The 60,948-nt window shown below is 42.1% G+C and overlaps 1 protein-coding gene across 1 annotated transcript; it reads right to left on the reverse strand.

Annotated features, from left to right (window-relative positions):
* Nucleotides 1-18,542: 18,542 nt before the first annotated feature.
* On the reverse strand, nucleotides 18,543-60,656 carry LOC114145499 (voltage-dependent T-type calcium channel subunit alpha-1H-like). The gene is made up of 10 exons (XM_028019122.1): nucleotides 60,429-60,656; nucleotides 60,140-60,273; nucleotides 59,417-59,514; nucleotides 52,660-52,819; nucleotides 47,528-47,840; nucleotides 46,779-46,871; nucleotides 42,567-43,146; nucleotides 31,579-31,922; nucleotides 23,287-23,438; nucleotides 18,543-21,656 (listed from the first exon to the last, which is right to left on the reverse strand). Exons 1-10 carry the CDS (start codon nucleotides 60,465-60,467, stop codon nucleotides 21,431-21,433), a joined length of 2,139 nt encoding a protein of 712 aa, XP_027874923.1. The 5' UTR covers nucleotides 60,468-60,656; the 3' UTR covers nucleotides 18,543-21,430.
* Nucleotides 60,657-60,948: the final 292 nt, after the last annotated feature.

Genomic DNA, 60,948 nt, shown 5'->3' on the forward strand with positions numbered 1-60,948 from the left:
CTCCAAAGGATCCTTTGTTCTTTTAATTCTTTTGTCTCAGGTAAAGAATGTACTTCTTTGTACTCTGAAGTTTTCTTGTTAAATTCATACGGTGTTTTCTATTGAATTAAACTCTGTATCTCTGTGACGTCATTGAGCCTCGCCGTCTGTTTTTCCAGCCGTGACGGCATCCGCTCGGGACCCGGCTAACAGGAGGAAAAGAGAGCCATGCTGTTTCCAAAATTTAAGCTAACCTAATAAATTTCCTTCTTTAATAATTTGGGGGCTCGTTCGGTTGCGGATTCTGAGCGGGCGGCTCTGTCACACGCTGGCCCGGTTCGGCTTGGACGCTACAGTCGGGTAAGACTCTTTGATTTGTTTCCGTGTCTGCGACACGTGGGCGATCGGTGCTGACTGTTTTGGTGTGTGACTACAGGGATGGAAAACTGCAGATGTATGAAGGTACTTCTAAAAGACTTTGTTGTTAATAGATTTGAATAGACACAGGAACAGAGGACCGTGGCAGGTCCAAGCAGTCGGATTAACGTTACCGCTGTTATAAGGCTAGGTTTTAAGTGAATTTTTCCTGAAGGCTTATTTCTGTCCCTTCGAAAAAATTGGGAAAGTTTGTGTCTGGGTTGTATCACCCTTCTGTGGTAGATTAAGGACTGAAAGCGGGTTGTATCACCCTTCTGTGGTAGATTAAGGACTAAAAGCGGGTTGTATCACCCTTCTGTGGTAGATTAAGGACTGAGAGTGCACCCGGGTAAAATGATGCATCTTATATTTTTGTAACCGGCGCCGGGTTTATATTTTCTATTTTATTTCCCCCCTGTTTTTCTTAAAAACTGTGTTGTGTGTCTATGTGTTTCTCTGTGTTTCTTTGTGTTTCTCTGTGTGTGGCGATCTGTGCTTGTTGCCGCGACACGAGGCTGTTTGACTGTGCAGAGCTCTGCGTGTGTATCTGTGTGGCCGTGTGTGTGCGCGTGCGCGAGTTCGGGCTGGCTGTGTGTTTGAGCGGAGTGTTAAGTTGTTTGAAAAGCGCTGTGTGTGTGCTGATTTGCGTTGTTCCTGCTGCATTTATTCTAATATAAATATGGCAACGGTGTTGCGGAGAGATGACACTGCTCATTCGTACGGTTTAGGTCCGTGGACGACACTACGGGAACAGATTGCTGACTTCATTAATATTTATGACAAACAACTTGGTCTGGATTCGCTTCATGTGACGGCGGATGAATTAAAAGACAGGTTGGAAAATGCGGTCAGCATGAACAATGAACTCCTAAGTGCTGAAAAGCCGTTAGGTTTAATTTTGAATGCCTGTCTAAATCAGGCTTCAGCTGATAGGGATGCGGTGCGTGGTGAACAGGATGGGGCTACTCTGTTTCGCAGAAAGAAACTAATTAAGAAGTTGGAGAACACGGAACAGGAGAGACAGTTGTGGGCTAGACTTCTGGTGGGTTGGCAGGGGACGGATCACCTTTATGGAAAGGGTTCGGTTACGAAGGCTTCGGACTCATCCCGGTTGATCTTTCGGGGGTTTCCTCTGACCGGCCGAAACAGAAGTTTAATCCATCTGTTGCTTCGCTCCCACCCCCATATAATGACACTAATCCCTCTTGCACGGGGCTGTATCCAGTGTTGGATGTTCGGAGGGGCACAGCTGAATGGGATCTTCTGAGGGTTCCTCCTCAGAGTTCTTCTGCTCCACCGGCACAGGAGGATCCCGATTTAATGACGTCATACCCGGCGTCCCCTCTTGGTGTTCGCTCTGTTTCTGATAGTCTTCCTATGGCGGATCGGGTTCAACGTGAAAAACTTTGTTTTTCTAGATATCCTTTGGCGACTTCTTCGGGTGTGGATCAGGTTTCACGTCAGTTCAGCAGCCCTACACCTCCCTTAGCCTCTTCCTCACATGAGGGGGAGCAGGGGGAGGTTCAGTTGAATGTAGATGTGTCACTGGTTGGCCGTCTGGTTGAGGAGTCCCCACCCATTCGGGGAAACTCAGTGTCTTTTGCTCCTGTTTTGAAAGATGATGTGAAGTTTACCTCCGCTCCAATGCAGCTTCGGAGCGGACGTAATCTGTGTGACATGCGGAGAGGGGATGTTAGTCCCTCCTCTCGTGAGATGAGCACACCACGGAGGGGCGGTGCCACCTCTAATGCTGTCACTTTTCAGGAACGACTTTTAAGTTTAGGCAGGAAATCACAGGGGGGTATGGATGATTGGGACACAGACCTTTCAAATAGATCGGTTCATTCTGAGGCTCTGTCAGCACGTTCTGACAGTTCTTCCCATTATGCTATGCCTTTAATAGTTTCCCACCAAGGACAGAGATACAAGCTGTTTTCTTTTGGAGATTTACAGACCCTTATTGAAAAATTACCATCTTTGGTGGACGGTGCTACTCCTTGGTTACATGCATTAGAATCACTGACAGGGGGGTTGACCTTAGCACTGGGGGATTTCAGGGCAATTTTGAGTCGTTCAACAACGACAACAAATTGCCGTGATGTTGAGCTGTCAGCGGGAACTATGAACTGCCCTGATGAGACGCCTCTTACAGCTGTTCTGACTCCTGTGGGTGCGGCCTTGAGGGATATATTTCCCCCTTTGTCGCTGTCACTTATTCCAAAGTTTTTCTGGGATTCCAAAGAACACCCAAAAGTATTTTTAGATAAAGCCATAGATATCTGGAGGCGACAGTCTGGGGTTCATCCAGCTGTTGCTACATTAATGAGGGAACATTTTCGTCAAGCTGTTTTAAATGGTGTCCCTACTTCTGTCGCTGCTTCAATGGGGACAAACCCGGAGTTGAGATCTTGTGACCATGCGAAGTGGGAATTGCATTTGTTGCATAACATGCAGATTTTTCAGGATAAGGAGAAAGAGAAGGAGAGAGAGCAGGAAGATCTTAAGAATCAATTATTGAAACTTCAAATAGGAGAAGCTAAACAGAAAATTAATCTTGCAAAACAGGAACGACAGGAGGTTAGAGCTATGTTGGCAGCTGTTGCACGGGCTCCTCTTCCGGTGTTTCATTCTGGTCCTGGTGTGTCAGCTCCACGTTTTCGGTCTGGTCTTCCGGGGTGGCGTGGGGGCAGACGGGGTAGGCCTGCAGTGTCGGTCGCGCGAGGAAGGGGTGGACGCAGAGACAGGTGTTTCTATTGTGGGGAGGAGGGTCACTGGGTTCAACAGTGCCCTCACTATATATCAGATGGTGCGTTGCCGGACCTGACATCACAACAAACTCCGAATGCTGCATTGCTTCCGCAGCGTCCGGGACAGTTTTCTCAGGCTGGACAGTATTGACACACCCCGGTGAAGAACCTATGTCAGGGAGCTTTGGCAGATCCCCTGATTGATGTGACAGTGGATGGACAAACATTACCATTTTTGGTGGATACAGGGGCAACATATTCCACCATGAATGCTGTCATGCCTTCACATAAACTTTCTGATCAGACAATATCAGTGGTTGGTTTTTCTGGGGTGAAACAGACTCTGCCACTCTCCACGCCTCTGCACACGGCTGTGGGCAGACAGAAAGTGACACATCCTTTTGTATGCTCCCCCTCATCTCCCGTTAATTTATTAGGGAGGGACTTGTTGATTGCTCTGGGGGCGACTATTTTGTGTGGACCTGATGGATTACTTGTCACTTTTCCTGATGGATCGTCTCACGCCTGTTCTCCGGTTTATACCCATGGACAGTTTTTGCTGCAACAAGCTGAGGAGCAACTGGCTGACATATACTGGGGGCGTATACAGCCGGAAAAGACTGACCATGCTGGAATTCTATCTTGTTTTCTGCTTTGGAAGCCCTGGATTCAAGCGCTTGCTCCGTATGGTCCGACCCCTGATCTGCCCCATGTTACTTTGTTTTATGACCGAGACCAGACTGAATGGTTCCAGGAGCAGTTTGAGACACATTTAGCCGGTGTTGACTGGACTGTATTTTCACAGGACATTTATGTGGCACCGGAGGGGGTGGCTGCAGCTGTTGATCTGACTCACGATCAGTCGTTTTGGTATAAAATGCAAGATGAAGCTGTTCCACATATTTCTTTGGCTCTCCATCCTGGCCATCAGGCCAGGGAATTAGGGGGCGTGGTAAAACGCTCCCTGGCAGTTTCAGACTGGCAGGCAACTGTTAATACAGACCTTTTTTTCTCTCCTTCTACAAACACCTACAGAATAAAGTGTTCTGCTGTAGATTCTGTAGTTTTGGAACATCTTCAACTTCCTAGGCACCATGGCAGGGAGTTGACTGATCATCCAACTGCAGCTGCTATGTTGGCTTCTCTGCCTGAATGTCTGTGGGCAACAGGTCCTACGGATGTGGGGCTTGTTGATGTCACACCTGTCACTTTTGATTTGCGACCAGGCCCTCCTATTTGGAGGTCTCAGTATCCTCATAAGCAGGCGGCAGAAGAGGGACTAGCGGAAACAATTGGGGGTCTTCTGGAGGCTGGTGTGTTAGAATCTTCCACCTCTTCCTGGAACACTCCTATTTTACCGGTCGAGAAAAAAGGGACGGGTAAATACCGCATGGCACATGATCTCCGGGCGATTAATTCTGTTTTATTGACCCCTACGGTGCCAGTCCCTAATCCTCATGTTGCATTAACTAACCTTGATCCCTCTCAGACTTGGTTTTCCTGTGTGGACCTTGCTAACGCTTTCTTTTGTCTCCCATTGGCTGAGGAATGTCGGGACGTGTTTTCTTTCACCTACGGGGGTCAGCAGCTGAGATATACACGTTTGCCTCAGGGTTTTGCTCTCTCCCCAGGGCTTTTTAATCAGGTTTTGAAACAGCAGTTAGCAGACTGCTCGTTACCAGACGGCGTGACTCTGATTCAGTATGTGGATGACCTCATGCTTGCAGCACAGTCGTTGGAGTCCTGCATTGAGGCCACGCGACGTTTGCTGTCACACCTTGCTGACGGAGGTTTTAAAGTGAGCAGGTCTAAATTGCAAATTGCGAGAAAGCAGGTTTCTTTCTTGGGGCGGACTATCACTGCGACTGGCACTCAGATGTCTGCCAGTCACAAATCTGCTATTCTTGATCACCCTAAACCACACACGGTGAAAGACATGCTGTCCTTTCTTGGTTTGACTGGATATAGTAGGAACTATGTTCCTAACTATACTGGTTTGACAGACCCTTTACGGGCATTAGTCAGGGAGCATGGGACTCGTAAGCTCAACCAGGTTTTGACTTGGACTGTGGAGGCGGAAGATGCTTTTATCTCTCTGAAACAGCAATTGGCTGCTGCTGCCCAGTTGGCTGTCCCAGATTATGCTTCGCCCTTTTATTTGGATGTTTCTGTTACAGAACTGACGGTTAATGCAGTTCTGTTTCAGAAAAAAGGGGGAGACAGGAGAATCCTCCAATATGTCAGCACAATGTTGGATCCGATGGAAAAAAGACATCCGACATGTACAAGACATGCAGCAGGTGTGGGAAAAATGATTCAAAAGACAGCACACATTGTGATGGGTCATCCATTACAGGTTATGACATCACACAGCGTGGTGGCATATGTGAATTCACAACATTTCACATTAACTACATTGAGACAACAAAAACTGAGCAAAATTCTGGAATCACCTAATATAACTTTTGTACATATCGGAGCGAATATGGCTGACAGGATGCAAGATGGACAGCCACACAACTGTGACGAATTAGTACTGAAGGAAGAAAAGATAAGACCGGACCTACAAGCTTCTCCTCTAGAAGGTGAAGATGTGAAAAACTTTTATACAGACGGTTGCTGTTTTAAACATGACACAGACGGTTTGAGAGCAGCATATGCGATAGTGGAAGACTTGGGCAGTGAGTTTCGTGTTTTGAAGGCAGAAAAGCTGCAGGGTGCCCAATCGGCACAGAGGGCAGAAGTAAAAGCAATGGTCGAAGCACTGAAACTGGCTGAGGGAATGAGGGTGAATCTTTACAGTGATTCAGCGTATGTGGCTAGCGCTGTACATGTGGAACTTCCTCAGTGGCTCAGAGCAGGATTTATGACTGCAACACAAAAGCCCATAAAACATGAAACTGAAATGAAAGAATTGGCGGAGGCATTACTGTTACCTCAGTCTGTGGCTGTGATTAAATGCAAGGGACATGATCAGAGCAAGACCAGAGTTGCAGCAGGAAACGCAGCCGCGGATGAGGCCGCTAAGAGGGCAGCGGGATACCTGACATCTCTTGTGATGGTGAGTACTGAATTTGAACAGGTCGAACAAAATCACTTTGAAAAAATTATTTCTCATCAGAAAACCGTGTCACCTGAGGAACGATCAGTCTGGAGAGCAAGAGGTGCCGTCTGCAATGAAGGACTCTGGCGGGGACCAAATGGTAAAGTAATTCTTCCTCCAAATATGAGATTCCAGGTTTTCCAGGAAGCTCACGGACTCGGACATGTGGGTATTGCACAGATGCTAAAAAATCTAGAGCACTGGTGGCATCCATTTTTGAGAGACATGGTCAAGGAATATGTGAAAACATGTGAAATTTGTGGACAACACAACGCAAAACCAACTATTCGGCCACCAGCGGGACATTTCCCTTGTACTACACAACCGGGTAAGGAAATAATTATTGATTTCACAGACATGATAACACCCGTTAGAGGATACAGGTATGTATTAATGTGTGTGGATGCATACTCGGGCTGGCCGGAGGCGTGGCCAGCAAAAAAGGAGGACAGCAAAACTGTCATAAAGTGTCTGATCAATCATTACATTCCGACCCATGGATTTCCAGAGAAGGTGAGATCAGATAACGGCACTCATTTTAGGAACCAAGATCTGCAGAAAGTGGAGCAGCTGCTTGGATTGAAGCATTCTTTCGGTACAGTATATCATCCTGAGTCACAAGGCAAGGTTGAGAGGTTAAACCAAACTATCAAACAAAAATTGGCCAAAGTATGTGCACATACCAAATTAAATTGGGTAGATGCTTTGCCTATTGCTTTGATGTCTGTTCGAATGTCTATTAATCAAACAACAGGGTTCTCTCCATTCGAGCTCCAGACCGGACGGATTTTTCCAGGACCTGGGAGTCGCGTGCCCGGATGGAAAGGTGAACTTGCACATTTATCTCATAAAGATTTCTTTACTGAGTTACAGAGTCTGGCTGCGGAATTTGCAAAATACCAGACGGCACAGGAGCGTCCAGCTTCAGGACCAGTTCCAGGAATCGACTGGGTGCGCCTGAAGGTCATCAAACGGAAGTGGTCTGAACCTCGCTTCACCGGACCACACCGAGTAGTGGAGAGGACGTCCCATGCTGTTCGTCTACAAGGGAAAGGAGACACCTGGTTTCATTGGAGTCAGTGCACAGCAGCCGAGGAGCCACAACGTGCGCTCCGAGACGTACAAGACGAGCTTCGACTTCAATCTTCGGACGAGGAGCAACGCCAGGTGCTTCCAGGGGGGAGTGTAGCAGGAATTCCTGCCACAACCACTTCAGGTTCCTGAAATTCAAAGTTCAAAAGGCTCGGACGGGCATAATAATCCTGTTCCGATGTCCTTCCCTTGAGGAAGAAGGAGATTTCATACTCTCCTTAAAAACTCACTGTTATATTGGCATAATAATCCAATTTTCAGTGAGCAACGGCTGCGAAGGTGGAAACTTGAGGTTTCCAACCGAGGAGGATCAGGCTACAAGAAGATCCACATTAACTCATTTTATTGCGAGTTTTCGTTTTTGCGAACTTTAAAAGAACTTTCGTCTTTGCGCGTAATTTTTATCATTTTTTGAAGAAGATTTCATATTTTGTTTTTTACAGACTATCAAAGAACATTTGAAAAAAAAAAAAAAAAAGAAGATATTGTGTAATTCTTTATCTCTGCATGTTTTTGATTTGTGGCGAGTATTTTTAAGTTTCCAGAACACTTTTTAGTTAGTGTTATGTGCATATCTTAGTCTTATTTTTGCATTTTTACATTTTGGGGTGTTATGTGTACTGTGTTTTGGGTTGCATTATGATAATTGAGTTTATGATTTTTTCATAATTGTAGAATGATAAGTGCCTTTCATGTTTAATTTTACCGGTGAAACTTTGCGGTTAAAAGGTGAGTATTAAAATTGTTGTATAACGCAGGATTACAATTGACAGGTTCACATGATGGGGGTCAGCTTAAGATACATGAACTGGGAGTGGAAGTTTTTGCTAGGTGTGTTTCTTGAACTCAATTTGCTGGGAATGTGGGTTTTCCGAGGATCCACGAGTGGACTCATTTCCTCACAGACACTTGATCTCCGACCGAGTTTTGTAGAGTGCGGAGTGTCTTGCGGAAATGCGACTGTTCGTGTGGAGCGTTCTTTGAGACCTCCTGTTGATAAGTGCCTCACTAAGTATCGTGGAATTGAGTTGAACTATACTCTGGGTACTGTAACTAATTACCAAATTGATCTGTGTGAGGTAATTCGTCGCTGCTGGTCGACTCCTCAATCCTGGCAGAAGACATCTGTGTATTTGTGTGGTGATCTGACCTTCCAGCGACATTGTATTACTCAGGAAAATGGGGTTCGACACTTGTGTCCCACTTGGAAATCGGCTTTCAGATGGGTGGGATCAAGTTGGAGTCCACCGTATGCTCATAAATCTGTCACTGAATATGACAAGGTTACCATAAGACGAGGGACTTTAAGACATTCTCCAGCGACGGGTAAAAATCCTTTAGTGCTAACCATTTCCTCGATGCACGATGTTTTCTTTAAACAGTATCCGGCAGATTCAGCTGTTTATTTGGCTCTAGGTGCTTCAGTGGATGATAAAGATCCACTTGGGATTATCAAAATTAATATGGTTAGACCTGAGGGGGAGGAAGACAGGGACATGGAAATTCCTGATCAGCATGCGGCTAAGATTGATTACACAGCAGTTTCACCATTGGACATCATTCAAACAGCGACTGGGTATAGGGAAAAAAATTTATGGCTGAATTGGATGGTTCAAACGGCTAAAGAAACTAATATTGGGAACTGCATTGCATGTGCTACAGCTAGACCTCATTTGTTTACTGAACCTGCCCCATTACACTTGGGAGATAGTTGGGGTTTTAATTGCATGCTGAGGTTAACAACTGAGGCAGATCCCATAAATTGTGATGCGCTTGCCAAAATATATCCACCTATTAATAACTATACTCAGACGGGAACTTTTCTTCCGGTTAAGGGTAAAGGGTTGTATGTGTGTTTTAATTTTACTCATCTTAAGCCCGATTTCAATCTGGGACAGATTTCTAGTGATTGGTGTAATGTTACTTTACCAGCGGCCGGAATCGGGAGTTGGGCAAGAGCTGGACTTTATTATTTTTGTGGGGGTGATAGATTATATGTGCGTATTCCTCCTAAGACTGTTGGAGTATGTGCTATGACTCGCCTGGCTGTGCCACTTATGGTTGTAGGAGAAAGACTTGATCCTGTAGGACCGGAGCAGGTGCTCACCTTACAGACTCAGAGGCACAAGAGACAGGTGCGTCATACACGTTCTGATACTGCATTTGATTTGACTATTAATTCTCCCACTTATGTAGATGCCATCGGCGTGCCGAGAGGGGTCCCGGATCAATATAAATTGGCGGATCAAATTGCAGCAGGTTTTGAAAATATACCAGTGTTATCAGCTCTTTTTCCTATCACGCCGAATAAAAATGTGGATAGGATAAATTATGTCCATTATAATCTTTTGAGGCTAGCGAATCTAACCAGGGATGCTGTTGGGGGTTTGAAGGAGCAGTTAGCTCCTACTTCTTTAATGACAATTCAAAATCGGATGGCGCTGGACATGCTGTTGGCCGAAAGGGGTGGAGTCTGTTTTATGTTCCAAGAGAGCTGCTGTACTTTCATTCCGAACAATACGGCCCCTGATGGATCTGTCACTCGAGCGTTGGAAGGTTTGAGAATTTTGAGTAACACTATGCATGAACATTCAGGTATTGATGGCGGCTTGGACAGGTGGTTCTCTACTATGTTTGGTAAATGGAAAGGGATTGTTATGTCATTGTTAGTTTCTGTGGCTACGTTTGTGGCCATAATAGTCACGTGCGGATGCTGCTGTGTTCCGTGTATACGCTCGCTTATTATTAGGCTTATTGCAGTTTCAATTGAGAAGGGGAGCAGCGGCCCACCACCGCCACCGCCCTATCAGATGCTCTTTCGGGGAGCTGCTGATGGGGGGGTTGTGGAGCTGGGCGGTTCTATTTGACCAGGGGGAATTGTATTTCATTTAGTATATTACGTAGTTTTAGTTCCTCTATTAGAAGGCATAATCGATTTGTTTGTGAGGTCTGATTTCTATAATTCTCAGACCTCAACAGGGGGAATTGTTAAGGAAATATGGCTATTTTTGATTGTTTAATATAGTTAAGCTAATGCCATGTGCGTTTAAGTAGATCAACATTCCTATTTGGACAAGCTGATGCAAGGTAAACGATCAGAGATAAACATTCTCCTGGCAAGGCTGTAACTTAGAGCAGCCATAAAACACTATGCTCTTGAAAGGCTTTAAATTAGTAGGCCATAAAGAATATCTTCCCCGGCTCACAGGTCAGAGGTTGGGGGTTTCCCAGGAGCTCAGAGTTGCATCTGGAGTTGATCACAACTTAGGAATTTTGGGAACACTTAAGGTTTAATTTCTGATATACCTTTTTAATATTGGTAGCAATAGTGTGTTAGATTAAAGTATATTACCCAAGCTACAAGTACTAATCTAGTAAATCGAATGTATTTGAAAATGTACTAACTATGACAATATCGGAATCAAAAGAGAATGATTTAAATGTTATGTTTTACAGGTTGAAAAAGACTTCTATCTCATTATTGTTTGTGATAAAGCAAAGGGTCAAATCTTTGGAGAAGCTGACTGCAGAGGAGCAAGATAGGTTTTGTGAAAATAACTTATAACTTTAATAACTAAAATGACTCTTGATATTTGTCATTAAAACTCAGGGGAAGGTCTAAGTTTTTTTCCAAGGTAGCTCTTGGTTGGTCAAAATAGAGGTACGCCCTATTTGCATATATTAACAAAGAGAAACGCCTTCACTAGAAAAAGGGAATGCGCAACAATAAGGATTCAGATAGCTGCCCTGTTCTGCTTTTAAGCAACAGCTGTCTCCAAAGGATCCTTTGTTCTTTTAATTCTTTTGTCTCAGGTAAAGAATGTACTTCTTTGTACTCTGAAGTTTTCTTGTTAAATTCATACGGTGTTTTCTATTGAATTAAACTCTGTATCTCTGTGACGTCATTGAGCCTCGCCGTCTGTTTTTCCAGCCGTGACGGCATCCGCTCGGGACCCGGCTAACAGGAGGAAAAGAGAGCCATGCTGTTTCCAAAATTTAAGCTAACCTAATAAATTTCCTTCTTTAATAAGGGGTTTAAGCCAAGTCACACAAAAGGACTCCTGTCCATTACCACAAATTGACCAATCCCTCGACTTTCTGGCTAGAGGAAAGTACATTTCAACCCTGGATTTGGCTCGAGGATATTGGCAAGTTGCTGTTTCAGAGGAATCCCGACCGAAAACGGCTTTTGTGTCTCACTGTGGCCTCTACCAGTTCCGTGTGCTGCCATTCGGCTTATGCAATGCGCCAGCGACATTTCAAAGGCTCATGAATTCTGTGTTAGCGGGCCTGATCTACAAAACATGTGCGGTGTACCTTGATGACATCGTGGTGGCATCTCCCTCATTCGAGCAGTACTTGAAAGATTTGGAGGAGGTCCTGAACAGACTCGAAGCAGCTGGCCTCACTTTAAAACTGAAAAAGTGTCAGTTCTGTCTGAATGAGTTCACATTTTTGGGTTATCGCAGCACACCTGCTGGCATAAAACCTGACCATGATAAAATCAAAGCTGTCATTGATTTTCAGTCACCATCCACAGTGAAACAGGTCAGACAGTTCCTGGGACTCACTGGCTATTATGGGCGCTTTGTCAAGGATTATGCCTGGCAAGCTGACCCTCTCCATAAGCTCACACAGAAAGACACTGTTTTTCACTGGGATGACAAATGTCAGCAAGCCATGAATGTTTTAAAAGACCGAATCACGTCAGCCCCTGTGTTAAGATTTCCGGACTTTGCTAGACCCTTCTATGTTCATGTTGATGCCTGTGATCTAGGACTGGGCGCTGCTTTGATGCAAAAAGATGAAGAAGGCCGAGATATTGTGGTCTCGTATGCAAGTCGTTCTCTACACAAGGCTGAAAAACCATACTCAACCCCTGAAAAAGAATGTTTGGCCGTCATTTGGGGCCTGGAACACTTCAGGCCATATGTTGAGGGCCTTCACGTGACTGTTTTCACAGACCACAACAGCCTTAAGTGGCTTATGTCTCGCCCAAACCCGTCTGGCCGGCTGGCTAGATGGTCTTTGAGACTGCAAGTCTTTCACTTTTCAATTGTCCACAAGCCAGGACAACACAATGCAGTTCCTGATGCTCTTTCCAGGAATCCCCTGCCGAATCGAAGTGACACGCCCACTGATATCTTGCCAGAACATGCTGTTATAGGCAGTTTGGACCTCCGTTCCCTGCCCCCAGTGTTATTGTCGGATCGTTCGCACAGGAGGCAGCTACAAATGGACGACCCTGTGACGGGTCAACTCCTCAGAGACATTGAATCAGACTCATCGGTTCAAATGGACAGTGAATGCCAAGAACAATATACTGTCTATGACAGTTTGCTGTATTACAGGGACCGAAAACCTGTATGCAGTTTACACCCATTAAAAGAACTTACACTTTTTGCCCCAACATCTCTTCGTGGCACCCTGCTGAGCTATTACCATGACCACCCCACTGCTGGCCATCTCGGTGTTTCCAAAACACTAATGAGACTACGACACAGGTTCTTTTGGCCTGGCATGGCAGGTGATGTCAAACGTTGTCACTTCTTGCTCGGTCTGCCAACTCACAAAACCAAGTCAACAGAAACAAGCTGGTCTCATGGTCCCTATTGTGCCCAAAAAACCCTGGGAATACACAGGAGTGGACTTTGTGGGTCCCTTACCCCGTACTCAATCAGGAAATGCTTATTTGCTGGTCTTTGTGGACTATTTTTCAAAGTGGATTGAGGTATGTGCAGTTAGAGAGGCCACAGCTCGGGTCGCAGCTAGCAAGTTCTTGAGTGAAATATTTGCTAGGCATGGTAGCCCCAACTACCTCATTTCAGACAGAGGCTCTCCTTTTGTTAGTGAGCTGTTTGAACACACTGTGTCAGCTCTAGGCTCAACACACAGGCTTACTACAGCCTATCACCCACAAACAAATGCGACAGAGCGTGTGAACAGGACGCTTAAAACAGCTATCCGTGCCTATGTGAGTGACAAACACACTGCTTGGGACAGGTTTCTACCACAAATATGTTTTGCACTTCGCACAGCCCCGCATGACAGCACAGGTCTTGGCCCATCCATGATGTTGTATGGTCGTGAGCTGGACACGCCTCTCGATCTAATCGTTCAACCAAGCTGTGATGGACTGGATGACCCAGATGTGCAGTATCCAGAGACTCTGAGAGCCACCCTCAGGGATGCTCATCATCACGCCAGGGCTGCGCTAGATCTCAGCCACAAAAGACAGAAACACTACTATGACTTGAAACGCCGCCATTCTGCTTTTGGGATTGGTGATCTTGTTCGAGTGAAGTCTCACCCAAGATCGGATGCTTTGGCTAATTTTACAGCTAAACTGGCACCGTTGTTCAAAGGTCCCTTCCGTGTCAGTCAGAAATTCAGCGATGTGAACTACAGACTGATTGATGTTGAAACTGGAGCCGATGCTGGAGTTTTCCATGTTGTGAACATGCAACCTTTTCATACTTGGGACTCTGCCGGCTGCAAAAAGACTGCCAGTGCAGCTGCACAGGTGGATCACATGGACGATGACCTTGAGGACGGTTCCCCTCAGACTGACGCTGTCCTTGACCTCCCTCCAGGTGATGTGTTTTGTGATGTGCCGAATGATATTTGCCACTCACGGACGCCTCACGGGGTCAGTGAGACCCACGCTGATGAGACTGAGTCTGGCCAAGTTTCAGGAGGTGATGGACATTACAATCTGAGAGCCCAACGTCATCCCAGGATCACGACTGGTTGGTCAGATCATAAATGGACAAATATCTACCATACTGACAGGCTTGACAGGGTGTAAGGTTATATTTGTTCAGGTTAATGAATGCATCTAATTTTCAGTTAGATGTGTTATGTTGGAATTTTTGTGGTTACAAACTAAAAGATAATAAGAAAAGAAATTCTGATGATTTGGGATGATGTTGGTTTTGTTGTCAACCATTGTTACATAGGAAGAATTTTATTGTCCCTTAACTGTTCTTTAGAGGGTTTGTGTTCAGAAAACAAAGAAGAGTTCCACACTGATTTTATGTTTGCTTTTTGGAACCTAAACTGGCTTTGTGTTATAGTTATCCACGGATATGTATACAGGGGTGATTTGATACCTGCCCCGGGTGTAACTGCGGTTTTACGGCTATGTGTTGCTTTGTTAAATTCTGTACCGGTGTCTATAGTCGTGTGCGGCTGAGGACAGCCTTTGTTTACCAGGGGGGCATATGTAACAGTCATTATACTGCTTGGTTCCTAGACATGAGTAGGTATCACCACAAGGGGGCGCCTATTCCCTTTTTCTTTTGTTGTACTATTGTACAGAGTAAGAACTCGTCTTCCATGTGGTGTAGAGGAGATCATCGGTGATGATGAGGTGCAGAGCGGTGAATTATCGTTTCTTTTCTCATGTATGAGACTGTAATGTTAGTACCGTGGAGACCTGGCTTTACATGGACGAAGTGAAAATAAAGTCACAGTGTGGAAAACTTCAACAGTGCGTCCTGCTGTTTTGGGTTAGAGTGGCTAACCACCATTGCTAATTCCTTCTCCAACCTCTCACCGCACCGTCACATACTCCAGAATAAAATAAAATACAGTATAAAATATGAATATAAATCTAAATATAAAATATAAAGTGCAGGACTGACGGTAAAATATAAGTTATTTAGCGCTGTACATGTGCAAGGTATGAAGTGGAGACCAGTTTTTGAGTGCAGTCCAGTTAAGAGTTCAGCAGTCTGATGACAAGTGGGAAAAAGCTGTTTCGGAACCCGGTGGATGCTGCGGAACCTCTTTCCAGAGGGCAGCAGGGAGAACAGTCCATGGTGGGGGTGTGAGGGGTCACTGATGATGTTTCGGCCTCGGGACACGCAGCGCTGGGATGAAATGTCCTGAATGGAGGGAAGGGGGGCCCCGATGATCCTTTCTGCTGTCCGCACCACTCTCCTCACGTTCTTCCAGTCGGAGGCGCTGCAGCCTCCACACCACACAGAGAGGCAGCTGGTCAGAATGCTCTCTATGGTGCTTCTATAGAACGTCTTGAGGATGGGCGGGGGCAGGTGTGCTCTGCTCATCCTCCGCAGGAAATACAAACGTTTCTGTGCCCTCTTGACCAGAGACATGGTGTTCACAGTCCAGGTGAGGTCGTTTGTGATGTGCACCCCCAGGAATTTGGTGCTGCTGACCACCTCCACAGCCGAGCTGTTGATGAGCAGTGGAGCGTGGCTGGGCCGGTTCTTCCTGAAGTCGACGATCATCTCCTTCGTCTTGTCAACGTTCAGGATCAGGCTGTTGTCTCTGCACCAGTCCACCAGCTGCTCCACCTCCTCTCTGTAGTCCAGGTCGTTGTCGTCTCTGATGAGGCCCACCACCGTTGTGTCGTCCGCGAACTTCACGATGTAGTTGGTGGCGAACCTGGGGGCACAGTCGTGTGTCATCAGAGTGAACAGCAGAGGGCTCAGGACGCAGCCCTGAGGGGAGCCTGTGCTGAGGGAGATGACATCGGAGGTGTGTTGTCCGATCCGGACTGACTGAGGTCTGTCGGTGAGGAAGTCTAGCAGCCAGTTGCGCAGGGGGGTGCTGAAGCCCGGGTGTCCCAGTTTTCCTGCCAGATGCTGTGGGATGATTGTGTTGAACGCTGAGCTGAAGTCCAGGAACGACATCCGCACATGAGAGTTCTTCTCCTCCAGGTGAGCCAGGCTCAGGTGTAGGGGGGAGGAGATAGCGTCCTCAGTGGAGCGGTTTCGGCGTTAGGCAAACTGGAACGGGTCGAATGTGGGGGGGAGTCTGGAGACGATGTGTTCTTTTACCAGCCTTTCAAAGCACTTCATCATGATGGGAGTCAGTGCCACAGGCCGGTAATCGTTGAAAGAGGTGACTTGAGGTTTCTTTGGCACCGGAATGATGGAGGCAGTTTTGAGACAGGCTGGCACTGTGGCTTGGTCCAGTGAGGTGTTAAAAATGTCTGTTAGGACACCAGCCAGCTGACCTGCGCATTCCCTGAACACCCGCCCAGGTATGTTGTCGGGGCCTGGGGCCTTCCGTGGGTTGACTCTATAAGGACTTCAGAGTCTTCAACACATCGGCTGTGTCCAGGCAGAGTGCCTCCTCTTCCTGGTGGGGAACAGTTTCTTTGCCGGAGTACTGTTCAGTGCCTCGAACCTCCCAAAGAAGTTATTGAGTCCATTGAGAAAGTCAGCATCAACTTCGCCCACTGGGGGGGAGGATGGATTGTAATCTGTGATCGCCTTTATGCCTTGCCACATACTTCTGGTGTTGCTGGTGTCGTGGAAGAACTCCTGTATTTTTCGACTGTGGGTTTGCTTCGCTAACCTGATAGCACGGTTCAAGTTGGCTCTCGCTGTCCTCAGTGCCTCCTTGTCGCCAGACTTGAAGGCTGAGTTCCGTGCTTTTAGCATTTCCCGTACCTCCTTAGTCATCCAGGGTTTTTGGTTGGCCCGGGTGATAATGTTCTTAGTGATGCTGACGTCCTCTGTGCACTTGTTGATGTAGGCTGACACAGTCATGGTGTACTCATCGATGTTGATCTGGTCGTTGTAAGTGGCTGCTGCCTTGAACATCTCCCAGTCAGAGCACTCAAAACAGTCCTGAAGTGCCTCCATGGCCCCCTCAGTCCACACTCTCACCTGCCTCACTGTAGGGTTTGTTCTGATCAGCAGGGGCTTGTATGCAGGAATTAGCATGACAGATAGGTGGTCTGAAGAGCCAAGGTGGGGGCAGGGGGCTGCTCTGAATGCTTCTTTGATGTTGGTGTAGGCCAAGTCTAGAGTATTCACTCCCCTGGTTGGAAAATCCACATACTGGTTGAAGTGAGGGAGAACAGTCTTCATGTTGGCCTGGTTAAAATCCCCAGCAATGATGAAAACGCCTTCTGTGTGTGAGGATTGCAACTCACTGATGGTCCGGTAGAGAACACTCATAGCCTCTTTAGTGTTAGCACTGGGGGCACATACACAGCAGTGATGCCAACAACAGTAAACTCCCTGGGCAGGTAGAATGGTCTGCAGTTAACAGTCAGAAGCTCAATGTCCGGGGAGCAGTAACTGGCGACATTCATGGCATTTTTACACCAGTTGTTGTTGATGTAAATACACAGCCCCCCTCCTCGGGTTTTACCACTGAGAGCGCTGCTCCCGTCTGCGCGGAATGTAGCGAGCCCCTCCAGGCTAACAACGTTGTCCGGTATGGACGAGTTGAGCCATGTCTCCGTCAGAATGAGAGCGCAGCAGTTCCTCAACTCTCTCTTTGAAGACAGTTCCAGTTGCAGATGGTCTATTTTGTTGTCCAGAGAGCGGACGTTGGAGAGGAAGATGGACGGAAGCGGCGATCTGTGGGGGTTAGCATTTAGCTTAGCTGTTAGTCCACTTCGACAGCCGCGCTTCCGCTGCCAGTCGCACCGCCTTCGCTTTCTCCTCCTCTGGCTAGTGCTGCTAGGCGAGTCCGCTGCGCTGCGGGCCACTGGATCTTCCTTCCGTAGCAGTCCGAGATCACATAAACACTCCAGAGTAGTCGTATTTATGAGTCTGAAATCACTTGATGATCGTAATTCCAGCAGACGCTGGCGATCATATGCTAACTTACTGAGTGGATGCAAAGTTTGTAGCGTATTAGGTGGCGTATTTTGCTCAAATACTCGCAAGTTGTCGAGAGCCCATGCAGCCGCAGCCATTTTGGGCGCCGCCATCTTTAGCTTATCTTTCACATTACATTGCCAAGGCACATTCAAACAAACCTTTATCTTGGCTTTTTTTCTATTTGTCCTCTTTCTTTTCTCCCTCTCTGAAGGATAAGTCCTTTTTTGAGACATAGTTTTGCTTTCTTAACTTCTGACCGCAGCTTTGGACATTTGGATGCTCTGCACAGCAGCTCATTTTACCAGCTAAGCGTGCGGTATCTACCGCGGCCACCAGGGGCCCCCAAGAGCACTTTTTTTCTTTTTATCCATAAAATAATGATTTCTACATACATTATCAAATATATATTATTGTTAAAACAAATCACTTCATAATGAAATTGTGTGTTTTTGATATTATAATGACATAGAAATTATTTTTAAAAAATCAGCTCCACTGACGGGGCCCCTTAGTGGCCTTGGGGCCCTAAATGGCTGCTTAGTTTGCTTATGCCTTGGGCCGGCCCTGCATATTGCCGCTGTAGGAGCCATGGTTTAAAATGAACAGTCATCCTGTTTGATGACTGCTTTGAGTATTGCTACGTTCTATGAAGATATGAGGCATTTAGTCCAGGGATGTAGAAAAACAGGTGGAGAACAACTTAAAACCAGTTATATTCTATTTTTCTCAGTCTGTGTCAGTTTACCGTCACACGCTGACCCATTGCCATGGCAACTAACAAGCAACAGCTCCATGACCCCATAGAGCACAGATTACATTCAAGTGTATCAGGAATTAACATAAAAAACCTCAAACACATTTCTCATACAATAAAGTACGCAAGTACACCAAAACAGAACAATCAGTCCGTTACAGTTTTATGTTTTTTTTTATTTTCAGATGTTGGGAATAAATAATTCTATCTTTTTTACCTGCTTGCATAATCGCATACACACACGCATACATACATGCACACGTAGGCACATATATACACGAATGATTAAGGAAATGACTAGGTAAGGTAGCGTGGAAGACAAATTTACAAAAGCGGGCGCTGCTATTCCTTTGGGGGGCGTTTGCTCGAAGGTCAAATTTACCCCTTAAATGCACAACAATACCAGTTTAGACTTTGAGCAACTTACTAAAACGGTATTGTGTAACAATAAAACATGCTTGGCTGCAACTGTATCGATGGCAGCTCTTCTTCTCTTCAGTGTTTGTTAGCCTCTCCTGCTACTGGTAGCTTCACCACATCAGTTCAGCGTTACACCGGCTGATGACGGTGCTGTGATTCACTTGTCTGGTGTCTGATTTTCAAATATTTTATGTTTTATTGAGGATTTTGTACATATGTTTTGGTAGTACTGTGATCATGTCAAAGTAGCAATTTATATTAAAAAGTGTACTAAAATCATGATACCCTCACTGTGTGTCCATCAGAAAAATGAACCCATTTAAATAAAGAAATCCTTCCATGGATGATACCATGATAGAGAGCGTTCATTTATAGAGTTTAACACAGGTTAACACAAACAATGCCGTGCTGAACAGTGAAAAATCAAAACCTTATGAGTGGAAAATCTGGTAAATCACATGATTAAATGGTGCAGCAAGTGAATGGCATGATGAGTGAAGATTACTGGTGGTGAGAATCAATAAACAATAAAATAAAACTAGTAACAAGAAACTAACAAGGAGATAACAATAAACCAAAAAATAACAATACTAATAAAAGAAAACTAAATGGAAATGAATGAAGAACAAAATAAACTTAGGGTGCATTCAGACCGGATAGACCGGTAGACTCGGTTCGATTGGGGACTAAAATTGCAACATTTGTTACATTTTCAGAACTGTAGTTCGCATTCACACTGCACTGTGTCAAATGACTAAAACTAACTGAAAAACCTGTTCCCCCCATCTGTGGGGGGCGCTGCACCAAGAACTACTGAAGAAATCAACACGAAATCTCTGAAAAAGACCAGAGCAATTTCCTTCTTCACAAAAAGTAAACGAAAACAGAGCAGTGTCAGAATTTAGCTATTGTAGGATTTCTTCATTGATATACATTACTGGTTTGGACATCGCCTGTTAGCCGCTAACGCTAGCGACGCTCCTGCAGGCGCCATTACTACATGGTGAGTCTGTCCACTAAACCAGGGTGTTCCAATGTGGGATGAGCAGGAATCTGTCACAAAATGATTGTAGTGCCTTTATTTACTACCTGATTTCTATAAACATGGTTTAAATGAAAACTGAGGAAATTGCTGATGTTTGTAAGTATTCTCCCTTGATATAAATCTATAAGCAGTTTGGTTTCTATCAAGATGCAAGAGAGAACTAAGCAAATTGCTCTTTTATATTGGTGAATAATTACATAGTTCCTGCTGTTAATTTTATTAGTTTGTCAAACTGTAACAAACCATAACTCATATATTTCATATATGGGACATATGAAATATGTCATCCTAATTGATGATTAAATGTTCAAACAAATGAGGCAATTAGTCCCGTTTTTGTCATTTATTAAAGGTTTAACAATGACAGCAGCTGCAGAGCACCACAGCAATGGGGATTTAAGCTAATAAACAGGTGAAACAACTTTAAACCATTTATATTCTGGGTTTTCTCGCTTCCTGTGTCTGCATACAGAGCCGTTGCCATGACAACCAATACAACATCTCCCTTAACCCGCAGAGCAGAGAGTAATATATTGACCAGCATATCCTGCGCTGTTCATTGCATTTTTCCTAAATGCCTGTAAAAATAATTTCTATTCACATTGCTTTTTTTGTTGTTGTCTGGTAAATTATTTTTGATGATAAACACAGAAACAACCATAAAAATCAAAACATCAATTATAATGATAGTAAAATTAATAATAAAATATTTGTAGGCAAAGTAGCCTACAAAATCTTTGAGGGGGGGGCAGTAGGAAACCTGAATAATGGATAGGGGGGTTAGCCCAAAAAAGGTTGACAAAACACTAGTATAAGGGAACGCCCTCTTAAGGGCCCAGCTTAGATAAAGCTCTCGAAAAGTAATCAGAAACTGTTGTCAGGCACCATTTGTTATTTCCCATAAGGAGGCATGACAGTGGACCAATACTGTCATTTGGCCTTAATAAACTGGACTAATGATTTAAACTCGCCGACTCTTCTTGAACCCATACATTATGAACCAAGCTGGAGAACGGAAAATCTCCAACACAGGCTTAATGTTTATTTTGCCATTACTAAAAAGTTATTGCCCGACTACTCACTGTGGCACTTTGGCCACGCCCACTTGCGATTCCACCAGAATGTGAACATTTTAATTGGGGGACAATTTTCTGTGAAGTTTGGTGACTTTTTGAATATGATAAAGACCCCAAAAAGCCAATTCATTTGATGGAAGAATCGTAATAATAAGAAGAAACACTATGATTACAATAGGCCCTCACAGCACTTAGCTGCTCTGGCCTAATTATGTATAAATAAAGCTAAAGAGACTTTCAAATACCTGAATATGAAGATGAAGAGCATTAACAGCATGGAGAATGTGGCTACATTGTCCATGGTCTTCATGAGCACCACCAGTTGCCTCCTCAGAGCAGGAAGGAAGCGCACCAGCTTCAAAACTCTCAGCAGGCGAAAGGTACGCAGTACTGATAGGCCTCCCTCGGCCTCACCCACAATCTCCCACACACTGAAATACACAGTTCACACTGGAATATATATCTACCACTGGCAAACACAGATTCAAAAACAATCTCTTCATTCAGGGGCAAAAGAGTAAATAATTTTCCGTCTAACATATAATAACTCAAAAACTGAATTTATGGCTACTATCACTTGCTTTCTACAGGGAGAACATGTGATAGACAAGGAAGTGTAGAGCTGGCTGTTGCAGGTGGGCTTTAAATAATTTTAAATCACTTATTTTTCATTTTTTGTTATGAAATGCTTACTAATATAGCTAGATGTGCCTCTGTTCCAGAATAGCTGATTCAAATGACTGCATGACCTCTTCTGCAGCCATCAAGTACTGCAGAAGGCTGATAATCACCCACAGATTCAATCCAGGTGTGGCAGAAGGGAAATGCCTGGAACATGCAAGGCAGAGGGGGGTGAGAACCGGAACCGATAAACACTGATCTAAACCTGCTAATCAGTGATTCAGTCTTTTGATTCTTAGATTGGTAACTGGATACAAAGAACTGAGGCATTACTAATTCTGCGGGATCTTTATCAGCATATGGACAATTTTGAATAAATTTAACCAACTTATTTGGAAATGTTTGTAGTTAATAAAAAATTGTATTAGTTTATTTGAAGTTTATTCTGTATATATATATATTTCCATACTACAATACAAATCACCTTTTGCAGTTTGATCAAAGATTGACTGAAAGACTACAGCAAAACTGTAAAGAAGTGGCTTCAGTATGTGCCAGACTGGGAGGAAGGCATCACGAAACCAAAGTGACAACAGTTTCCCTGGTTCATACAGTACAAGGCTTAACCTCATGGACGCTGTTCTTTCATGGACAATAGACTGTTGTTCTGACAGTCAAAAAAGAGTTAAATATGTTTACATATCTATGCCTATTATTAAAACTAAAAAAATAACTATTCTTATTTTATTAAATAAAATGTAATATTAATGCCATGTCATTTTTTAAGTTTGCATACACACATTTTTGGAAATATATTATGTAATGTAAGATAATTTTGAATTACAAAATACCCACCGTCTGCCAAAATTGTGTACATCACCACTGAAGAAACTTTTAATGGTATGTTATGATCTAGACCTATCAGACCAAAATATTTACATGAATCAATATTGATTACTTAACTTTGATTCAATATAAAATCAACACAAATGTGTATAGCTCCATATTCAAATTATGGTTGAATCAAAATTGATATAGTATCAGTTATGGTTGAAATCCTAACATTGATTCAACATGTACTGTACGTCACTGACCACTTTCAATGTTGTTTCAATGTCAGGCTTCAATATATTCGATGTTTCTGCCTAACATTGTTTCAACACTGATTCACTCATTTCTCTATAAGGAAATAGAGAAGCGTGAAAGAATGCAGTAAACACAAATTCATAATTCATCTTCTCGTACTACATAATGGATTGCACACAGGCCCTCTGGAGCCTATGTTCAGCCATTTGGCTTAGCCACCTCAGTCAAAATCCCTGTACTGGCAGCTGTGGAGCTGTGAAGTGACGATCAAAATGATTTTCCAATAACATGACAAAGTTTTAATATAAAACTTTTCATTTCACTGCAAATGCACAACCAAATATTTCCTCCTACCTGATTATAACAATGATACTATCAAAGCTATTGTAAGGGTTCTTGATGTAGCCAAAGAGGCCGAGAGCCAGCATCTTAAGAAGCATCTCCAGGCTGAAGAGGCTAGTGAACACCATGTTGCTGATCTCCAAAATGTCTGTCAGCTCCTGCGGCTGATGTGAGGAACATGGGGAGAAACAAAAATGAAGAAATAAACAGGAACACACCATTAGTGTCCGAGACAGGTGTTCATCAAAGTTTCTCAGAAAGTCTTATTTAAAATGTTTATAATGGGCTACATATGCATGGAGCAGCGTGACAAATTTCCGGATAAAAATATTATGCGTTTCAAGCTTCTGGTTATAGTACGATCTAGGTTTTTGAGTGTCATAAAAGGTAAATGGTAGGCTTTTAGACTTGTTCTTTTTGTGCATATTGGCTATTTGATTGGAGGATGACATGGAAAAAACAAAGGTTTTATTAAAAATAAGATAGAATAGCTTTTTAATCTACCACTGTTACATCCCAAAGTGTACAGTGCCAATGTAATGCAACTCTACTTTGAGGGGTTTTTTATTCCCTAAAGAGGATGAGTTGAGGAAAAAATTCATTGTCAACATTCAAAAGGGTAATTTTGTGATTACAAATCAAACTAAGGTCTCTCTCATTTTGTGCCATTAAATGAGAGAGCCATCAAACCCACAAGGACAGCGCGGGTTTTTAACCAGCGCTGTTCTTGTTCTTTTTGAATGGAATAATCTCTCTCTTCTGATCCCTCGCCGTGGTGTTTGGAACAAAGGCAGCGTCCAGATTCCCCAAAGGAGGAGGACGTAGAAGTTGTAGGTCCTGACCACCACTACTGCTTACCTTTGCAGTGCCAGGTGGATTGGATCTAGGCATGGGCGCCATATAGGGGGGAAAGGTTAGGACAATCCCCACAGCCCCTGGTCAATAGGGCCTCCCCACAAATTATTATTTTTTGTTGTTGTTTTTTGGGGTTTAAAGAAATAGAAAAAAATCGAGGGCCCTGTTAACAAAATTAATCATATCATGCTTTTAAAATATTTTTTAGCAGTAAAATTTAATGTTCCCCCTCCCAGACCAAAAAGCACATATCCATGTTTGCCCTGATCCCCCCTGGATCTGTATGGAATGGTAAGTTCTTGCTTGGACGTTTGAAGGTGACGGACCGTGTCCAACAGCAGTTGGTACAAGACAAGAATGACTGTGGTAGTTACTATGCTGCCAAGAAAAATAATAAAGTCAGATTTTCAAAAAAAAATAAATAAATAAAGAGATAAAGAGAGAAAAAGACAAGAGTGTCAATTTGTAGCCCAGTTTTTCCTCCAAAACAGGTAGGTAGACTGTGTGAGATTATCGACCATTTAGCATAGTTAGCTTAGCTACAGACTACTGTTTGCCTCCATTTCACATAATGAATGAAGGAACAAGTGTACCAACATATTGATATATTTAACTTGCCCCTGTACCTTTTATCACACTAAACAACAGATGAGTCAGTCAGCAGCAGCTCTAACCAGCATACCAGTATACAACCCCTTCCTGTATGGAAAGTTGTTTCTCCACCATTAGCACATTTAGCAGTGATTGAATGAGGTAGATTGACAGAACTAAGACGCTCCTCCTGGTTCTGAGTGGTTGTTTTTGGGTGGAACGTTTCATTACTTTAGCTAGTAATAGCAGTTCAGGGATGAGGTGGAGAATATTGATCTTTTCACTGATTATCTGTTTCATAGCAAACTGTCATGACATGGTGACAGCTTTAACAAATATAAAATACGTATTTTTTTATTAAAGTTATATACTGCAGCTTGAACAAAATACAACTACACAGCATTTTTTAGAAGTCTGGATTGCTCCATGCATATTTTGCATGTTGCTTATGACTGTTGCTGGTGGAGAGAGAGATTTCAGTAAGCTAAAACTAATAATAAAAATTTAAGCAACCTATTTGCATGCAGTATGTGGACTGTTGCATGTAAAATTCACTAGCAGTGAATATTGTGCTAGTATCAGTAGCCAAGGAAAGCAAGGCAGTTGTAAGCCTTTAAAATTATGACGCTGTTGATGGGTCTGTCACAGAAGCTGCAAAAGGGGGCCCAATTTTATTCTATATCATGGGGCCCAAGATTCCTGGCGGCGCCCCTGGATTTAGGCCTCAGTGCAATTGAAGAACTCCGATCTGAGATTGTTTCACTCCAGAGGCAGATGGAGGACTTGGCCATCAGTAACAAGTTTGGTTTGGAAAGGTTTGCTGCCTCTGAAGATATTAGGTTTTATCCAAGTGAGATGAGCAACAAAGTGAATTACTGGTGTGACTTGTCAGTCAGTAGCTATGGCAAAGAGTGTGTGTGCAGTGTAGCCGATACAGAGAAAAAAGTAGAAAAAAAATATCTACATCTCAGGTTTCATTGTGTTAGCAGAATTGTTCGACGGTGGCAGAGCAGCAATGGATGGCAAGTAAAAGAATATCGTTTTTGCCCTCCACTAATAATTTTACCAGCTTAACTTCACTGTCAACACAATATTTAAGTAGTGGTACTGAGTAACAACTTTGTGGGGTTTTTTAGCCATTATTTTTGAAATTACAGTGGCCCGCTATTGTCTCCGGTGAACCGGAAATTCTTCTACTATAATAATCAAACGCATAAGCGTGTAGTGCATAGAGCCCATACTATGGGAAACTAACAGGAAAACACAAAGACGGAAGGTCGGTGGAAAAGAGGGGTAAAATACTGTGGTTTCCTGCCAAAACGGGAGACTTCAGAAATATGTATATGGCTGTGGCTGAATGTAACTGTGCTAATGTCAGTGTGAAATGGCTGTCAATGAAATTAAATCACGTACATTTTTTTAACCTTTTTTTTTCTTTCAATAACAGCAAACATACAATAATTTATTTGCAGATACAAGGGATTTTAAAAGGAAAATAGCAATCAACTCTAATGAATATTTGATTAATTATTATACTTTAGGACTGTGTTAACACTGCTACAGTTACTGAGAACTTGAGGAATCCAGTAAAACAGTGACATGTAGTCAGGGGAGGCCCTGTCCTAATCATAAAGAGTAACTAACAATGATAAAAGAGATTCAATTTGTCCACATGACTGTTATATAATTGAATTTGATCGTTTTCTCTCTGATTTTAGAACTTATGTGAACAAAATCGGAAAATGTATACATTACCTGTCCAAGTACATGTAAGAATGGCAAGGCGAGGCAGTGATGATCTGTGCCTCATCACTGATGATGCTGTGTCACATGCACTGAATGAAGCAGGCAGTTGGTGAATGAATGCGTCTGACATTTAGTCTTTCTAATCAGCCCTAGATGTGCAGTGAAAATGCGAATGGTGAGGTAGAAAGTACCACGCCATACTGGTAGGGGGCAGTGCTGAGCCCCTACAGGCTCTACAGGGAACAGATGCATGTTGCTGCATATTCTTCTTCTGCACATTGAAATAGGACAGACCCACAGACACAGGATAACTCTTATGTGTGGCAATCATCTCCGGTCGAAATAGTCAGACTTAAAAATGTACTGAATAAATCAGTGCAAATTTTAAAGGTTTTCAAAACAACAAAATATTAACCCAAGTAACATAACTGCTGGTCACTGAATAAGTGACACTAAACAAGAGGCAACAGCAGAATAAGCTGTTAGCAGATGGGATTTGGCAGGTGAAACCAGAGGTCGCACTAGACTTTTGTTATCCGTCATCTTGACCGACAACATTAAAAAAATGCTCATGTTCTATTTTTACCCATCAAATTATAATCATATTAACATAGGCTATTCATCTGCATTTTAATGTGGTTTAGTTAATATTCACCTTGAATCGTGAACCCAGATCCCATTACACAGAAAGCAGATAAACGCATCTAACCTTTTCTCTTAGAGTAACACTACGATGTGAGTTAAATCGGTGTTACCATAGAATAAGAGCTCGTGGGTGGAGAAAGAGCAGAACACTCAGAGGGAATAGCGTAGCTGTCCAGACTTTTATTCAACCTCCATTTTAACAGAACAGAACCGGTCTCGGGCACGCCTAAAAATAACCAACGAAGAAGAAAGAAACTGCTCCTCTTAAAGGCACAGCACAATTCCTTAGCTATGGATCAACTGTAGTAACTGATCTTGTATGTAACCACATTAATTCAAAAGGAAAAATAAATAATCTTACATTAGAATAAATTAAATTAAACGACTTCACTTAAATTACCAGCACTTCACCAGCTGGGGTCTGAACGCACAGCTTCATAAATTCCTCCTGATCCGCATCTGCAGACAAATCTGCGCTAGTTCATCAGTCAGTAGGATCTGTCTGATCCAAACCGATCAATTGAACTCTGCGAGCCTTTTACCCTGTGCGGTCCGGGCGTGCGCTTTTACGAGGATCTTTTTGCGTGGTTTCGCTTCACCGACACAGACAGATGTTACGTCTGCCGCGCTCCTCCAGAACGCCGCTCTCCTTATGGGTGCGGGAGGGAAACGTCTTCCAGCTCCATTAGTTAAAACCGCAGGATGAGTTCAGTTTCATTCTTCGCAGCGGCAGACTGCGCATGTTACGGTCTAATTAACTTCTGCACTTTTATTTATTTCCTCAAGATAAACTGCCGGCTCCTCTGTTTAGACTATAAATGGTTTAACACAACATTGCATTGTCTTTAGTTTTCTCTAGTCTGTAATGGAGACTTGAATTAAGCGCCGTTTCAACCAAAGGTTTGGAACGCGCTTCCTAACCAGACGCTCCAAAGCGTCCGGTCCATAACTCTTCAACACGCGGTCAGCTCCGGTCAGAAAGACGATTTAATTCAGAGTCCATGAGAAGATATTCAGAAAGGTTTTTTTATTGATTGATTTTAGTTGCCTCTGCGGTGAAATCTTTGAGTAAACGTAAAGTCTATAATGTCTGTCCGTGTGCATCAGTCAGGGGTGTTAATTATAACCTGTCAAATGATGGGCGGGTTTTAAATTCTCCCGTGGTTAAAACAAACAAACAAACAAACAAAAACTGTCAAATACGAAAAATATTCCGTAAAGGCGACCTCTGGGTGCAACCCACATATTCACTTCTGTTGGTCAGGTCATAAATGCATTTTCATTACAAATGTGGCACCATTCATGAGAAAATACACAGGACAACAAGCAATATAGACCAGAAGCATTGGGTTTTTGTTTGTTTGTTTGTTTGTTTTAAAAAGACCAAATGCAAATTTTCTAATTAGTTGTGATAAGTACAGTATATAATTTATAAGGGATTTATATTGGAGATCTACAGAAAAATAGTTTGGTGACTGGAATCTGTTGATTTCAGCTTTAATGAGGCCAGAACACAGACCAGCAAATTGGTTGCTTTTCTGGCCAATTAATGTGCTATATTAATATCTACCAGGAATAATTAATATCTACCAGGAAAATACCTGTTGACCACAGAACAGGTATCACTGAAGTGTTAAAAAAACAATAATTTGTTTTTATACTTAATGATTCTATGATGTCAGTGCTTGAACACCAAACACAAATTCCTTGACGGAGCAAACAATCTTGGCCAAGACATTGTTTCTAAAATTGTTTAAAAATGAAAAAATTGACAGGAAGGCTGGAAACTGCAGAGTTGCTGTACTTTATCCTTTTGAACTTGTAACCTTTCACTGTTATGAAACATGGTAACTATGGCAATGCCAGCTTTCAGGTCTGGAGATAAGGAGGAGCACAGGAGAGTCCAGCATGAACTCGGAGAGACACTGAGGACATGCAAGGACAACTACAGGAGGAAGCTTGAGTCTAAACTCGAGCAGAACAGTGTGAGAGATGTGTGGAAAGGAATGAAGCACATCACTGGGATGAAGGGGAAGGACACACAGATATCTGGGGGCCGGGATAGAGCAAACCAGTTCAACCAGTTTTTCAACAGGTTTAGCTCACCTCCTGCTACTCCACTTCCACCACCATCCCCCCACACATCCACACTGCCCCAAGTTGTTCAACCCACCTACCGGCATTCTCCTGCACACCACCTCTCCTTCATCCCCCCCATCTCCCCCTCCTCCCCCATCTCCACTGCAGACAACAACACCTACCCCCAGCTAACAGTGACTACAGGCCAGGTTGAGAGACAGTTGGAGCGATTACACCAGGGGAAGGCTGCAGGACCTGTTGGCATTACAACACAGATCCTGAAGACCTACTCCGGCCAGCTGGCCCCTGTACTGGCACACATGTACAACCTGAGCTTGAGGCTGGAGAGAGTCCCGCTGCAGTGGAAGACATCACATGTGGTTCCTGTTCCCAAGAAGCCAAGGCCATCCAACCCAGAGGACTACAGACCAGTGGCTCTCACATCTCATGTGATGAAGGTCATGGAGAGACTGGTCCTGGCCCAGCTGAGGCCTCGGGTGAGGACGTTTCTAGACCCCCTGCAATTTGCCTACCAGCCCCACTTAGGAGTTGACGATGCCGTCATCTTCCTGCTGCAAAGAGCACTTTCGCACCTGGATGGTGGAGGAGACACTGTGAGAATCACATTCTTTGATTTCTCCAGTGCCTTCAACACCATCCAGTCTCTGCTGCTGGGTGAGAAGCTGCGGAGGATGGGTGTCAACGACTCAGTGATCTCTTGGGTGACTGACTACTTGACAGGCAGGCCACAGTTTGTCCGTCTGGGCAGTGTCCTGTCTGGTGTGGTGGTCAGTGATGTAGGAGCTCCACAGGGAACTGTGCTTTCTCCCTTTCTCTTCACCCTGTACACCACTGATTTTCAGTACAACTCTGAATCATGTCACCTACAGAAGTTTTCTGATGACTCAGCGGTTGTTGGGTGTATAGGGGATGGAGGGGAGGGGGAGTACAGGACACTGGTGGACAGCTTTGTGGAGTGGTCTGAGCAGAATCACCTGAGGCTCAACATTAGTAAGACCAGAGAGATGGTGATTGACTTCAGAAGGAAGAAGATACCTTCACGGCCACTAAAGGTCAAAGGGGAAGTGGTGGAGGAGGTGGAGGATTACAAATACCTGGGAGTTGTAATCGGTAACAGACTGGACTGGGCATCTAACACTGATGCTGTGTGCAAGAAGGGGATGAGCAGACTCTATTTTTTAAGGAAGCTGAGATACTTCAATGTGTGCAGCAAGATGTTGGAGACCTTCTATCACAGTGTTGTTGCCGGCGCCATCTTCTTTGCTGCTGTGTGTTGGGGAAGCAGCATCAGAGCCAGCGACTCTAATAGACCAGACAAAATCATCAGGAAAGCTGGCTCTGTACTGGGACTAAGGCTGGAGTCCCTGGAAACTGTGGTGGAGAGGAGGACACTGAAGAAGGTTCTGTCTATTATGGACAATAAACAGCAGCCTCTCCACCACATAGTGGACAGACAGCGGAGCACCTTCTCACATAGGCTGCTCCAGCTCCGCTGTCGTAGGGACAGATACAGGAAATCCTTCCTGCCACATGCCATCTCACTGTACAATAAAAGCTAAATCATTGTTCTGCACTAATCAGTCCAATTTTGCACAACTGCACTGTGGCACACTTGCTGTACATATATTTACATATACATACTGTATCTGCATTTTTGAATCTTTGCAAGAACTGCTCTAAGTTGCTTTTTATATTAACAGTATTTTATATTTTTACAATTTATAGCATTTTATTTTTATTTTCTATTTTATCTACAACTACTACTCAGTGGTAGTTGTCATTGTGTCTTGGCTCTATGCTGTAACTGCGAAGTAATTTCCCTGCTGGGATGAATAAAGTTCTTCTATTCTATTCTATTCTATTCTATTCTATTCTGACTATCCAGGCATAGAAACAGGATAAAATGAGGCAGCTGTTATTGTTAAATATTCAACATTCAGTATGCTATGGCCATCCAGATGTGTCGAGGAGCAGGCTGAATGACAAATGAAATCTTCCCTCGTTTCCACAGTCTGCCATTCAGCCAATCAGGATGTCAGATCTGTCCTCTTCCCTTCACTCCTGCCTTCTCCTGCGACTCAACTCTATTTCCGCTCTACTCAGTCTCTCACTCTTTTCCCAGGGTCACACTTTAATTAACACTGGAGGTCTTATGAGTTTCCCCATCTCCTGCATACACCAGTGTGCAGCCAAGTGTTCAGATCCCATATGCTTGGTGCTGTAAGTTTTGATTGGAGGGTAAATTTGTTGACTTTCCCACACAAGGCGATTAGCGCGTCAGTCAGACAGGAGTCACATTCAGTCTGAGGGAGCCACGCACTGAGTCGTGCACATTAACACAAACATGCTAGCAATCTAATGGCTCACCTGCTCGTGGTACTCTATGCCCATCGACAGCGTGTTAATGAGGATGGCAATCATGATTCCTCTGCTGAAGTATCTGCTGCAGACAATAAGTTCTAACTTGTTTCGGAGTCTCAGCCAACCGCATTTCCAGATGCTTGTCTTTGACTCAGATCGCTGCGGGCTGTTACATGGACTGTCATTGTGACACAGGTTGTCGATGTGACACAAGTTTCCATGAAGAGGGTCTTCCAGCTGCTCATCCGGATGTTCTCTGAGTTGGTTGTAGTAGACGCAGTAAGGACACACTGAGGAATCTCCAGAGGCTTCGCCAGGCAGAGGTAGAGAGGGATAACCAGCAGACACACCTGTGCACACACCAGGGAGGACAGGATATAAGACTTGTACAGTAACGCTGAAAAGTCATGAGTCAGGCCCTGTTTCCTTCTGTGGATGGGGGAATAGGTGTTTGATCCTCTGCTGATTTACTAAGTTTACTCACAAACAAATGCACAGTCTGTATCAAATCAATTAATCAAATTTTATTTGAATAGCACATTTCAGCAGCAAGGCATTTCAAAGTGCTTTACAATGTGATGTAAAGCATTGTGTTTCTGTGTTTGACATGTCAAACACAGAAACACAATGCAACATAGAATCAACAATCAAAACATGACATTAAGTCAAGTTCCATCAGTAAATTTGTAATTGATTAAGTTTCAAATACAATCCTAAACAGGTGAGTTTTTAGTCGAGATTTAAAAGAAGTCAGTGTTTCAGCTGTTTTACAGTTTTCTGGAATTTTGTTCCAAATTTGTGGTGCATAGATGCTGAAAGCTGCTTCTCTTCGTTTTGTTCTGATTCTGGGGATGCAGAGCAGAACCAGAACCAGAAGACCTGAGAGGTCTGGAAGGTTGATACAATAACAGCAGATCTTTAATGTATTGTGGTGCTAAGCTGTTCAGTGATTTATAAACTAACAACAGTATTTTAAAGTCTATTCTTTGAGCTTCAGGGATCCAGTGGAGGGACTTTAAAACTTGTGATGTGCTCTATCTTCCTGGTTTTAGTGAGAACGCAAGCAGCAGCGTTCTGGATCAGCTGCAGCTGTTTGATTGATTTGTTGGTCAGACCTGTGAAGACGCTGTTGCAATAATCAATATGACTGATGTCAAGAAAACTGGTATGGGGTTTGAGATCTATCCAGGTACACGCAGAAAAAGGTGCATGAAGGCCTGAAAGAAATAAAGCAATCTTGTGTTTTGATTTATAATGATTAAGTTGAACATGTATGAGTACAATCCCTAATATGTGTATGTGTATAAGTAATCACTAAATGATTCTGAAATGTATGAATAATGATCTGTAATGGTAACAACAATATAATCTGAAGGAGATTAATTTTTAATGTATACCAAGCTGAGATGATTTAAAAGATTTTAATACTAAGTTGAATGTGGTTGATAATGTTAACAAGACAAAGAGGGGAGTTATAGAAAAGAAGGAAGTTGGAACAGTACATGGGTGAGGCCCGGCTGACAGGAAATGTCGCAAGTTGGAAAGGAGGAACTTTTTGCTGGACTCAGCAAACAGGATGGGGGCCGGGACTTTCCACCAGAGAAGCAGCAGATGTTCAGGAAGTCACGTAGACCAAAGCTCTCCACAAAGCACACACACACACACAGTGGAGAAAAGTATAAAAGGATGCTGAAATAAGAGAGCAACGGTTCTTTGTCTGCGGCGCTGGAGAGGAGTCGACACGGGGAAGCAGATTGAGGAAACAGCAACGGACCGCACCCTGGAACCACGGGAGACTTGAGACTCCGCGCCGCCAAGAAGGGACAAGTTCCGGACGCCCAAGCCCTGGTTCCTGATCCGACCGTCGGTCTTGCCTCAGCCCAGATATTGCAACAGACTTGGAGAAAAGACGAAGATCCCGGAGGGATAAAGAGCTGGGTTTTTAAAGGATTTGGACCCGTTCTGCTTTGTTACTATTCTAAGGAGGATTTTTTCCACATAAGGACAAAGACTCTGACCAAGGCTTCTGGATGTTCCTGTTGCTAAAGATCCATCACCAATTGGGTGTGAGTTGAATCTGCCCCCAAAAATCTATCTCAGAACTAGCGACATAAGTTAGGGAAAGGAGACAGCATAGTATGGTTATACATGTGAATTTTATTATACTGCTCTTGAATTATATACAATTGATTATTGATCTGTATGTCACATATCCCTGCTTAAGCTTGCTTAATAAATTCATACTCTAAAGTTCTAATGAGGTTGGTGGACATTGGAATTAATTGAGTCGTTTAATCATTTTTTCCGTTCTTGTAATAAAGGTAAAATTAATGTACATGGTTCTAGTAAAGAGGAGGCTTCATAATTTCCTTTGGTGAGAATAAAATAATGACCCGGGGACTTATATCCAAGTCACTAAATTTAATCTAGCCGGTTCCAAGAGCGAGTTATATTTTAGAAAGCGAGCTACCGTTAACAGAAGTGGTTTTTGGAATTATGCAGCTGCGAGGGCTACTCAGCTGATTGTTCCTTAACTGAAAAGGGTCGTAGCTTCTGGATTGGAGGTAGTTAGAGCTAGACGAATCGTTTTCGACACCAGTTTGAATAGATTATCTCCTATAGATCTCGTTTAGGGTAATACCCAGGTCTTAGAGATTTTCCGGACCTGTTAGACAGAGAACTGGTCAGTAGTCAGCCCCGGAGGGTTGTGATGAAGTGGGCGGGGCTAGCTATTGCTAGATAACAGACACTGAAGATAAACACATGAATTAGTTTCTCTAGATCTGGCTGAGACATTAGTCCTTTAATCCTGGAAATGTTCTTCAGGTGATAGAAGGCCAGCTTTGTGACTGTCTTTATGTGGCTCTGGAGGTTCAGGTCAGAGTCCATCACCACTCCCAGGTTTCAGGCCTGATCTCTGGTTTTCAGTTGTAATAACTGAGCTGTGCATTGACTCTAGATCTATAACTCTAGATCGTTCCTCTTTAGGTCCAAAAATAATAACTTCAGTTTTGTTTTTGTTCAGCTGGAGAAAGTTTTGGCACATCCACACATTTATCTGCTCTAAGCATCTGTTCAGTGATTGGACGGGCTCTGAGTCGCCATCATAATGTAGAGCTGTGTATCATTCGCATAGTTATGGTAGCTAATCTTATTTTCTGTTATAACCTGAGCTAATGGGAGCATGTAGATGCTGAATAAGTGGAATCCTGGGATTAAATCTTGGGGTACAATAGTGGCAACATCATGCTATGTAAATGTTTTTCATCAGCAGGGACTGAAACTAGTTGGTCATAGTTGATGAAAAGAAAAACCACAGAAGGTAAATCTTCATTATTATTATTATTATTATTATTATTATTATCATTATTATCCATCCATCCATCCATCTTCTTCCGCTTATCCAAGGTCGGGTCGCAAGGGTAGCAGCTTCAGAAGGGAGGCCCAGACTTCCCTCTCCCCGGCCACTACTTCCAGCTCTTCCGGGGGAATCCCGAGGCGTTCCCAGGCCAGCCGAGAGACATAGTCCCTCCACCGTGTCCTGGGTCTTCCCCGGGGCCTCCTCCCGGTGGGACGTGCCCGGAACACCTCACGAGGGAGGCGTCCAGGAGGCATCCTGACCAGATGCCCGAGCCACCTCAACTGGCTCCTCTCGATGTGAAGGAGCAGCGGCTCTACTCTTGAGTCCCTCCGGATGACTGAGCTTCTCACCCTATCTCTAAGGGAGAGCCCAGCCACCCTACGGAGAAAACCCATTTCGGCCGCTTGTATCCGCGATCTTGTTCTTTCGGTCATGACCCAAAGCTCATGACCATAGATGAGGGTGGGAACGTAGATCGACCGGTAAATCGAGGGCTTCGCTTTTTGGCTCAGCTCTCTCTTCACCACGACGGACCGGTACAGCGCCCGCTTGACGGCAGACGCTGCACCAATCCACCTGTCGATCTCCCTTCTTGCCCCATTCGTGAACAAGATCCCAAGATACTTGAACTCCTCCACTTGGGGCAGGACACCCCCCCCTGACCCGGAGAAGGCACTCTACCCTTTTCCGGCTCAAGACTTAATTAGAGGATGTTTTTACACACACACCCCCACACACACAGGTATATTTTGAGACTATTTTCACTCCATAGATGTTGGTAGAAGGCCTGGACAGAACCAAAAAGAAGAAAAAAGCAGCCCCTTGCCCCCCTAAAAAACACAAAGGAATATTCAAAAAAATTCAGGAACAACTGATCAAGTCATAATGATAGATTCAAAGAAAATGTAACTCCTAATTAAAGGTGGTAAGAGCATGGAGAAAAGCCATATTTAAATGTCTCTCATGGGGACATTTAGTCATTCAACATATTCTCCCAAAAACTGTCTTTTCATTTTATAGAGACAATAACATGACAATCCAAAGTGGAGTTTGGGCAGTTTGCACAGAGGGAGAGATGTTTTATTAGAAAAGGAATGTTTGCAGGCATGTATCTGTGTGTGTGTGCGCATCAATGTTTGTGTGTGTATATATAAGCATGTGAGTTCCTGGGTGGGCTAAGATTTTAGCAGAATTCATTAAGAAACCGCTCAGGAGGAATGCTCTGATAACATAACAACAAATACTTATCTAGTACAAGGGCTTCACTTGTCTTTGCAGTTTTAACAAATTCATGTTCCACTGAAGGCAGATATAGAGAAACCAATATACTCATTCAGTGGTCTGTGTCTACAGATAATGTTGACTTCTCTTCCAGAAGTAGGATTTCTACAACTCTTGCTGAGGGGAAGAGCCCTGTCTTGAGATGCACCAGTGGTGCATTACATGATCTACTGAGTAATTTCTGCTGTTTCATAAATATGGAAAGTACCCCAGAAATACTTATTATTTATTGCTGAACTAGATAAAAAATTGATGTACATTTTCTTTGTTATCTAACCTGTCTTGTACTGTCTGTTACAACAGCTAGCATTACTTTGCCCTGTAAAACATGTAAAGTTGTTGGGATGTGGGGTTTTTGAGTTTGGTTTTGGATTTTTGTCATTTTTGGTGTTCCTTAGGTTTTTCTATTTAGTGGCCTTGTTTTCTACTTTTGTTCTTCCTTAGTGATTCTAGTTATAATTTTTCTTGCTTCTAGTTATTTTCTGTTCCAGGTTATCATGTTGCTTTAGTCAAAGTTATTGATTAGGTTTATATTACTTCCTGTTCCCCAGTGCCACTTTCTCTTTCCCTCCTCCTCATGGCTCCTGCATGGAGACTAGAGATGGGATGTCTGAATCCAGGCTTTGAGGCGTGTACAGAGTAAAAAGGGGCCATGTCAGATGAAACCCCACTTTAACGCTTGTGTTGTCTTGTTGAAAACCACGTGACTGACACCAAATGATGCCTCATATTACATGGGATACATACTGTAACTGCTTCATTTTGCGTGTCGGTTTTCAAAATAAAAGCACAATGAGCCGAGCTGTTTCATGGGTTGTTGTAGGTAATGTGGTCGCTCGTCAGAGCATCAGAGGAGAGTATTTAGATTTAGATAGCATTTATTGTCATTGAACAGAATTCAACGAAATTTCTATTGCAGCTCCCGTGCAAAAAGTCAAATATATACAATAAATAAAATAAACAAACACACAATAATAATAATAACAATATATACAACTAAAATTAACTAAAGGCACTCAACCACACCAAAGAAGTAGCAGCAGGTCCAATTATGGCAAAATGCAGATGATGTGACAGTGCAAAGTGCAGAACAATATGGCTGTGTGGGGTTGGGGGATATGTATGTGTGACTGCGAGGTTATGATATGTGTGGGAGGGGGGGGGCGGCAGGGAGTAATGGCTCTGACGGCTGTGGGGAAGAAACTGTTTCTCAGTCTGTTTGTTGTAGTCCGTATATTCCTGAACCGCTTGCCTGATGGCAGCGGCACAAACAGTCTGTGGCCCGGGTGGCTGGAATCCATGGCTATGGATCCAGCTCTCTTCTTGACCCGGTCTGTGTAAATGGAGTCCAGGTCTGGGAGGGGGCATCCCACAATGCCTTGTGCTGTTCTCACCACCCGTGTCAGTTGTTTCCTCTCCAGTGCTGTGCAGCTACCATACCACACAGTCATGTTGAGGCAGAGGATGCTCTCAATCGTCGCCCTGTAAAAGTTCACGAGCAGCCGTGATTTGTCATCAGCAGTGGCTGAAATAAAAGGAACACCAACCAACAGAGTATTGGTGATTTTGATTTCACTCATCAAAATGTAATGTGTTATTATGACTATATTTTTGTGTTTTTGTTGTTGCTGAAATGTGCTACACAAATAAACTTGATTGGTTGTCTGAAATGGAGCCAACAAGAGGAAAATCTCTGACATCTGGGAATACTTTGAGATGATCGCTCACAATAAGATGCTTAAATAAAAATAATTTCATTAATTTTATTTTTATTTCAGCATGGACTGCTCCACCTCCAAAATCCTCACCTTCTGGAAATGTCCACTATTATTTGTAGTTTTATCAGCAAAGATATATTAGTCTTGAACAGCAGAAACAGACTTAAAATTCTGTGTGTAGCTAAATATAAGGGATTGGAGCCAACTGGATATCTGCTAAAAAGAGAAAAAAAATTTCTGCAATCCCAAACAAGCACTGGACTCCCAAGACACTAAAACAGCAAATGTCTTTATTCTCAGATCAGTCTATGATAAACTAAAACATTACTGACAGTCAACAGTATTAATTTGGCTACAAGTCATTTTAATAAATAAAAAAGATTACAATTAAATAAGATTTAACTGACTCTCCTGTTACTAAACATGAGCTTGACAAAAACTTTGTGACAATATTGCATTTACAATTTTTTTAAAGTATGACCTAACGGAGTGACAAAGCGGTCACAGTTTCAGCAGCAGATGTCCCTAGTGACATCAAGTAATGAACCTTTGGGCAAAGCAAAGGGCTGGAAAGCTTCATTGCTTCATGAAGCTTCATTTGGCCAACACTACTAACTACTCACACCTGTAATCAAGTAACTCATCAGCCCAGGTTTTTACAACTCCCTAGTATTTAAGCTCCTCAGTCTCACTCACAATCCCCTGGATCCTTACGTCAATTCCCATCAACTCTGTTTTTGTTAGATTTATTATTAAGCCCCAGCAGCGAAGTGCTGCGAAGGCTTAATTTAATCGCAGGATTTCTTATTATTTTTCCTTTTATTTGAAAAGGTACATGGTTTTTGGAGGCTTTATCATATTCAAAAACTCACCAAACTTCCCCCAAAATTGTCACTAAGCATTTTGGATTCTAGTGGAATTGCAAGTGGGTGAGGCCAGACTGCTCTACAGCACCCCCTAACGTGAGACAGGACAAACTGTAGCTCATAAAAATCTGAAATTTGGCACGTAAGTAGTGGAGAAGCAAGTCCTGCATGGTCCTTTCTATGGCCAGTTCCTACTGTCGGGTTGTGTGTGTTTGGAGGATGGACCAAAACGCAGAAAGGAGGTGGGAGCAAACAGGTTGCAGGTGTGAGTGAAGGGAGCAGGAAACGTTCAGTTATCAGTCCTTCGCAGTTAATTCAGTGTTTTAGTTGGAACTTTACACCGCGGAATAAAGCAAAGGCGAAATATTTATTTGATTAACGTCTTACTGATTATCTTTTATGAGCGGGGCTGTCTATGTGGTGTGCTGATGTATTTTCCTTCTGTCAATTGCATCCTCTCTCTCCCATCAATTTGTTTAAAAATGTATCATCAATACCAAGAGTTTTGTTGGCATTGGGATAAGTATGATTTTCAAATAAAGTTCAGGTGTCATAAGCTGTGGTGGTGGATGGTGAGGCAGACGAGGTGGAACCAGGTTGCAGTGATGATAATGATATTTAATGAAGAATAAACAGTACAAAATGTCCAAAAGCCAGGCAGCATTGCTGAGTGGAAGACCTGGGCTCAACACAGGAGGCGACAGGCTAAACGAATGGACAGACGATGGACTGAGAACACATCAGACGACAACTGACTGTAGGTAGAAAAGGACACTACGAGGAACAAGGAACACAGGTAGGGTTAAATACACAGGGAGTAATCAAGGAAATGAGACACACCAGGGAGAAATCAAAGAGTAAGACAGGACAACAGGGAGACTCAGAGACAGAAACTCGAAATAAATACACAGAAAAACACAAAACATAACATCAGGTTAATGACTAGTGAGAACTGGTCATTAACCTGACCTTCTACCTTGATAATAAACTGGTTTTAGGTTTATTAATTCTATGAATTTAGCAAAATGTTCTTCAAATGACTGGAAATGCATAGTTTTGAGTAGATTTCATTTTAATTTCCAGGGGAACAGACCCCACTAGGACTGTGTCACTCCACAGCTGCTTGTGTCTCATTAATGTTAGCAGATGTTGGCAGGTATGACGTGGTCTACAGATTCTGTTTCAAACGGAGTTTATACAACTCTGGAAAAAATTGAAAGTTTCTCTAATTTTACTCTTTAGAGGTATATGTTTTTATTATAAGAATTACTGACAACATGTCTCTTCATTTTGTTTGTGAATGTATGTAAATAAGCAGTTAGATTTAGAAAACTGCACCAATGAATATCTTCTCATGGGTCTTAGCCCTGCTGGGGGCTAAGCACCCCTAAAGGTCAGATCCTAGAATCGCCCCTGGGTAGTACTAGTAGGACCGATCAGGGTATGGCACCAAAATCATTTGATTGACATTAATTGATTGGCTTGTTATTTACATCACTGAAAACACCTGTCTTGACCGCAGACATGCAGTTTGCTATCAGAGAGCTGTTAAGACCGGAGGTACAGTTATGAGTTTAATCGCAATCAGTGCCAGGAACACATGCGATAAGTTTTGCAGCTGAATTATCTTGATTTAGCAGCTCTGCTAGCAGCTCGTGGCTCTTAAGAAGGGCAGTAATACAGGAGAGAAACAGAACTCGTCAGCTTTCTGATGGACTGTACTTTCCTGCTGACAATGTGAACCAGAACTAATTGTAGCTTGTGATATGAATTTTATTTTTCCTTTGGATTAAAAAAAACTTTCAGGCGTGGCTATTTGTTTATGTAATGACTGCATTACATAAATCCAAAAGGTATGTATAACATATATAAAAAAATAGTGTCAGAAAGAAATTATATTAGCCTGTACTGCAAAACAATAAACTGATCTGAGTCTTTATCTTTATGTTTGGGCCACAGTACTACATGTCTTTAAGACAAAATTAAATATCTTGGTTTATTTCAGTCCAGAACTACAACCTCGAGGTCCTCCTTTGCTGAGTGTTGCTGCAGGTCATCAGCAGAGAATTGAACACAGCTCCTGCGCCCATGGCCGCCCACAACAAGAAGGAACAGACCATATAAATGGAAAAGCTCACTACCTGAACAGTACCGATGTGGACCTCGACCGAACCACTTAGAGACGGGCTACTGGAAAAGCGCCTTAATAGAACTAAGGAACACCAAAAATGACAAAATCCAAAGCCAAATTCAAACAAGCCCAGATCCCAACATTCCATTTATTACAGACTAAGGACTCATACTCGCATACCCTTCAGAGTCATGTACAAAAGGAATATGTCTGTGCTTCTTTGCGACTAACATCTAGAACAGTGGTGCCCAAAGTGGGTCCTGGAGAGCCAGCATCCTGCATGTTCTAGTTCTCTCTCTGGTGGTAGTAACAACCTCCTCAGCATGTAAATGTTCTTCTTAGTCCTTCTAATGAGCCACCATTTGATCTGGGTGCGTTAAACCAGGGAGAGAACTAAAACATGCAGGATACCGGCCCTCCAGGACCCACTTTGGGCACCACTGAGCTAGAATATCTTACTGAGAGTTAAGCAGTCTGCTTGCCCTCTCAGTGCATTTCAAAATGTTCCACAATAAGGAGGCTGAAGATCTGCTTTAATAACCTGCAGCATGACTGGATTTCACAGGAATCAGCGGATCATGGCCATGAAAAAATCCTGTTGCAAGGTTGTGAGGGACTTCATTGTGGTGAGGCAGAGGGGAGAAAGTAGAGGTCAAAACTGTCACAATGCTTCAACTTCATTTGTGTCAAAACCAGAACCTTTTTATTTCATAAGAATGTAGGTTGTTTTTCCTTTGTTCTGTTGGATTTCAGTGAAATGTTGATTAAACAGTAAGCTCCCAGTTCTGGAAGATATTCAGTGATATGTTCAGCTTCAGTTACCTTGAGATGGATGGTTGCAGATATGACAATGATTTGATCTAAACTGCTATTGAAAACAGCATTTCAATATTATGAAATGCTACTCAATAGTCAATATTGACTATTGTAACAGTCAATATGTTTTCATTTTAATTGCAGCAATAGGGATAATTTTGTCTTTATCTTTTAAATGAAAGCAATTACATCAAAATATACATTTTTGATTAAAAGTTTTGTGCAAATAATCCAAAACTGTGACACTTTTGTTTACATTATTATAAAATAATAATCTCATACTGGCCCATGGCTACTTGATTACCAGGGGATAATCTATCTATTGTGCAAGGAAAAAATAGAAAATTTCACACAAAGGTTAAAATGTCAGTTTGTAACTTTTACAAAAATGTTTTTCCATATTTATTAAGACTGTCATCATGTCATGACTGTTTATTATGCGATGAGGATGTTTGATACGTGACATAATGATAATTTGAACAAATATGTAAAAACATGTTTGTTAAAGTTACATCCTGAAAGTTTGAGACAAACCCAGGACCTTCTACCTGAGACAAACTTCCTAACCACCAGAGATATAGTGCAACCTAAATTCAAACAGCAACCAGACTGACCTAAAACCACTAATAAGAACCTATAAAATAAGAATATTAAAACTTGCTATCATATTTATCTCAAACAAAAATAGATGAATATGAGTTATGTTACGTAAATAAATTATTGGTATAAACATTCTTTCTTTTGAAATCCTCCACTTCTGTAAGTCCCTCAGTATCATGCGAGAGCTCTCAAACATAAAAACACACACTCAATCCACTCACCATGCTCGAGCACCAGCTGTGGCAGTCTGTTGATGGTATCCAAAGCAACCGCCCTCTTCTGGTCCCGGTCCTTTCCATCCAGGTGACTGAGAAGGGACGATATGAAGGGATAATTAAAGCCAGTCCCTCTGTTGCTGACGGCCAGCTGTGGCTGAGGCTGCTGCAGCTGATGATGGTGATGCTGCTGGTGATGGAGATGATAAACTTGATGAAGGTGTGACAAGTCATTGGGGGCATGGCCTGAGTGCCGGTTGGCGAGTCCATTCATCTCCCCAACTCCGCTCCCTCCAGCCGACCCGGCCTCTTTCTGGCAGACGCAAGAGCAGCGGAGACGCAGGCGAGTCCAAACAATCCAGCGTGACAGCCGGCGCCATGCCTTCCGAACCAGGTGGGCCAGATAGCGGATGATCTCCTCGTAGCAACTCCCGGGCTGACTGTCGCTGGCCAGTGTGGAAGCTGATTGGTGGAGCTGCCGGGCGCGCTGCTCTGATTTCATTAAGGCATGTTCTCTCTGTTTTGTTTCAGAAAACTGGGTGGCAATGACAACCAGGCACAGGTTGATCATAAAGAAGGAGCCCACCTGCACAGGAAAAAAATCTGTGTTAAAATTAACACCCACGAGGGCTGTATTGATACAATAACCTCACGATACGATACAATATGATACACAATATTCTGCTCAGGATACAATATATATCACAATACAAGGCAAATGTTACGATTCGATATGCTTTTGAGATTTTTCTGAAATATTTTAGAGGGACAGAGTGATTTTGGTGACATTTTGTGACTGTTCTATAGACTTGGATTGTATTAACTGAAAACTGATTAAAATCACCGATTACACAATACCTGGCTCTGATTGGACAGAGACTTAGAGTCTACAGCTGGACAAAATTAAACAAAGATGTGGTGAGAAAATTAGTTTGTCATTTAATTCATGTGGATTTGACATAAAACTCAAAGTTTCGACAGTGATCTGGGAGCTGAGTGAGGAAATTATCAGCTTCTGTATTGTTTTATTTTGGACATATTGTGGTTGTATTTTGGACCTTGAGTCACAGAAAAACATAAAATCAGATTTCAAAAAATTTTAATTTTTTTATTGTGAGGAGGGTGATTCTCTGAATTTGGTACATTTTGGGGTCTAGAGGTGTATACCACAATACATACACCACAAAAAATTGTTTTTGAACACTGCATCTATTGAAGGACTATTTGAACCACTAAGAAAATATGTTTTCCACTTTACGCATGAAATCCTAAACATAATTATGAATTTCTTTGTTATTTAGGTTGCTTTAAATTCAATCCCGTAATGGGACAATTTCATTCCTCTATGAGTATAACTCTATAACATAACTAAACTAATTATTCCAGTTCCTTTGTAATCACCTGTCCCTTTATTAAAATAACTAATTGTAAGTATATTTTATTTGATTCTGAATAATAATAGACTGATAAGTAGAATATGGCAACTTGAAGTAAAAGTGCTTTTCATAAATCATGAAAATACACTTTCAATAAACATTAAATCAGACTTTTTAATGTTTCCTTCTTTAAACTTTGCATACAATCCAACAAATATTAGTGTAATATTTGCTGTTATAAAAAAAAATCATAATAATGTATCAAGCAACAGGGTTGAACCAACTGTAACAGTTGACCACACTGTAACGGAGTTGAACACACTTAAGAAGCTTAAGAAAGGTTCAACCTTCAACCCCGTAACAAAACCACTGTTTTTGTTACGGGGTTGAAGATTTTTGCTATAAGTTTCCTTAAGTCCACATTAGCTGGGGTATGGAGCAACATATGATATGATGAAAAATGAAATTAATATATTTTTTCAAAGACAATTCTTTACTTTTTCCCAAACAACAATAGATATCATTTACATGCATAACGGTGTTGAAAGGTTGAGCCTGACGATAACGATCTATGGACACAAATAACCAAATATAGGTAAAATACCATACTAACATTTAACTCTCTTTACAGTGTGAGCAGGAAAAGACTTAAGTGATGTCACTTCTGGGGTGCTGAGGAAATTGAACTGAACAATTATTTATAAAAAGGAGGGATTGGTATACTGTTATGGGGTTGAACAAAACCCCGTAAGAGGGACATGATTAAAAAGTACTATTTTATAAATAATTTATGTATTTTTCTCATATATCTTTTATTTAGATTAAAGTATGCCAAAAATGTTTATAATGGTAGAAATAACTTCCAGTTACTGGCTATTTTTATTTGTTTTATATTCAATGAAAAATTAACATTGGTCAGTGGGGACATGCTCATTTGGCTGACCTCTATGCTTCAACAACCCATAACATTTTTCAAAACATAATTTTAAAAATATATTTGCATGCTATATTACCAAGACACATGGATATTTCCATTTCTTGATTTTCTCAAAAATTGTGGTTTGTATTATATGAAAATCTTTGAGATAAACCTGTGAGACAAAAATGCACCAAATTCAGAGAACGATCCAGGACAGAGTTGGCCTTAGGAGTTGTTGATTGCTGCTGCTGCCTTCAGCTTCATAAATAAAACACTTACCTCTGGTTGGACTGTGTGATCTGATAAGTACTTCTACTGTATAGCTCTGTGTCCGGTTCTTATGGTCCGAACTCCTTCTGGTGTTGGTAGTGGTTTCACATTCAGTACTCTAGCTCCATTCTAGCGTTCTAGCTAGTGTTCTAGCTCCATTAGCATTTCCAGTACTAATAGTTCCTTTAGCGCTACTTGTCTTTGACGTTTCTCCCAGCATCTGTAGCACTGTGTCCAGTTCGGCAACAACTGTGCTGTTTAGGGTCTGGTGTCGGTGGTAACAGTGACACCAGACTTTGTTACCACTGACACCAGACCTCCATGGGTCTGGTTGGATCGGTGATGTCAGTACTGCAGGCAGTATAGTATAGTATAATGTAGCTCCTGTTAGCATCTCAAAAAATGTTCAGCTGTTCGAGCCTTCCTTAGTTCTGCTGGTATAAATGACTGAAAGTGTTCTGGAGAAATGTCCAGGCTCCAGATTGTGTTCCACTTGGCTCTTGCACTGCGCTCTCCTTTCTTTCATGTGGGAAATTATCCAAATTCGCATAAATTTTTATTTTTATTTTAAATCACAGCCAACAGTGACACAGTGTGGCATTATCTAAAATTATACCAATCAAACGCAATATGAAAAACAACTACTAGGGTAAAGTTAGCCTTCCTGCATAGAAAAAATGGTGACCTCCGTGGGTGAAAAATATAACAAAAGATGTATATTTTTGAAGTAATTATGAGTTTTGACGTATCACATACAGCATTTTTTTTATGTAATAAGAAAATGGCAACATATTTAGGCCAACATGTTCAATTCATTTAGTTTACCTCAAATAAAAAAGGAAATAAATAAATGATCTCTTTATTTTACCAGGGTTTTCTTTTTTTTTGGCTCAGGTAGCCCTTATTTGAGAGTAGTTAGACAAGAAAGTGGGGAATGAAAGAGAGGAAAAAGGTCATCATGCTGGGAATCCAACCTGCATCAGCCGCATCTAAGGTCTAAGGCCTCCTTCTGTCTCTTATGTTGTGCTCTATCCCTGCACCACCGCAGCACCTGGTTGGTACAGGATCTGTCCCTGATGAAGCTTGAGTCATGACATCAGATGTAGGATATGAATGCGGCCGACGCAGATTGGATTCTTAATTAATTGAGTTGGTCAGGCATGGGATACGAAACTGGCATTGAACTCAATTGTTTCAAGTAAAGTCAAAGTAAAAAGATCCTTTAAGTTAATTTAAGTTCGTTTAGATTTGTACATTTTAGGTTAACTGAACACAAAAATCAAGTTGTCATCAAAAAACCAAATTAACTAATTTAGATTAATGTAAAATAGTCCATTAGATGAACTACTGCCAAAAACACTTTTTAGAGTACAGTTTGCAATGTTGGCTTTTTAAATACACACAAAGTAGAATGCACTCTGCAGCCGTTACACAAAGGCATGGCTTAAGCAACAATTAACAAACCAATTAACACTCGAATTTAAAATCCAAATATGTCAGAAGCTACACTGACAGTGTGGTGTTAAAACAACACAAACAATTTTTATTTTACACTACACCTAGGATTTTAACATCTGTGTGGGAAACACAGAAAACAATCGTTTTGGACAAGTTTAGCATTGTCAATGTGTTTGTGGTTTTCTTAGTACTTACAATGATGAGAAAAATGAAGTAGATGAAGTTATAGAAGGAGTGTGCATCCATTACGTAGTACATGATGTCCACCCAACCCTCCAAGGTAATTACCTGAAGTCAAAAGTAACCAGTTTAAGTTAAAGCAGCAGTATGTGACTTATATAAAGAATATGTTTTTTTACATATCTGTGAAAACTGTCATCATGTTCTGACAGTAAGAGACAAATAATGTATGAAAAGTTTGAATTCCTCCACCATCTTCCTGAGATAACATTGCTGTCTGAAGAAATGCACCACTCCAACTGGTACCAAACAAAACAACCAATTAGAGCAAGGCTAAGGGTCTTAGTGCTGTCAGTCAACTTGCTGCTCCATGTGCTAATGGTGGTGAAACAAACTACAAAACCTTTTATTTGTCATCATTGGTAGCCATGGTAACTGAGCATTCACACAATCTTTTCTAGGTGAAGCTAGCAGAGTTGAAGGGGGGAAAAGAGGAGGGTGTGTGAGCAGTGCAACACTGAGCGTGATTGACAGCACTAAGAACCTCCTCCTGACTCAAATGAATTATTTCTAGATAGCACTGGGAACACTGGGAGATGGCAGAAAGCTACTTTTTTTTTCTCAGACAGTCTGTCTTACAACATACTGTTATAGTGACAGTTTCAACAAATATGCAAAAAATATTTGTCTATAAAAGTTACATAGTGCAGCTTTAATAAGAAATAAAATTCAATTTCTGCAGATAGATTCTTCAAAGATTTCACCTGAAATATAGCAATCCATGCATATCCGATATTATCAAAGTTAATAGCTCCTTTGTGGGGGTTTATTTCTCCTGCCCGACACTGGTTGTAGTATTGGTACCAGTTTACACATGACACTGGTCCGTCCACTGTCAGCCCTGTCTCTGAGTGGGCTTCCTCAGGCCCCAGTGAGCAGTAGGTCCGACCCACACGACGACGAGGCACGTCAGAGCAACGAAGCATCCCGTTTTCCCTCTCCATCGAGCAGATGAACGGATGGTCGTCTGTGCCTTCAGGCTGATAATAGCCATTCAGGAAGGTGATGTTGTATGTCCTGAAAAAAAATGAATATCATAACATTACCGTATAAAGCTTTTAAATGACAAACTCTACTTCTATTTTTTTTTCAATCTTTCTAAATTGCTTTCATCTATAGCAACTTTTTCCAAGCTTTAAGAATAAGTTCTTCTTTGGACATTGGCAGCTGGTTTTACACCCATTTTCTGACCATTCTTTTAAGCGGACTTTTACAGCAAAAGTCTGCAAATAATACAAAAGTGACAGCGAGCACAATGCAATAACATGCAGCTCAAGATCTATCATTTGTGGGGTTAATAGAGCCCTGCAAAAGTATTCACACAACTTTGACTTTCATACTTTTTTTCACAATACAGCCACAAAACTGTATTTCATTGGAATTTTATGTGATAGACCAATACAATGTAATATTAATAATAATAATAGATTTGATTTATAATGTCCTTTATATCTTTAGATCTCAAAGGGAAGGAAACAAAAGCAAAACAGGCAATTGTAATGGATAAAATTAATTAATTAAATAAATAGATTAAAACTAATATCTAAGGAAGAAAAAGAGTCTTTTTTAAACAGTCAGTGGATTGAGGTACCCTCAGAGTGTCAGGGGGGTGTTCCATAGACGTGGAGCGACATGGTCCTCAGTTTGGTTTTGGGGATGTGGAGAAGGTTTGAGTGGGTGGAGTGGAGTGAGCAAGTTGTGTTTTGTGGGGTAAGTAGTTTTTTGATACAGGTTGGGGCATTTCCGGAGATGCATTGATGCTTCAGGAGGGAAATCTTGACTGAAATCCTGGTGGAAATGGAAAGTCAATGGAGAGAGTGGAGGATGGAAGTAATATGTTCATGTTTGCACATTCTCATCTGGATCCCAGCTGCAGTTTTGGAGGTACTGGAGTCTCTAGCTAGGAATCCCAATGAGAAGTGGGCTGGAGACAAAGGCATGGACCAGTTTTAGAGAAGAGGTAGAGTATACTTGTCAAGTGAAATGAAAATTTTGCATGATTCCTGACATTTTCTTCTTACATTTATAATTCTGCAAGTGTGACATGCATTCATACTCAGCTCCCCTGGGTCAATACTTTGTACAGAGGGGCATTCAAAGGATTGTCCCATATTTAATTCCCTATATTGTTATGATTCTGGCCCATCTGCCTGCTCTGTTTTCTTTCTCAGCTCTCACCTCTACAATCAAGTTCATCAGGTCCACCTGTATGCTGCTGTGCTGCAGCACAATCAGGCTGATGTCATCCACCCTCTGCCAGCTCTCTGGCAGGCAGACGGTGCCAGGTTTTTGAAAAACTTTAGTGTGAGTATATATCCAGTGTTTCCTCCTTTGCCTGACCACGATCCCTACCACGTTTGTGTCTCTTGGATTTCTTGCCTGGCTCACGTCAGATACTCCACTGGCTTCTGTTTTCTGGACACGACCATGTTTCTGCCTCTCAACTTCTGCCTCCTGCATGAGATTGCCTTCACATGCCTGACCTGTTTCTCTGCCCTGACTCCTGATTCTCATCTGACCCTCAGATAAGTTTGCCTTCTTCTGTCTCCCTGGTCCATCCCCTGCGTTGGCCTCTTGACCTCCAAGTTCTGATTTCACCTGGGTTTATAACCTGCTACCCTAACCATTGAGCTACCAGTGTTGATGCTCTGGATCAGCCTCCACCATCTTGCTGAAGTGTTCTGTTCTCAACAACCAACACTCCTTGAGATGACTTCTCCCCCCTGCTTTCTCACCACAACCTTCCTGAGGAACCAAGAATGTCTCAGTTTCCCACAGCATTTTGAGAAAGTTGGTGGCTTTCCTTATTGAGCTTTTGACACCAAGAGTACAAGTCACTAACCTGTTTCTCTGTCCTCAGTAGTTCCCAGTTTGGCTGCTGGTGGTCTCCTCTCCCATACTCTTTTTCTCAATAAATTATTTGCTTTTCTATTGTGTCTTGCTGAAATTTTGGGTCCTCTGTTTTGATCACTACATCTATATACTTTGACCAGCTTCCCTATCCACACTAAAGGATAAGAACAGGTGATTTCTGATCTATGCTCTTACAAACTTAGCAGTGTATAATAGCTGTAATATAATTGCATAGTGAGTGAAATAAAGTTAAATTTGGTTTTATTTAGAATTTAATTTAGTGTTAACTGTTTTTTAGTGTAGCACTTCATGGAATAACTTTCAATTAACTTAGGAGTAAAATTTTGTATTTTTCAGAGCACAATTTGACATTATTTGGAATATAATTTGATTCTATTTAGTGTAAAATTCTCTTCTAGTCAGACTAAGAGTTATCTCTACTTAGAATAAAATGCAATTCTATTTAGAGTAAATTATATCCTACTTGGAGTGAAAATATGGTAGATCGGCTTCTCTTGTAATCAATTTTGAGTACATTCTCATCGCATTGATTAAAGTTTTTGCACTAAATAAAGTTGATTTTACTCCATAATTTCAACTCTTCCATGACAATAAAATTTTACTCTATTTAGACTTGGACCAAATGTCTTTTTTAGGGTAAAATTTTCCTCAAATTAAGTAAAATTTACTCTGTAAATTTTACTATGTATCCCCTTCACAATTTCGAAATAATATAAACTTGGTTATGTCTCAATCTAGTGAAAATTTTAATATCAAACCACTTTTCTCATTTACAAAACTCTGAATCACCTTCTTTATTAATACCGTGTCAATACCATCAAAGTCAGTTGACCTTTTATTATTACATCTATTTACTATATCTATATTTTCTTTTCCTTCCACTACTGTGAGAACAATCTGCAATCTGGATTCCTACTTACTAATGCATCATTTAGTGTTTCAGTTACTGTGGGCTCTGCAATTTCTTTGGCCAATTTAGACTAATCTATCCATTTTCTTACACCTTTATCCCTAGTGGGGTCTGGCGGGGTGCTAGTGCCTATGTCCAGTGGCCAATGGGCAAGAGGTGGGGTCACCCTGGACAGTTCATCACATGGCACAATTTAGACCCCACACTTAAAAAATGTTTATTAAAATTAGGAGCTATTTATTCTATGTTGTCAAGGTTGTTATCCTTATTTGTAAAACATTGAGAAAAAAAACTGAAATGCGTCTTGGATGTAACGAGTAACGAAACGCTATATAGAAATGTAGTGAAGTAGAAAGTACAGATACTTACTGTTAAATGTAGTGGAGTAAAAGTAGAAAGTATCCATTATTAAATCTACTTAAGTAAAGTACAGATACACGAAAATTGTACTTAAGTAGGGTTAGGGTTCCCACCACTGCAACTGAGCCACATAAGCATGAGTTTTTGTTTTCTTGAAGACGATTAATTAGTAGGAATTTATTGAAACCAGAAAAGTCTGCAGACCTTTTTCACATTAAGTTATATAATTACTTCAGTAAGACACCTTCAACACCGCTGTTCAAAGTAAATCCTTTGTGAAGTAGGACAGATGTAACAAGCTAAATAAGGGATCATTCCTCGTCTCTGTTGTGTTTGTATTTACCATTTTTCATGTATTTAATTTGTTCAAAACAGCATGCTGTTGTTTCAATTGTGAATAACTGCAAGTAAAATGATGCTTTGATATGTTTTATATGACTACAACAAAATAGTAGTGATTCTTCCTGGGTGACTTGGTTGGATGATGCTCAAGCAGAGCCTGTTTGAGGTTATTTTTGTATTGTAAAAAATGAATGTAAATAATCTTTGTATTGTTTAGCCTGTATCAAATAAAATACTTCACACATTTTTATTTAAATATGTTGCTACTCTGATTAATTGTAATGAGTTTTAATGAGCCTGATAGCATGACTGCTATTGTGTTGTCAGTCGTGCCACTTTGAGCCCACTTGCATCGCATTATGCAAGTGGGCTCAGTGAGGACACTGATCAGACCCACAGGGGGAACTAAGCTGGTTTTGCCATTACAGGTTGTACTGAATCAACAAAAGTGGGTCCCATTCATGAAGCATGTTTTGACTTGTTTAAATTTACATTTGAACAAGTCACAACAATAGCCCTTCACATGTTGGGCTAGGGGCTGCCAATGTTAAGGTATCTTTTTGCAGGAATAATGAGGAAAATAATGGGACTTATGTTGATAGACTTTCTCCCTGCTCTGTGACACATGTGAATGAGCTTCTAAAATAAACTTTAGCCTAAATTGCCTCTTTGCACCAGGACCACCTGAGTGGAGAATCCCAATGAGCCTGCTGATTCCCAAAATTAAATGGCTGTTTTGTCTTCATTTATTGTCAAAATATGTGAAATCCTCACCATGGCTCCATTATTTTTGAGTTTCTTTGAGCCAGTTTGTGACACAAATTAATTCTTGAGATGCAGCTTTAGCAGCTGCAGAGATACATCTCAATGAGTGATTTTATGTGAGTCAGATGAGGAAATCAGAGTGCACGAGGTGAAAATGATGTTACCGGATGTTATGTGACCATGTCTCTGAACCTATGAGTAATAACAGGACAGAGTAGCAGTGTAAAGGAATCCAACAGTGTTTGAGCATGACGGTGATAATGTGATTCACACCACAGACAGACACTGAGACTCAACCTCTTACTAAGCAGAAACAAAACATGAATTAGGCCTCCTTACTCCTTTCATTTGCCCTTCCTGGTGCTTTTAACCTCCGAGAAATAGAGAAATCTATAGATTTTTCTATTTATATAGATGCCTCTCAAACACACTTGATTAGAGCACAAACATGATCAGATTGTCTGTGATATCAACACGGAAATAGAGTGGAAGTGTTTTCTAGCACAATGTATCAATTCATTCAAGACAATAAGACTGGTACATTCTTTTTGTTGTGATGTCTGCTTGGCTTTTCTACAAACTCACATTCTGACATCCTCTCCCATGAAACAGCGGTTCCTCAGTAGCCCCGCCCACAGCTGAACGCCAACGATGCCAAAGATGAAGAAGACAAAGAAGCAGAGGGCCAACACATTGCCCAGCATTGGAAGTGTATCCAGGAGGAGGGTCACCAGGATGCGCATACCTAAAAATCACACACAGCATCAACACCAAGGCAAGAAGACATCAATTTGTTTCTATTTGCTTCCTGCTAAATGTTATTCAAAATAGGAACAGTGTAATGTTAGCACTCCCCCACCCGTTGCTATTGTGAGGGTAAAGGCAGCAATGTTTGTGGAAATAAAACTTACCTTAAGATTAATTTTGGTGTACAAAAATCAGAAAATTTCAAGCGTGATATACATACTAATCATAAATGGTCTATGGTTGTTCCAACTGACCACATACCATAATGTTTTCATTATGGCATGTGTATTAATTCTTTGTAATCACATCTGCTGTTTTAACTCTGTAACATCTTTAATATTGACTCTCTTCTGACCTTCAAATCACAGCTCATCTCTTCAAGCTAGCCTTCTCACTTTTTTTAGTTATTTTGTGGCTTTGTATTTTGTAGCCATTTTTAACTGTTTATTTATTTATTTATTGTTATTTGTACTGCTTAGTTTGTGTTTTTAATGTTGTAAATTGTCCTTGGGTGTTTTGAAAGGCACTGATAAAATAAAATGCATCATTATTATTAACGTGCAGGGTCATAGAAGGGGTGAGGAGAGCTCAGTGCGGTCTCAGAAACCATTCTGAGGCAGTTTAGGAAGATAGGGAGGATAGCTTAGTGGAATGCACCAGACAGCTGATAAACTCGGTCCCACGTCCTTGTGTAGAATATTTTGTGTAAAATAACACCTACATTGTCTCTGGGCAGTAAATCATCATGCGCTGCCTGCGTTCAGCAGTAGCCCATCATCACGTCCTACTTGGACTCAGAAAGAGCCCTTTTCCTGACAGTGAACTTCTGGACATCCCAGACAGAAAAGAATCACCTGGACATAGCCAGGTACAAATATATGTGAGCTGCAACAGTTAGTCAAATCGCTGATGTGAGACGTGTGTCCACACAGTGCTCTCTGAAGACACATCTTTGTGTTTTTCTAAAGATGATTAATGTTTTATTTTTGTTTGTTTGTTTTGTGTGATTTTGGTATCTGATGATCATGTTGAGGTGGTGGTGTGATTTTATGTGTTTGGTTGATTGAATAAAATACTGGTTGATTGTGAAGTTGAACAGTGACTGTTGTCTTTGTTTCACTTTTACACCTGGCATCTACAGACTTGGGGAGAGGAGAAGTGCAATGAGCAACGGGTAGAAATACCTCTGAAATAGTTTTGTAACCACTCCCCTTCAATAGAAATGTCATCCTCAACATTCAATAATAGATGACAAACATAGTCCATAAAACCCAAATCTACTTAGTCCATACATAGGCACTAGGCCTAATCAATGTCTTTAAGTGCTGATGCCAAGTCTCTGCTGCTTCCACGTTCCATAAAAGGTGAGTCATCCATACACAAACACAAGATGGTATGTGGACATTTGGACCTGCTCTGGCCACATAGACCTTGTTTGAAGGGGTGCATAATAGTGCACTGGGTCAAGCCAATTTGTAGACCTTGCTTAAAGTCCCAAACTGTAACAAGCTAGATAACCGAGTTCATCATAAGTGAATCCCTGTGGTGGTCACTGTTCTCTTCTAGGCCCATCTTGTACTTGCTCATCTCCACTGTGGTTCTCACATAAAGGAGGTGACCTGGGTGGTAACAGAGCGCCATCTCCACAATTTTCCAGTTGTTCAGGTGCTCCATCTTCAACTAGCAGGTCAGGCATCACTTGATCTTCCTCCAGGTGTAACACTGTCTCTTGTTCCTCTTCTTGCCTTGTTCCTCTTCTTGCCTTGTTCCTCTCCTTGCTGCTGTGGGTTCAGGGCCTGCCAACACATCAGTGTGCTTCTCAGGAGTGGAACCTGTATGTTGGTGTGGCTCAGGGCATGGGTAGTAAAACCATTCATCTTCTAGTGACTTCCAGAAGCAAATGGAGTAGACGGTTGCGTCAGAGCCTCTCTCCCACCTTAATATCAAAAACTCCCGTTTAAAACTCGTTAATCTGCTCACTGTTTCGACAAAATAACTTATGAGTGGGAGGAGAAACACGTCAAGCCATAAAAAAAACATTGATTGGGCGAGATGTGGTGGTGCAGGGGGTGATGTTTGGAGGCCTTAGTCCTCGAGGTGGACGTCGCGGGTTCGACTCCCGGCCCTGACGACCTTTGACGCATGTTTTCCCCCCTCTCCTCACCCTCTTTCCTGTCTGCCTACAGTACTGTCGAAAAAATACGAGCCACTAGCGCCGCAAAAACTCTTCGGAGAAAAAAATGGAAAAAAAAAAAAAAAAAACATCGATAAAGATACCCAAAGCTCAGGATAAAAGCGCCCTGGTCGCTAAAGCTAACACTCGTCTGAATCAAGTTGGTGACAACGTGGCTAGTTCGGGAGCTGAGAGCACTGGAACGTACACGGACTTGGAAGGAATACTTAAGGCTATTGACGATTTGAAGACTGTCTTGAAGGGGGATAATGCAAAGCTACAACAAAACATTGACCATTTGGGACATGAGATCAACGGTAAGCTGGACAGTATTGCCACTGAGTACAGGGTCTGGTAGAGCGGGTTGACGAGGCGGAGGCCCGCGTTCATCAAATGGATAACTGGGCATAGGAGGCAACCAAGGCGCTGTGCTTCTGCATCAAACAACAGAGGAAAACACAGCTTACAGTGCTTGATTTAGAGTCCCTTCAGAGAAGAAACAACATAGGTGACTTTGGGGTCAGGAGGGAAACTCCACCACACAGTATATTGAGACGCTTTTGAAAAGCCAGCTACAACTACTGGAGGACCTTGACTTGAAAATACAGCGCGTACATCGCACTCTGGCAAGTAAACCCCCACCCGACTCACCACCAAGGGCTATTAATGTCAACTTTTCGGAATTTTCCACAAAAGAAGAGATGTCAAGAGAAGTGTGGAAAAAAGGCAAGATCCAGATGGGCTCTTCAAATATACACTTCAACCACGATTATGCACCTGAGATAGTGAAGAAGCGCAGAGAATATATCGCTATCAAGAAAGCGCTCAAGGTAAAAGGCATACGCTTTGAAACACCGTTTACCAACACAAGGATCTACTGGGAATCAGGAACCCACACATATTCCAGTGCTCGGGAAGCCTACAACGAGCTGAAGAGACACGGAATCCAGGTGGAGGAGCCAGTGACAACCAACAGTGGTTCCAGAGCGGAGTTGTATCTTTACTGGGTTGGCAGCCGGCGCATAACAGGGGTGCTGCAGTGCCGCTGAGAGCGAAGAACAAGTTGCAGAATTTCCAGCGGAGCATGTTGTCAAGAGAAATGGAGTTTTGATGACTATACTGAGCCCTTTGTGACAACTGAGGATGAAGAATCTGCATCTTCACATCCCAGACGAACATCTTCTCTTTCCAGGGGATGAGGACGGCGAACTGCAGGAGGGTGATGGACTCCCAGCATGTGAAAGGACTGACCTCGTGGAGGGGGTGTCAAGAAAATCCGAGCTCATCCCACTTCCCCATGCTGGAGATTTTAGTTTAACAGTAATAATAAATAAAGTTATCTTTAAAATGAATCACTCAAGTGACATCAAGGCCCAGCAGTAGACTTAAATGTCAATAAAATAAATCTGGTTGTGTGTGTTGTTTTTGTCTCCTGCAAACTTTGCTTTAATTCAACTTTTTTCTATCTAATCATAATAAATCACAGTCAGTCAGTCAGAGAGAGTCATGAAACAGGAAGAGCAGGTTTCCTGGAAAAAGAGGAAGTAAGTTTCCAGCCTGCAGATTAATAAAAATAGCTGAGACTATTCCTTATTTCAAAGCATGAACGTTTTAAAGAAGAAAATCTAAACATTTTGAGTAATTGGATAAGATTCAAAGTAAAATACTTATATTAATATTGGTTTACTTGTAATAATACTTACATTTACGTTTGTGGGAACACTTACAAGAAAAACAAGTAACTGTAACTGGTATCAAATAATTAGAATCATGGATTATTCTTAGTTTCTTTTCAGAAAAAAACATCTGTAATAACTCACATTAAGATTATAATAAGAATAATTAATAAGTTATGGTTGTAAAATCATAAATGAATGCTAAATCAGAGAAGCTAAAGAAAATAAATGTGATGTAAATGTGATCTTGACATTGAACTTGACATGGTGTAAAAAGGTGTAACTGCAATTAAACATCACTGATATGTTGGAGGTAGATGGTAGGTGAAAGGTGAAAGGTTAACGGAAAAAGGGGAACTAACAGGAGAGCAGAGATGATCAGCGCTTTATTTGGAAAGAGATTGTTGAACAACGTAAACGTTTCAGAGAAAAGGTTGTGCAGGCAATGGACATAGGAGGTTGAGCAACCCTGAGATATTAGCACAGATATCAGGACATAATGTCTCTAAGACAGTGATGGATATGAGATCATCTGTCTAAGCAGTCAACCAATGAAACAAGCACAGCAACAGTGCTAGCCAATGCAAACGTACCAAAAGGGTGGATAAACCCTATAAAAGGTGGGTGCAAAAGAGGAACCGTTGTTGGATCCTCCGGGCAGCTTCGAACCAAGATCGAGATGGACAAAGAACTCTGCAGCTGAAGAAGAGCTGGGGCCACAGAGCCGAAGACTGTCCTGCTCATGAGGACCAACCCATCAGGCCCACAACCTGTGGCTTCAAATCGCACTTCTCTCATCGGCTGGGTTCAGACCCAAAGACAAAGATGAAGATAAAGACAAAGACCAAGGCAAAGAATAAGAACTGGTGCCTTCCTTCCTGCAAGTCCTGTGTGACCTCAGCATCCATGCGGAGAAGAAGCTCATCAGACCTACAGAGATCCCTGCCTTCGCCGATCAACTTCCTCCTCCTGCTGCAACACCTTCTTCATCATCAGGCCAGGTCTGGGGTTCGAAACGTCAAACTCCGTCCGTCTCTCTTAAAGGTTCCCTTTTTAGTTCTCAGTGTCAGCATTAGGGAAAGATAGACTAGATGATTGATTTTACTTATTTGATTATTTCTGCTACTGAATTAAGCTGTACTGACCCTTGCAAAAATGCCTTACTAATAAAATATTTAGCATAAAATATTTTATGCTGCTGTTTACCCTGATGACTCACGACTGTCGTCCCAGGTTTAACACAAACCACATCATGAAATATGCAGATGACACAACAATTGTGGAATTAATTCAGGACAACGATGAAGTGAACTACAGAAAAGAGGTACAACATTTGTGGACTGGTGCAGAATAAACAACCTGCTCCTGAACGTCGACAACACAAAAGAAATCATTGTCGACTTCAGAAGGTCTCGACCGAACCACATACTGCTCCTCATTAACGACAAAGCAGTGGAGATCATTAGCAGCATTAAGTTCCTGGGGGTTCACATTTCTGACAACCTCAGCTGGACAACTCACATCACTTTACTGGTGAAAAAGGCAAAGCAGTGCCTGCACTTTCTGAGACGAATGAAAAGGGCTTCCCTCCAACCTCCCATCCTCACCACCTTCTACAGAGGAACCATTGAGAGCCTGCTGACCAGCAGTATCTCCATTTGGTCTGGGAGCTGCAAGGCCTCAGATTGGAAGTCTCTGGAAAGAGTGGTGAAGACAGTGGAGAGGATCATTGGGACTCCTCTCCTCCCTATCCAGAGCATTGCACACAGACGCTGCTTAGCCAGAGCAATCCAGATCCTCTCTGATTCCACCCATCCTCTCCATGGTCTGTTCATCCGGTTGGCATCTGGCAGGAGAGTCCGTAGCATCCGTTGCAGAACAGCCAGACTCAGAAATAGCTGTCTCCCACTGGCCATCAGATTGCTCAACAATCCCATCACTAAAACTGTCTGAGACTGCTTGAAAATACTAAGTTATATATATTTAGTAATACATTATTATTTGTTTATTATGTAATTATAGGCACACTTGTGTTTCTGTGTGTGATCCGGTAGCCAAACGATGACATTTCATTGCCAATTTTACTTATGTTTCTTTGTGCAATGACAATAAAATAAGTCTAAGTCTAATTAGTCATTCTGTGACATGGGAGAGAAGAGTGCTGTGGTGGTGCAGGGCAGAGCACAACCAACATATGGAAGCCTTAGTCATCGACCCGGCTGTCACAGGTTTGAGTCCTGGCCTGATGACCTTTGCCACATGTTTTCTCCCTCAATACCCACTTTCCTGTCTGACTATTTTCAAATTAAGACCACAAGAGCCAATAAAACCTTAATAAGTCAAAGAAGTGTATGAGAGAAGATTTAGTACTGCCTACCTAAAATAAATGAGGTTTACGTACCCACTAACCTTAATCCTACTTTGTTAATTTTTGATTAATTTTTTGAGGCAATGAGTTTGCACATTTTTTATTACGTAAGGTGAATTAATTAGATTTTACAGTGCAGGTACTTAAGGTTGTGGAATGGCTTTGTTTGGTTTGGGCATTGTTGCACAAAAAACTATATTACACTCTGAAAGAAAAGAATAAGCTTAGAAATCATGATACAACCTTTAGAAAAGACTAACTAAGGTCACTGGTTATTGTCAGCCACAGGGGAACAGTTTCACTTAGAGAAAAGCAATAAATATACTGCACATTATGAATGAGCTGAATGCCAGAAAAACAAGGAGGAGTTAAGCTTACTGGGAACTCTGTTGATGGCTCGCAGTGGGCGGAGAACCCGAACAGTTCTGATGGCTGATAGGCTGACGTTGTGTCCGTCCAGAGAGTACTCCAGCATTCTGCAACGGGGGAACCAAAACATTACTGGCATCTGGATCAGCCTGACCTTGGCAAACCCTGGAAGCCCACAGAGAATTCTTTCTTTGGGATACACAGCCTTGAAAGAACAACTCATCAGGGTCTGCTTCCCTACGAGGACCAAGTTCTGCAATTGTCATTCAATGAAGCTATCACACACACGCAAACATCTCCAAATATGTTCACACATGTTTGTCACGCTATCTTTGTGGGGACTTTCCATTGACTTTCATTCATTTCTACATACTTAACCCTAACCAAAACTCAATTCACACCTTATTCCTAAACCTAACCCAAAAACATCATTTCCCTTGTCATTTCCCTTGTGGGGACCAGGCTACGGTCCCCACAAGGTACATTGGTCCTCACAACGTAATGTGTCAAGAATATTGTTCCCACAAGGTATTAAATACATGGTACACACACACACACACACACGCACCCCTCCCCCCCCACACACGTCTGACATTAACAAAGAGCCAAAAGTGTGTATGTGTGTGTTTGTGTAAAGTTTAGACACTTGTTTAATGCCAGTTAAATGTCAAGCGTATGTTGGTGTGTGGTAAGATGTGTGGGGGGGTGTATGTGTGTGTGCAGGATACTCACCCCACAATAACTATGAAGAAGTCCAATCTGTTCCATGTGTCGCCTAGATAACCTTTCTGACCTACTACCCCGAGAGCGACCATTTTCACCACCATTTCTCCAGCAAAGAATGCAAAGATCCCATCGTCTAGAGCCTACTCACCAAGACACACACATACACGCACAGAGGATTAGTGTGAACTGATTAGCGGAAGGACAATCGAGGTTTGTTAATAAAGTTACAAAGCTGTATGTAATTTATTTTTCATTTAAGTACATGTGTGCGTGTGAGTGGGACACTGTGTTTTACCTGTAGCAAGTATGGAGTGTGTCCACAAGGCTGAAACATCCCCAGAGTCACACAGTTCAGCAGAATGGCAAGAATGCTCACTCGCTCGAACCACGTGGTACAGAGTTAAGGGTCGTCGCCATGGTAGCATTTCAGTATGACAACATACTTCAAATATACTCACTAGGTGCATGAATGTCAACTGTACATTATTTTACTTGGACTGTTATAATATGAACTGGGTGTAATGACAATTTGATAGCAACTTATTCTGAAAATGTTACGAACATTTTCGTAACATGTTCGAAACATGTTACCCTAACCCTAACCCTACCCTACCCTAACCTTAGAGAAAATGGTTGCTCCACCCAGGAGGGCAGAAAAGTCCTGAATGTGAGGATTTGGGTACCTGTCATTACTGGTTGCGTTGTTAACCCTTTCATGCATAGTGGTCACTACAGTGGACAGCTATCTAAAAGCCATTTTCTTGTGCTTCCTGTGGATTTTTATGTTATAAATGCACACAGACCACTGAAGTGGA

This window comes from Xiphophorus couchianus, chromosome 5, assembly GCF_001444195.1.
Source record: "Xiphophorus couchianus chromosome 5, X_couchianus-1.0, whole genome shotgun sequence".
NCBI classification, from domain to species: domain Eukaryota; kingdom Metazoa; phylum Chordata; class Actinopteri; order Cyprinodontiformes; family Poeciliidae; genus Xiphophorus; species Xiphophorus couchianus.

Coding starts and splice junctions, on each gene's coding strand:
- LOC114145499 (XM_028019122.1), bottom strand. CDS start 60,467: ATGTTTCAGCCTTGTGGACACACTCCATACTTGCTACAG. Junction 60,274..60,428: donor ACACTCCATACTTGCTACAG/GTAAAACACAGT, acceptor CTTGGTGAGTAG/GCTCTAGACGATGGGATCTT. Junction 46,872..47,527: donor CATGGATTGCTATATTTCAG/GTGAAATCTTTG, acceptor TTTTGACTTCAG/GTAATTACCTTGGAGGGTTG.